Genomic DNA, 72,089 nt, shown 5'->3' with positions numbered 1-72,089 from the left:
TGTGTCAACAGGCCTTTGAATGTTGCTCTTATCTTGTCACCTTTTCTGGGCACTCAAAGACCGAGGTCAAATGTCAAGCTGTGTTTTTGTGGGAGCCTGGTTATTTTCCTTTCGCTTTATTTCAAAGTGAGAGCATTTGTAGGAAAGAGGAATGCAGTGTACTTTCTACATGGAGCCTGCTTGTGCCCTTTTTAGGTCTCGCCTAGGCAGTGCACATGCACTGCTCTAGGAGGGCCTTTAGTCATTGGTCTTCACTTTTCAAGCACTCACACTCATGCTTTTGGCGACATCCACCTTGTGGGAGCGAGCAGCGGCGCGGTCACATTAATTACAGTCCTATGGCCGCTGCTCGCTACCGTAAGGTGGATGCCGCCACAAGCACGAGTGCTTGAAAAGTGAAGACAGTAAAGACCGCTTGTTTACGTCGTGAAGCACATCCACACGTCACTGCCTCTCTTCTGTCGCTGCTTTTTAAGGTTTATTAAACCAGCGGGATAGCTGTACTTGCTAAGCCAAATAGTTAACAATGGCAGCCGTGTGCTTTTCTTTATGCTCTCCCAAATGCCCCTTCGAGATCCTCCTCTCTTTTCGCATTCTGCCAGCACCCTCCTACCCAATAGTCATCCACCACCACCACATCCACCACCACTACGTCCACAACCACCACCACGTCCACCACCACGTCTACCACCACCACCATGTCCATCACCACCATGTCCACCACTACATCCACCACCACCACCTCATCCACCACCACCACCACGTCCACCACCACCACCATGTCCACCACCACGTCCACCACCACCACTTCCACCACCACCACCACATTCACCACCATGTCCACCACCAAGTCCACCACCACTACGTCCACCACCACTACGTCCTCCACCACCACATCCACCACCACCACATCCACTACCACGTCCACCACCATCACGTCCACCACCACCATGTCCATCACCATGTCCACCACCATGACCACCACATCCACCACCACCATGTCCACCACATCCACCACCACGTCCACCACCACCACGTCCACCACCACCACATCCACCACCACCATGTCTACCACCACCACATCCACCACATCCTCCACCACCACCACTACAACATCCACCACCACCACGTCCACCACCACCACGCCCACCACCACCCCCATGTCCACCACCACATCCACCACCACCACCACGTCCACTATCACCACATCCACCACCACCCCACCATGTCCACCACCACCCCACCATGTCCACCACCACCACGTCCACCACCATGTCCACCACCACCACGTCCACCAACATGTCTACCACCACGTCCACCACCATCACGTCCACCACCACATCCACCACCACATCCACCACCACCATGTCCACCACCACGTCCACCACCACCACTTTCACCACCACATCCACCACCATGTTCACCACCACGTCCACCACCACCACGTCCACCACCACTACATCCTCCACACCACATCCACCTCCACCATTTCCACCACCACGTCCACCACCAAGTCCACCATGTCCACCATCACCACATCCACCACCACCATGTCCACCACCACCACCACCAAGTCCACCACCACCACATCCACCACCACATCCACCACCACCACATCCACCATAACCACCATGTCTACCACCACCATGTCCACCACCATGTCCACCACCACCACATCCTCCACAACCACCACTACCACATCCACCACCACCATGTCTACCACCACCACATCCACCACATCCTCCACCACCACCACTACAACATCCACCACCACCACGTCCACCACCACCACGTCCACCACCACCCCCATGTCCACCACCACATCCACCACCACCACCACGTCCACTATCACCACATCCACCACCACCCCACCATGTCCACCACCACCCCACCATGTCCACCACCACCACGTCCACCACCACATCCACCACCACATCCACCACCACCATGTCCACCACCACGTCCACCACCACCACGTCCACCACCACTACATCCTCCACACCACATCCACCTCCACCACATCCACCACCACGTCCACCACCAAGTCCACCATGTCCACCATCACCACATCCACCACCACCATGTCCACCACCACCACCACCAAGTCCACCACCACCACATCCACCACCACATCCACCACCACCACATCCACCATAACCACCACCACCATGTCTACCACCACCATGTCCACCACCACGTCCACCACCACCACATCCTCCACAACCACCACTACCACATCCACCACCAAGTCCACCACCACCACATCCACCACCACCACGTCCACCACCACCACCAAGTCCACCACCACCACCACATCCACCACCACCACCACCACGTCCACCACCCCCACCACGTCTACCACCACCACATCCACCACCACCCCACCACGTTCAACCCCACCACGTCCACCACCACCACCATGTCCACCACCACATCCACCACCACGTCCACTACCACCACCACATCCGCCACCACCATGTCCACCACCACCACATCCACCATCACCATGTCCACCACCACTACCACTACGTCCACCATGTCCACCACGTCCACCACCACCACCACGTCCACCACCACCACCACATCAACCACCACCACCATGTCCACCACCACCACCATGTCTACGACCACCACATCCACCACCACGTCCACCACCACCACCATGTCCACCACCACCATGTCCACCACCACGTCTACCACCATGTCCACCATCACCACATCCGCCACCACCACATCCACCACCACAACATCCACCACCACCACCACATCCACCACCACCATCTCCACCTCCACCACCACCATGTCCACCATGTGCACCACGTCCACCACATCCCCCACCACCACGTCGTCCACCACCACGTCCACCACCACATCCACCGCCACCACCACATCCACCACCGCCACGTCCACCACCACCACCATGTCCACCACCACCACATCCACCACCACCACATACACCACCACGTCCATCACCACCATGTCCACCACATCCACAACCACATCCACTGCCACCATGTCCACCACCACCACCACGTCAACCACCACTATGTCCACCAAGTCCACCACCACCTCCACCACCACCACGTCCACCATGTGCACCACGTCCACCACCACCACATCCCCCACCACCACGTCATCCACCACCACGTCCACCACCACATCCACCACATCCACCACCACATCCACCACCGCCACGTCCACCACCACCACCATGTCCACCACCACCACATCCACCACCACCACGTACACCACCACGTCCATCACCACCATGTCCACCACGTCCACAACCACATCCACTGCCACCATGTCCACCACCACCACCACGTCAACCACCACTATGTCCACCAAGTCCACCACCACATCCACCACCACCAGGTCCACCCCACCACGTCCACCACCACCACCACCACCTTTGATGGGGAAAGTGTCACTGGAGGGCATGGGTAATAGGAGTGTCAACCCCGGCTGTACAAGGGACATTTAGGGATGCATTGCAAGTGGGAATGGGGGCTAAAAGTATTACACCAGACCCAAGATACATTTTGAAGAGGCGCAATGTCACAGGGGCTCTTCTGAAAGCACTCGCAGCATCTCTAACTCACAGTGGCATACCTGCTCGAGCCACTCACTCAAAACAAGCATTGACATAGTCAATAGGTCTTGCCTTTGGGACCTTATAAGTGTTTAGCCAAGCAACACTTGATGTTATTGCACCAAGGATATTGTGCTGGCTAACAAAACACTTTCAAGGTCCCAAATGAGAGACCTATTGTATATGCCAATGCTTGTTTAAATTTTAGTTTAGACATAGCCATTTCAACAGGTATCTCATTCTTCATCTGCACAAAACATTTGCACTTTTTTGCAAAATTCCTCTTCTCTGGTGAGTCCATTTAATTTTTGAAACTCCCTTTTTGGAGACAAAGTACAAAGCCACATCTCAGTTTCATCCCTGGTCAACATATGATGATCTTGAGCAATTTACACTGTTCGTGGCCCATTGACAGTCAAGCACAGTATATGATACTTTCACAGGAAAGAGCCAGTCACATTATAACACAATTTAACAATGCTTGTTTTTTAATTTGATGTGTAAAGCATATGCTTCATTTATTACATTTGTAATAACTCGTTTTGGAGATTAGTAGAACTTTAAAGGCACTTTTTGTGAAAGCTTTTGTGTTTATGTTTACCTACACAATAATTATGTATTCCATCTGCAACTGTGCCTTTTTTGGAACACATAAATGATTTGAATGGTGCTGCAGGTGTAGTGGCACAGGGTGCAAAAGCTTTAGGAAAACCACTGAACACCGATTATTGTTATATGTTACTACTAAGACGGCAGTCACTAGTGCCGTTACTTTGCTGGCAGTAGTACCAGGATTTGAATGGTGCAGCAAGTTACATGGCACAGAGGCCAAAATCTCTAGGAATCCCACTGAACACTGATTAGCGCTGTATGTTACTTCTAAGCAAGCAGTCACAAGTGCAGTTACCTTGCAGGCACCAGGGCCTTTATTTGAATGGTGCAACTGGCGCAGTGGCACCAAGGCCAAAAGTTCAGGAAAACTCACAGAACACCAATTATTGCTGTATGTTTCTACTAAACAAGCAATCACAAGTGCAGTTACCCTGCAGGCACTAGGGCCATTATTTGAATGGTGTAGCAGGTGCAGTGGCAAAGGTGTCAAGAGCTCTTGGAAACCCACTGAACACTGATTATTGCCATATTTTACAATTAAAACAGTCACAGGTTCAGTTACCTTTCATGCACTAGGGCCATGCTTTGAGTGGTCCAGCAGGCGCTGTGGCACAGTCACCAAATGGCCTAAGAAACCCATTGAACAATGATTATTACTGTATTTTAGTTCTAAACAAGCATTCAGGAGTGTTTGTTTTGTTCTTTTGTAACCATTGCATCGAAAGTAACACATAGCCTAATGCAGCACTGCAATAACAGCTGTTACCTATCAGACTTTTATGTATATTTACAATTTATTACACATTGAGTGCATTTATTTGGCACATTTTCACAGTTTCTGCATGTTCTTAAAATGCTTCTGAATCTGGACACACTAACACTTTGCAAGGGCATTCTTCATTCTCTAACAGTAGCACTTCAGCCACTGTAAACACTATATTAATTTTTATAACTGACCACATGGCAATCCATACCAAGCACTGGCAAAGCCAATAGGCTTCTCCTTTATGAGATCTATTGGCTTTATCAATGTTTTTTTATCCCTATTTTACAGCAGCGCTAGCTTCAGTACAGCATAACTGAAAATAAAAAAGTGCTATAAGACAGACATCGCTGGCTGTGTCATGCAGCTGTTTTACGTTACTTTCAGCCACTTGAACATAACTAAACAATCTTATGAAGCCAATAAATCTCACATGGGCAAGACCTAATGCCTTTAACAATGCTTGTTTAAAAGATGGTAGAATTCTTCACCTGACAAAATTGAATTAACAGATTTGTTAAAGGGGCATCAAAGCCATCCTTCCCTGGATATTTAGACCCTGGCAACTGCTTTATAACATTGCTGACATCTCCCTTGATGGTACTCACTAGACAATGCCCAGATTCAGCCCCTAGCGCTGGCTCAGAGTCCCCTGTTACATATTAAAGTGTAATATTCCAGAAAGATGTCTCGGATTTCCAAGAGTAAAAGTGAATGTATTAGGACTTCTAATCCCCCTAATCAAATTCTGAATGCATTTGTCTTTTGCCATCCAGGTCAAGAAGTGTACCATCTTCTCCCCCTCTTCATAAATTTGATAATTAAATATGCAACCATCCATGTTTATTAAAAACTCTTTTAGTGCCTCCTTCATATCCAGACACTTTTGATAGGCCTGTTTTGATTGCTATTTGAGAGCCTTTATATGTGCCTTATTAGGACTAGTTGTAAACTCTGCTGCTTCTCTCTCTCCTTTTTTCTGAAAAGCAAAAAAAAAAGATCAAAGTACCCCTGATTGTCGCTTAAAAGCCTCCCAGACCAAAGCCACATCGACAGTGATCTTGCTTAATTTGAAAAAAATATTGAATGATGGATAATAGGTATCTTGGATTAGCATAGATTTATGCATTATCCATCTTCTATCTACTTTGGAGTAATTCAGCAATAGTGTTAAAATGACTACAGAATTATCTAAAAAAGCACCCACATGATATTGCTGGGAAATGTTTGGGATTATGCAAGGAAAAAGAAATAGATCCATCATGGAGGCTCACCTATATTGTTTAAAAAAACAAGAATACACTCTATATGTCAGAGTCAACTTTCGCCAAACATCTTGCAATCCTGGCCTGGCACATAAAGCGAGAAAGGTTTGCTCTGTCAATTTCTTGTGTCGGGTGCTGCTAGGTTTCAAGGAATCAATACTGGGAGAGAGTAGGATTAAAAAACATTCACACCAATGATTGGAATCTCCAAAAAATTGAATAATTCTCGTTGTAGAAAATGAGGAGGATGGGTGTTATCATGGAAAGGTCTATTATATGAACCAATATTGTATCTCATTTCCGAAACAGAACTGAGGGTATGACCCAAAATCCATATTCGTCAGCCACAGGGGCAAGCATCTATAATCTACTCTTCTACTGGATGCCCTCACTGTAGATTAGCCATGCACTACTAATCCATCTGGATTGGATTGGGTTCTACTAAAGATAACTGCAGTGGAGATGTAGCCGACAAGAAAAAGCATTTTTTAACCCAAGAGTAGTTCACTTTGTTTCTTGTAAATGATTGAATGCAGCATTATATGGTAGAAACTTCATAAAAACAGGATCCCTCTTCCATCTTTTATTCAAACCATTAACATTAAAACTAACTTTAGATAATTCTATCCATGGAAACATACTGATCTCTTGGCCACTATGTTTGACACAAGCTGTAAACACCAGGGAACATTAACCATGCAGTCTGCTTATCCCATGGATACTTTCATTCAGTTGTACCCAAGCAGTTTTTCCCCTTGCAGTGACCCCCCTTTACTGATCCCCAGCATCATTCCACCAGTCCTCCTTGCCCACAGCACCCTTCTTTTCCCTTCTCTCCTTCAGAACCTCCAGTGCCTCACCTTGTGTTCCTAGCCCTTAGAAGCTAAGAGCAGCTAACTCCTCTACTGAATTGGTGTGTTTCTCCTGTACCTGTGGTGGCCAGCAGCAATTAGTTCTCACACCTTGGGCCATCCATCAGATTAAAAAAAAAATCCGCTTTTGAAGATTCTGATAAAATATGGAACTGGCCTCCCGACAGTGCTTTCAGATTCACAAGTTGTAGTAGCTGGGCTTGGGCTCCCTTTGTCTTGAACGATTCAGTAAAATGTTTAAACTCCCAGCAACTTTGCGAGGTTTCATATGCAAGGTCCGAAAAGATTCTTAAAGAGAAGTCACCTCCTACTTTAATAGATTCAAACTGGATTGTCTTTCATAAGGACTTCATATGTCAATCTAAAATCCTGCAAATAGACCAAAATGGTGCATGATTTTGAAGTTTTCCTAGATGAAATGGTAGAAATTCTATGGGCTCTTGCAATAGAAAGTTCTGCATGCTGACCAGTTAAGACATGTTGCGATAGCAGCTTAGACGTTTCCTCAACCAGATCCTTGTTTTGTGTAAAATTTTGCTGTAAATGTGCACCTTGTTGGGAGCATTTAGTCCAGTGAATCCTGTTGCAATCACCGGAACTTCCTACTAGGAGCAGCAAAATTAATCTCCGGTCACTGTGTGGGAGCACTTCTCTGGGGCATGACCGTCATCTCATCTTGTGGTGATGCAGGAAGATAGTGAAACTACATTGTCACTTACTACCCACACATGTAGCTGAGAGGTCCTGTTTGGGCCAGTGAGTACATACAAAAACAAGGGGGGAGTGAAGAGGTATAGAAAACAAGAGGTGGATTTGTCCTCCTCAATACGTTGTAAAGTAAACAAAAGGAATCCACCCTTGATGTAGTGAAATGAAGGTGTCCTTCCAGAATGTAAGTTGTGTGTCCCTACTGTTGTCTGGGGAAGCACACAGCTTTGTTAAAATAACCGTCACCGGGGGGCGTGGCTAGCAGCCGATCATGGCGGCGGCTTAGCTGAGGAGCTCTAGGAGCGAGGCGATCTCCCACACCAATCCGGCGCCCTAATCCGTCACCGACTACACTCCGGAGGGGCGACACGGGTCCAGGACCAGGCGGTGCCCAGCGGAGACAACGTGACAACCGGCAGACACCGGGAAACGCACAATTGAACTCCGGCGAGGCAGGGCCTAGAGGAGGCGGCGAGCAGCGGACTGTCCCTCAGGAGAGCCTGGGCGGAAGTGAGCAGACGACGGGGAGCCGGCGCCGGAAGTGGCGCGGAAATCGAAACGGAAAGCAGCGCGGTGACAAACGGAGCCGTAGCAGCATCGGCCGCCGACCAGAGAGTACCGGAGGGAGCGACATCACACGGAGACCGGTAGGAAGGCTGGTGACGGCACTACACTTGGAACCCGGCCAGCGAGGAGAGAGTGGGACGCGATCCACGCGGCAAGTCGCACAAGGGGCATAAGAGGCACAGGAGTACAGCAGTGTTGGGGCACCAACCCTCACCGAAGTGGTAGGGAGAGGCCAGCACAAAGGCGCAGGGGCCGACTGAGGCGGTGAGGGTCTGGCACATCACTGAGCCCACTAGAGACGGCCATAGCACCCACATCGCGTTCGGCCACTAATTGGACCCGCCGCTACTCTTGATCCCAGGGGACACGGTGTTGGGCAAGGGAGTCCCGCAGGTGCAGAGCTGGAAGGTATTGTGGCGCCTGGGAGGAGAAGTGTGGCGGGCAGGGGGCAACGAACTAAACGACCAGAGGCCACATCCGAGATAAGGCCGAGGCCACGGGACAGTAAGCTCCACCTGCAATATAGCAACATATCGCCTCGTGGAGGGGCCCGGAAGGGTAGCGGAAGGGGTGATAGTGATTAGTGCCCTGGGCAGGCAGCTGCTGAGTACCGCAGAGACGCTGTAAGGAACATACCCACGCGCAAGCACAGGGGCCCCGAGAACGACTGGCGGGAGAGCCACCGACCTATTGCTACCTCAAGGGGAGACGCGTTCCTAGAGAGCACGGCGCATATCCCGCAGTGCCGATTCGTGCCACGTCTTGCGCTGGCGAGCAACGGCCCTCACACGACCCGGGGGCTGCGATCGGAGAAGAACGAGAGCGACTCACAGGAAGATCCTAGGGACACGGCAACCACGCAACGAGGGGGTGAAGCAGCCCCAAGGAAGACTATGGCGGGCAGGGGATCCAAACATAATACAACGTAGGCCAAACTGGACAAGTTCGCCTATGATAAGACCAACCCTCCTCAGGTGGAACCTCGCAACTCCACGGGGAAAACACACGAAGGGGATGGGGTGAAAAAGGCAACACTAGAAGATGTGATGCGTGCATTGACGCAGGTCCAAACCACGGTGGGATCTACGGCTACGGAGGTCACCCTGATCAGAGCTGACCTTCAGAAAATGAATGAGAGAGTGAAGCAAGTGGAGGTGGTCACGAAATCCCTGGTGGAAGATGTATCAGAGCTGCAGGTGGCAATGTAAAGATGGCGGCGGAGAACAAATCCCTCAGAGAGAAGATGGATGATCAGGAAGGGCGCTCGAGGAGAAACAACGTCCGCATACTGGGTATTCCAGAATCGGAAGGTAAAGGGGCAATGGATCTCTACGTGGAAGACCTGATTAAGAGCCAGCTAAACCCCAAGGGCCTCTCACACTTCTTCTCGGTGGAGAGGGCCCATAGGGTACCCGGTGGAACGCCAAAACCGGGGGCACCCCCGAGACCAGTCCTGGCGAGACTTTTCAACTTCCACGACCGGGATACTATTCTACAGGCAGCGAGAGTCTCTCCGGCCATCCAAATCCAAAATTCCACGATCGCCTTCTTTCCGGACTACACTGCCGAAGTGGCACGTAGGAGGAGAACTTTTCTGGATGTTAAGAGGGCGCTGCGGGCTAAAGACCTGCCCTATTCGATGCTGTTCCCGGCGCGCCTTAGGTTGGTAGCAGAGGACAAGGTCTTGTTTTTTGAAACGCCGGAAATGGCTCAGGACTGGCTGGAGGGATGGAGGCCGGCAGGAAAAACTCACCGCTCGAACACAAGCACCCGACACCACCAGGTCCATAGCCAAACGGGATCACAAATGTCCTTAAGGGGGGGGAGTGAGTAGATCACCAACGCCCGTACTCCAGGGAGCAGAAGGAGGAGTGGAATCTTAATGCTCCGGTGTTTGGACACTCTGTGGTAATCTAAAGAACTCTGCATAACGGTCACGCTTGGACACTGGCCTGGGGAGCTCGAAGGAGGGCAGGGAGTTCGCCTGCTCCGGAGGACATTCCACCCCAGCGCGCAAGTACACTGTTCAGGGGATGGGTTAAGCACTCTGCTCAGTTGGGGAGGCGGGCGGTTGAAGGCCCGTTAAGCAGGGAGGCAGGGAGGGGGGAGGTGGGGGGTTTGTTTAGAAGTTGTTGAAGTTCCACGAATAAGATCACACTACGTAACAGGCTACAGAGACGGTTTCGACCGAGCACTGGCCGGTTGCATACCTGCACTGAGATTCGACACACAACGTCATAGATATAAGCCAGTCAATGCAGGACCTTCACATGCAGACACCTGAGGAGGGGATGCTGAGATCACGAGTGGTGCCTCTCCGGCTCATGTCATGGAATGTGAGGGGACTAGGCGATAAGATAAAGAGAGGGCTGGTAATGAATGCAGTGAGAAGGCAGGGACCGGATCTGGTACTCCTCCAGGAGACGCATCTCACAGGGGGTACAACCAAGGCTCTTGACATAAAAGGCTACAAAATGGCGGCACATTCAGAGTTTACCACAGGTTCTAGGGGCACGGGCATATTAGTCAGGAAATCAGCACATTTCATCACACTGAGCACTAAGATAGACGCGCAGGGATGCTTCGCAGCGATACAGGGGCAGTGGGAAGGGAGGCTCCTAAATGTAGTATCAGTATATATTCCCCCGGCACTGCACTCGGTCATGTTTCCGGCACTGGGTGAATTCTTATTGGACCTACCCGAGGGTGACGTAATCCTGGGAGGGGACTTTAATGCAGCTGTAGACCCCCTAGTGGATAGGTTCCCGGACTTGGCACAGGCGGGGGGCACTTCACGTCTGCAGAGATTTTTGTCCGCAATGGGGCTAGTTGATATATGGCGATACACGCACCCTGCCGCGAGGCAATACACTTACCACTCCACGGTACACAACAGCCTATCACGGATCGATTATTTCTTAACGCTTGGAGAGGGGATACAATACGTGGACACTGTTGATATACACCCTAGGGGCATATCAGATCACTTCCCGGTTACACTTACATTATCTACACAAGAGAAATCACGTAGGAGAATCTACCCAATACACGCATCCTATCTTAAGGTTCCTAAGGTGAGGAAGGCACTCAAGATGTCAACGTCACACTACTTTGCGGAGAACACAGATTCTGTACAGTCCCCCGCTATTTTGTGGGAGGCATATAAGGCGGTGCTGAGAGGGCAGGCCATAACTTCCATAACGGGTCATAAAAAAGAAAGACAGCGTGAGCTGTCCGAGTTGGAACTGGCCCTTCATGCAGCACATAGGACGCATGAAACGAGCCCGACGCCCGAAACATCTCAAGCCCTGCTCTTAAAGCAGCAGCAGTATAGGGAACATGTAAAGCAACGGACAATGACTCAGATGACGGAGACGGCCCACAGAATATATGACGTAGGGGATAAGGCAGGGAAGCTGCTGGCCTGGCTGGACAGGAGAGTGGGTGGTGCCAGAGGAATACAGCGCATTTGTGACAAGCAGGGCCAGGTGCACACAAGCCCCGAGGAGATAGTGGAGACCCTAGCTGAGTATTTTGAGGGAGTCTATATGCCAGGAACGGTGGTGTCAGCAGCGATGGCGCGCACAGTGCTGGAACACATCCCACACCAGACACTTACGCCGGAAGCGGCGACGGAGCTAGAGGCGGACATCACAGAGGAGGAAATACAACAGGCGATACATGCCATCAAGCTGGGAAAGGCATCGGGGCCAAATGGTATCCCGATAGAATGGTATCAGACCGCGTCGGAGAGCCTCAGTGGACCGCTGTTGGCTATGTACATCGATAACTTGGATAGGGCCGAACTTCCGTTGGATCAGCGGATGGCGACCATCGTCGCCATCCCCAAACCCGGGAAACAGCCGGAAGAGTGCACATCGTATCGCCCTATCTCTCTTCTCAATGCTGAGGTTAAAATCTTGGCCAAACTCCTTGCCACCCGGCTGATGGCTCATCTTCCGCAGCTCATACACCCCATCAGTCAGGCTTCATGCCGCACAGGAACACTGCCCTCAACCTGCGCAGGGTGCACAGTGTGCTTGCTCGAGCGGACATGCTATCGGACACTGCAGTTGTACTGGCGCTGGATGCAAAGATGGCGTTCGACATGGTGGAGTGGCAGTATTTGTTCGAGGTCCTGGGACAAATGGGAATTGGCCCTAAATGTGTGGCCTGGGTCAGGCTATTATACACAGAGCCTGTGGCTCAGGTAGTGGCAAATGGCCATATTTCTCGAACATTCCAGCTAAGGCGGGGTACATGTCAGGGTTGTCCCCTGTCGCCACTGCTCTTTGCGATCACAATCGAACCGTTGGCGAATCGAATACGTTCCACCTCACTGCTGAAGGGGATTACCTGGTCGGAGGGATGTGAAGACCGCCTGTCTCTGTACGCAGACGATATGCTGGTATATTTGACAGAACCGGAACGGAGTATTCCGGCGCTGCTGTCGATATGCGACGAGCAAGGGAAGGTATCGGGGTACACTTTGTACTGGAGTAAGTCGGAACTATACGTGTTGCAAGGCTCGACTCCCACACTGGGTGAAGCATGTTCTCTGAAAGTGGCGGGGACCTCGTTTAAATACTTAGGCGTCCATGTGACGAAGGATCCGGCTGAGTTCTTCCAGAAGAACCTCGCACCGCCGTTGGAGCGCTTGAAGCAGGACGTTAAATTCTGGGCGGCGCTACCGCTGACATTGCTAGGCAGAGCGGCATTATACAAGATGATGTCCTTGCCCCGCTTCTTGTATATTTTAGAGAATACTCCATACCCAGTAGACGTGCGATACTTTAGGAGGGTGTCGGCGTCAATAGCCGGCCACCTGTGGAACAACTGCCCGGCACGAATAGTCCAGGCCAAACTGCATAGGGGGTGGTACGATGGTGGGATTGCATTGCCAAACCTCCAACTCTATTACTGGGCCGCCCAATTGAAGCCCATCAATCAGTGGCTGCATGTCCCCCAGGATGACCCAGCGTACAGGGCGGACAGAGACCAGCTGGGTACTGCTACCTTACTGGCTCCTCTCTACGACCAACGAAAAATGCGCCCACTTACGGGGCCCACCAAGCTTACGGTAGCATTGTGGCATACATCACAAGCAAAACTGGGATGGAAAGGGAAAATTACAAAACTTACTCCGCTGTGGGACACGCGGGCGCTGGGCAACCTGAGGCGTAGTAAGGGGTTCGCACTGTGGGACACCATTGGTCTGTCTACAGTGGGGGATCTGTGGGAAAAAGACACAGTGATCCCATTTGACCTATTGCGGCAGAGGTATGAGCTGGGGCCCACAGAACTGTTTAGATACATACAGGTACGGCACGCTCTGCTGTCGGTCATTCCAAGTGGCACGAAAGTCCCAGAGGCATCACCCATCGAGGACCGCCTTCTTACGGATTTTATGCAGGAAAGGGCGACGTCATTTACATATCTCAAACTGCTCAATAACCTTAAGGATCCAGCAATAAAGCTGAGGGACAAGTGGATGGAAGATCTAGGCGACTTAGATGAGTCCGAATGGAATGAGGCATTGGCGTTCCCTAAGGAGGCTGGCGTTTCGGCAAAGTTTCGACTTATACAGCTCAAGATCTTACATAGGGTATACTACACGAGGATGATGCTCCATAGGATACAAAGGGCACAAACTCCGTATTGTCTTCGCGGATGTGGGGGGAAGGGACATTATTCCATACTATTTGGGAGTGCCCTAACATTCAGGAGTTCTGGAGACAAATCATGCGTACTATGTCTCAAACACTGGGGATATCCCTGATTCCCGAACCACGGAAGTGCCTGCTCAACATATGGGGGCCCAATGACCTTACACGACACGGACAACAGTGGTCCATGATAGGTATGATGATGGCTAAACGCGACATAGCGCAGAAATGGGGAGCGGCAGACACCCCTACACTGACACAATGGTGCTCCAACATGGATGGGGTTATGATCATAGAGCGGACGGTATATACCAGTAGAGCGTGCCCACGTAAATGGAACAAGATCTGGACCCCGTGGAACGTGTACAGGGGGGACATATGCGAACCACTGGAGGAAGAAGACATATTGACATCAGATGAAGAGGGCGGGGACGACTACGGAGGATGGGTGGGGAGGGGAGGAAGGAAACCCTAGGGAACACATAGTTCGATGACGGGGAAGGGAAGAGAAAGGGTGGAGGACTGGGAGGTATTTGCTGATTGTCCTGCAGAACCACCCTACTGAGGGCGGCGAACGTTAATGAACACCCTGAGTGGTCTTAGATTTACACACATAAAAGGGACGCCTGGTGATTGAAATCGAACTGGGGGTGTTTTACTCATTTCAAGTAGATTGAATGACCAAAAGTGGCAACTTCATGTTAATGTTGTTTATTGTTATATAATAAAATTTAGACCTGTCAATATCCGCACGCTGAGCACGAACTGCATACACATGTACATGTCAACGCAGCTGCACCGCCGGGGTGGCGGCATACAGGCAGTATAAGCAAATGCATAAGATACAATGGCGGCCGGCCCCAGAGGTTGTAGGCCAGAAGCTGTGTGCTGTTTGCAAATGGTCAATAAATGCTTTTTTTTAAAAAGTAAAAAATAACCGTCACCCACCAAAAGGGCCCTTGGTGGCATGCTTCATCGTTGGGTTCTTCCCGACCCGCTGTGGGACGGGGCATGCTACGACCAACGAAGACTCAGGAGTACTGAGTAGCAAACTCTATGTGTGATGCTTAAGTGAGAGTGGAAGGGTCAGACTTGCGAATGGTGAAGTAGATAGAAACACCTGGCTATGTGGAAGAATGCATTTTAATGTTCCTTCTAGATGGTATTGTTAAAAGTGGGGAAACTGAGGTTATATGCGACAATGGGCTAACAGCTCCTTAGTCAACATGTTTCTGAGCCATCCCCCTGGTTTCTCATCAGGACCTTTAAGGGTCCCTATCCCACTCCTATTACTAAACAAAGTGATCTGCTACTCAATCTAGCAGAATATGGTGCATACAAAATAACAATCACTAGATACTATACCCTATTAGGTATGGTTCTTTATACTGGTATTACTAATATCCTAATCATGAGCCTGTTCACGGGAGGGGAGGAGCGCCTGTAGTCACACAGTTGTCAAGGTCACTCACTCGCTTGAGGTATTGCCTCGCCGTGGCTCCGCTGAACCCTGTGAGTAGCCTGCAACATTTATCTGATCTGATTTGCCTTCCTATTTTTCACAAATAATTTTCTCAGCAAGGTGTTACCTGTGCTATTTTTCACAGTATGCAATTACCTATTGATAGATAATGGGGAACTGCTTGCAATTAAACCGTGATAAAACTGAGATTATGCTGTTCGGTTAGGCCCAACAGATATGGTCCCTGGAGTGGAAGTCTCCTGAACTAGGTAAAGCACCCCTCCCAAGACAGACAGTAGAGTACCTTGAGGTCAAACTGGATCAATCGCTATCAATGAAAGACCATGTTGCAACAATTTGTGGTAACTGTTCTAATATGATGCAGCTGTCAAGGAAAGTGTTTCCATTTCTTACCTCCTTGGCTAGGAAAACTTTAGTGCAATCATTGATTATTAGCAGGTTGGGTTATGGAAACAACCTACCAGCATCAGCTAGTGAGACTCTGATCTATAAGATGCAAGTAGTCCACAACACTGCAGTTCGACTTGTTAGCAATCTTCCTTCAGGTTCTGCCACCGCAACTCTATTGAGAGCCTTACACTGGCTGCCAGTCAAGAAAAGAGCAGTCTTCAAGCTCTGGTGCCTTTCGCAGAAGGTACTAATGGGTAAGCGCCCGAGCTACTTACAGAAGTACGTTAGCCAATTTTGTCCAGTTAGAAACCTTAGATATAAGGAACAGGTCTTACTTACTGTCCATTGCATCCAGTTGGCTGGCTAAGGAGGCAGGTTGTTCTCCTATATTGCTCCCTGTAATTAGAATAACCTTCCATACCACATCTGTTCCTGCACAGATCGTGCTAAATTTAAAAAAACTTCTCAAGGCATTACTATTTTAATTTAAATCTACTGATGTGTCCTGTGCTAAGCGAAGTGCTGAGATACACCTACAGGTATGATTCGAGCGATATAGCAAGTTAAGTTACATTAACATTAGATATGTAGGTATAATTCAAAGTATGTGTGCGTGGTGCTATTAATATTTCAGCTAAGTGGACTGAAAACTCTGTGTGAGGGAATCTTTCTACTTTATTGACATTTCTATGGACTACCTACTCAATGTTGTCAGTTAGTTGAAAGCCACCTTGTGTCTTTGTGATCCTGTACATGCCATAATTCTTGCACTAAGTTGTGTGTCTTGGTTTTACTTTTACCTCAGGTTGATTCAGTCATCAACTTGTTTCAGAGAAGATGTTCAAGACATGCTAAAGAAAGTATGAATTAGGCCAATAATGAAAGATACACTATGGATCATAAATCAATCAGTAGGTATTGACATTTTTTATAATCTAATGTCTTTGCAAAATACTTACAAGAGTGGGGACCACCCGAAGTTAATCTAACCAATAAACTGAAATTACTCAGGATCAGCAGGGAGGATTTCATCAGAGGTATCAAAACTGATGAGGGTGTAAGGATCAAGCCCTGCCTCTTAACTAAAGCCGCCCAGAGCACTACTTCTTTTGTTATGGGGGCGTATTGCAGCACTACTGCATAACCGGCCCCACCGTTCCAAAACCGGCCCCATCCCTTCCAGCCTCCTGGGGAAACGCCCAATGCCTGCTACGGCCAGTCCAGCCCTGTGTCTACAGAATGGAATATTACACTGTATCTTTGCATCTTTAGGTCTAGCCTGAGCCAGTGCATGCGCTGCACTGGCGAAACATTCAGTGAGTGGGCTTTAAAAAGCCGACCACAGCTTTTTGTGTGGCATGGAGCGTGCGGTTACGCGCACAGTCACGAGCAGAGGCACCATCTGGCTTTCCTCTCTCGTCATGGTGCGCATACATCGGCCACCACTGCTGCTTTCACTTTTGCCGTCGTGCCCGCACCACTCGCATGCTTTTTAAAATTTTCTTTTACCATGCGCGCACACAACTCCCGGGCTTGTTGCCCTTAGACCTTTGTTCCTCCCTCTACTGCCCTCTATGCTTTTTTTTCGTAATCTCCCTGACACTGCACACCTTTCAAGCATGCTCGTGTGCTGCATGTTTTTTTGTTTGTCCCATTACATTCAAGTCCCACCCATCCCCTCCCTGTGCCTAGGATGACGCACGACAAAAGTCAGTAATTATTCATAATATTGTTTCTTGTCGGAGACGGATCTTTAATGGAATTTGAAGCACTGCGTGGGTTTGTAAATCATGTTTCAATCTAGTCTTGAAATCGTGTGCTTATTTTAAAGCATAGTGTGTTATCCAAATCTTTTCTAATTTATTTTTTCCGATTTACTGTCACAGTTTCTCTCTTTTAAAACAGAGTGTTGCCCAATTGCTTTGCAAATACTTTTATGTCAGTTATATGTTTTTTAAGCCTTGTGCATTAAAAACATTTAGGGTTACTGTTTATTTATTTTACAATGAAGCGCATTGCTTAATTTCATTTTGTTAACGTAGCGCTTGTGTGTGTATATGTAAACATGGCTGTCAATCTTGTTATCTCCTCACATTTGCTGTGGATGCCACCACTTCCAATCCTGACGCACTTCGATGAACTGTTTTAGAGATGACAGAACCACTTCATATTTCATAGCGGACAGGCAGATATACCGAGTCAATCAGGCAGCGTCTATAAGGCTTAACTGCAAAAGGTCAGCGCTTTGGTCTGTCTTCTCTCTTTTGTTCAGTTGTGTCACTTCCCGGTTCAGCTGACATCTTTTTTGATGGTGCTGATAGCAGCTGGCAGAGAAGTATTTTATCCTTTCCCAATCAGTTCACTGCCGCAGTGGACTTTGTGACCTTGAAGCTCTGTTTGGCAACAGCACTGACATTGGTAGGAAAGTATGTGTTAAAACCTTCAATAATTTTAACAAATGATTTGCCTGTTCCATTCAGCTAATGGTAGTAGGCGCATGCCCCTCCCAGTTCATTAACGGGACTTGCACATTACCCTGGGATTATAGGGTCCTCTGCAGCAAATATTTTATCCCACTGACCTTTCGTACTTGGATAAAAGCTTGTATTTTCTTTCCCTGTTGTGGTTGTCTTGGGAAACATCCTTTACAACGCAACTTTTACCACGCAGTGCTTTTACATCGCAACTTTTACAACGCAAACCATTGCAACGCATTGCGCTGGGGGGCGCTCTAGGATAGGGAATAGATTTAATTTACTATCCACACCTTCCCTAGTGTCCACGGGGACTGGAGGTGGAATAGTAAATTAAACTATTCACTATCTAGCACCCCAAAGCGCTATGCGTTGTAATGGTATGCGATGTAAAAACCGCGTTGTAAAAGCATGTGTGGTAAAAGCATGCGTTGTAACGTCATACATCCGGTTGTCTTTGATGTTTGCTGTCCTCAACTTACTCTGTTGTTGCTGCTTAGGTGCTAAGAAACATAATTATTGAGTGTGAGTTTTCCATGGAGTTGCATCGTTCTGAAATATAACATACATTTTTTGTGAGGGTGAAAGGGTACATATGCTTGTGTGTTTTAGTATATTTCTTTTCTAATGTGCACATTGGCAAAGGCCATCTAGTAGTGCTCCATTGTTTGCATGTTCATTTTCAACACCAGTCTTGGGGCCCATTCACTCAGAAGTAGGTCAGTGATTGTTTATGTATCCTCTCTGATGCCCGCAAATCTGGCACAGACTGGTATAATTTAATTAGTGTATTTACGTTTTGCAATCCTTTTTGATTCGTCTGTTATCGGGGATATTTGTTACTTCTTATTTTACCTCATATTTTTTATTAGGTTTGATTTCTTATGCCATATTCCTGCCTCTCTCATATGGCGAACTTTAGCTCTACAAACCCAGTTTCTATCCCGTCACTTTTCAAAGTTTCCGTCCCTCAAACCCACCCTCTCGGTCACCTCCTCTTCTTAGGGTTTCCTCTGCATACACAAAACCTCCCTTTTTGTGTCTATGGTCAGCTCGCACCTTCTTTCTATCTTTCTCACACACTATTGCTGCACCTGTCTCATGTTCAATAACTAATTCCTACACAAACTACCTATCCCTTTCATTCCTACTTTCTGCAGCTCTCACCACTATCCATTCATCATGTCACACAATTCTACCACACAAATACACTACGCAACTCCACACCACAAAATTGCACAATGAACAAATCCAAGACAGCCCACATAATTCCACTCCCCACTACATACATCCACTACACTCCAAAACATAACACACAGGTGAAAAACATCATTTACAACGACAATAGCTCTAACTCTCACAAATGAGACATATTGCATTGCAAATGCTTGTTTTAAAATTGAACAGGTATTCATATGTTGGCCGTCTAAAGGATGTTTTTGTAGGTGGTGTAAGTTTAGGACACAGTTTCTCATCTTTAAATGTAAGCTTAACTTGACAAAACAAACTACATGGGAAAAACAAAACAGCTTTTTGTTAATTTTTGCCAAATCAGGCAGGGTCAAGGCACACCCAATCAATCTATTGCTACACAGATAGTAGCTTGTATCACTTTGTTATCAATTAGCGAAAAAAACCTCTTTCAAACAGCCTAAGAGTCACTCAGTAAGAGAAAGCAGCTACTATGGCATGGAGTAGAAATATTTAACCCTTGAGAAATCTCTTTAAAAAATACATTTTTACAAAGTACTCTCTTCACACTCAAGACTAAGGGGCCCATTACGATGTCGAGCGGATTACCTCCGCCAGGCTGGCGGTAGCCACCCCCGGCCTGGCGGAGGCAATCCGCCCGCCATCCATTCCGAATTACCCCCCCCGCCATATTAGTATGGCGGACGGACCGCGGCGGACGGAAAGACCGTCCGCCGCTTTTCCGCCCCGGTCGCCTTGCGGCCGGGGCGGAGAATGTTGAATATGGTGGCGGTGTCTCATAGACACCGCCAGCCATATTAGTATGGGCTGTCAGTCATGCCTTTCCGTGGCGGCAATGCCGCGACGGAAAGGCATGCGGTCTTTACTCTGGGGGCCACCTGCGGGCCCCCAGAGTGAAGGAGGGGTGGCATTGCCGCCACGGAAAGGCATGCGGTCTTCACTCTGGAGGCCCCCTGCGTGCCCCCAGAGTGAAGGAGGGGTGGGGGCTGCACACGGGGTACTCCCCCACATTTGCATAAACATAGCGGCAGGCACCGCGCGGTGCCTGCCGCTTTCTTTATGCAAATGCTGAAATGCATTTCTAGCATTGTGGCGGGCGGTGCTGAGAGCACCGCCTACCACAATGCTAGAAACGCAGGATGTGCCCGCCACTGTGGCGGGCACATCCTAATGCCCCCCACGGGACCCCTGCCCTTCATCCTAATGACCCCCTAAGTTTTGTTCTGTTTCTTCCTGCTGCCCAACAGTAACCTGCTAGAAAAATAGCTTACAACTCTAATATTTAGGCGATCAATGACGATCCTACAATGCAGAAAAGGTGCTTACTTGCAGTAACAAATAAGGGGACAAATTGGGTATTGGAAAACAGATACATCACATATATAACAATGAAAAAGAAGCATCTGTGGGGAACTGCCAGTAGATTATGTATTGGGATGGGGAAGCCCCAGGAGTCTTAGAGACAAGACACCTTTCTCAGCTTTCAATATAAGCCTATGAAGCTGCATTTCGTTCTACATTTTATACATTTCACCCATTTCTTGTTCATCAGATGCGGCAATGAAGTCCGGAAATTTCTAAAAAGTGGTTCTGTTCATTTCCAGGAAAAAAATGCCTCTAATAAGCTAACAGAGTGCTGCTCATTATAAGGATAGACAGAAAATCACTATGTGATATTTCAATGCAAAGACTCTAAAAGGTTTACAATCCATTTTAGGATTCCTGAATTTGGGCAGAACATACATTTTGCAGAGAAAGTAAAACCTTTCTACGACCTAATCAAACCTGATTTATCAGTCCAACATTAGACACAGGAACATACAGAAAGTCTCTGGGGCATATTACAAACCAATAGAGATAATTTTTGTCTCTAACTTATTTAGAGACAAAAATTATCGCCGCAAATCGGCGATTTTTATCGCAGATAAACCTTGCTATTAGCAAGGTTTATTGCAAATGCGATAAAAAACGGCCGCAATGCATGAATATCGCTGAAAAGTCAGCGATATTCATGCATTGTCGAGCAAATGCTCTTAGCCATGTTATCCACCTCCCATTGATAACATGGCTAAGAACTGCTCCTGGGCAAGTGTTAGCTTTTGGAGATATTCGCGCTTAGCGCGAATATCTCCAAAAGTTGGTAATAGGAGATAGCGATGTTAGCGACTGTTTTCAGTCGCTAACATCTTGGCACGCCCACTTTGCATGTCATTAGTGATAAATATCACTGACATGCAAAGCGGGGCCCAAGATGGTCACTATCTCCTATTAGCTGTCCCTAACTGGTGTTAGCGACAGCTTGGTAATAGGGAGATAATTTTATCTCCGCTTTCTTGGCTTTTAAAGCCAAAAAAGCGGAGATAAAGCCCCTTGATAATATGCCCCTCTGTTCCGTACAAGCAGACATGATAGCCTCCAACACCTTTACACACGTGTAAATACCAAATCTCTCTCTCTCTAAATCTCTCTCTCTCTCTCTCTCTCTCTCTCTCACTCTGGTCGGTTGACATGCTAGCTTTCTATTTGGGAGTAGGCCCTAGCTGATACTCAACAGTTACTATGTAAACAAGCATTGGCATAGCCAATAGGTCTTGCTTTTGGGACCTTATAAATGTTTCGCCATGCAACAGTTCATGTTGTTTCACCAAGGATATTGTGCTGTATAACTAAATACTTATGAGGTCCTAAAAGCGAGACCTTTTGGCTATGCCAATGCTTGTTATGGAATGAAATGATGCCTGTAATGAGTGTAGCTGCATCAAAGTGCCTCCAGCTTGACAGTGCTACTCGAAGATCTTTGTAATTTATTTTCTGCTTGCTGTGACTTTCATTTGCACGCCTAGTACTTTCAATTGTGAGCATTTCAAGAGCTGATTGTCTCTGCGCACTGATGGTGCGCGCAGGTTGAGCGGAGACTAGGAAGAATGCTTGCAGGTTTCCTAACAATAACGCTGGTACATTTTCCACTGTGCGCCCTGTTTTGTATGTACTTACTACGCGCCACTCTAGCAACGACATCTTTAGACCTCACCCAACATAATGGCTAATGGTTTTCAAGCACTGCTCTGTGATTGTGCCTGGATGAATGCGTTGGCGTAAACCATTCCTGCAGAATAAGGTGCCTCCTACCTCAAAAGTGCATTAACAATCAAGGCCATTCTTGTAGCGGCTTGATGCCTTCTATTAATGTGCCTACTTTATATGACTAGTTAGAATAATTAAAGCAAGACACAAACCGAACTGAATGCAACCTTTATCTACATACCAGCCCTAGATAAATGATTTTAGTCATGCGTCATCAATAATGTACATGATGCGGAACAGAAACACTAATTATCTGTATGACCCCCTACCCCCCCTTCTCCTTTTGTATTTTGGTTCGCCTGTATCAAATATCCTTTTGTTTAAATATTGAGTATTTCGCCACGGTTGCTAGCTACAAGAATGTGAGGGTTCTACCCCTTTTCTCGAGAGAGTTAGAGCTACCCAGTTTGTCTTTTAGAATCCCCGCTAGTGAGGTTTACATATGACGGGTCCCTTTCTGTGATTTCCTTGGGCTCCTCCTGGCCCCTGGATTGTAGCAGTGAGGACCCTCCTTTCTGTGCATGGAAGCGCCACACGTCCTCCCTGCTGCTCTTGCCACTCTGAGATTCCTCTGGGGTGCACTTGCCTAAGTCTCGGGCCCCCTCAAAGCATTGCAACCCTTTTCTTTCCTGAGCCCTAAAATATCTTTTCTCCTCAGCATCTCACTCATGTATAGTCAATTATCCTTTAGGCACTCTGATGCAGTATTGCAGATTCCATTGCAGTGGGTGTCTGTCTTGAGCTGATTCCCCCCTAGTGTAAAGCAGACACACCAAGCTTCTCACCAGCTCCTTTACTTGGATGCACTATGGCCAAGGTGGTTCACTATCTGCCAGATAGCACTTTTTCAAGATGGCATTTGCAGGGTGAGACCCAGGGTCCTGTTAAGAATGTGACTGTCTGCTTCTAGCAGGATCATCCACAGGACCATGCAGACGGGCAATCAGCTGGCTTTGCTATTGCCTCTGCTGAGTTCCAGTTACCGCACTCTCGTCCCAGACATCGCTGTACAAGGGTTGCGGATCATGATGAAGCAAAAAGATTTCCTCCCACAGGTCACCAATTTATACAAATTTTAAACCCAGGTCCGTGGTGTGGCCTGGGTTTAAAGCCTTTGTGGGGTCTGGAGAATGCATGATTGGGGCCCCTTGTCATTTCATGTCACTTGCCTTGCACTAGCATATTTGTGTGTAACCGCATTCCTATTGCAGGTTAGGAGCTAGAACGGATATGGATTATCAACCATGATGCTGGCTTGCCCTTTATACCTGTGCATCCAAAAAGTGGTTTCCTTTCCAAGGAACGGTTGCTGCAGAGTCATTTGCAGGAGGAATAAATGATACCCAGGTTAAACCGTCTCATTCAGAAGAACGATTAGTTCTGGCAACATTTAGGCCTTCATGAGTAACCTAGTACATGGGCCAAATTTTCTTCACTTCCTGAGTTACCAATACCAGGGGTACTGGTATCTCCTGGGGTAGTGAAAAGCTTCCAAATCAAAAGGGGAGCAAAGCCATCTATGCTACGAAGTATAGAACGCTGAGAAATCGGGGGAAATACCATTTTGGAGTCAACCCAACAAAGAGACCAGGGTGGTTTCCTGATTCTTAATATCCCACACTGGACCACACACCATTAATATTAATATAAGAAACGTATCAAGGTACTAATCTGCGATCTAAAGCTACTCCCTCCTCAGAAAGAGAAAGGGAAGGAAGAGTATATATTCAATTTGCACAGTGAAAAAAGAAATATAAGTTTGAAATTCGGAGGATCTACTCAGTGATTACTGAAAAGTAGAAACATATCATTGAGAATATCACTGAAGAAATAACTCTTAAATGAAAAAAGTGACCCCAAATGAAATGTTGTCCTGAAGAAGGTGGCCCCATATCTATTGGTTCCAACCACCGAAATGCGTCAACGCCTATAATATATCGGAAATCCATAAAAGCCGAGGAAGTGTGAGATACACAGAAATTCTTGTACTAAGCATCCCTTGTAAAAAGATATACAGGGCTTTTGGCCGAGTCCAGTAGCTAGTTTGTATATTGGAACTGTATTTATATAATGTGGGGTGACTTTAATGTTGTTTTTATGATTATGTCACATGTTTTCTTCCTTTTTTTAAAAGTGTTTATGTATTGGTGTACGATAACATAAAGTGCAATGTATAAATTGTGTTAAAAGGTTTTAAATGCATTGTTTATATGTACTTTTGTGGGAACATTACCTTATATTTTAAAAAAGTGAAGATAAAAAGTGATTTTATACTAATAAAATATTTTTTGTAAGTGCCTACATTTTAGTTTGAGAATATATTTGGGATTGAGGTTGGATGAATATAAGGTATGAAGGTGTGATTGACAAAGACTGTGAATGAACGGATGATGTAAAGGGACACATAGTTGATCTCCAGGGAAATTTCCATTGGCTTAAGTAGTGAAACGCTAGCCTATTATGCGTTAGGTTAGGCACTGAGGGTTCAATAAGATATTAAGAATTGCCCTGGGAATCTGTAATTTTGACTCTGAAGCCCCTGGTAATTTTTCATTTGGGCAGGAGTTTCCTCTGAGAATTCGGCAGCTTTCAGCAGCATAAATCTCTGGGTGAATGTTAATATAGCTGTGGTGTTACTGCATGTTCAAATTGGGGGTCTCTAGTTTGCACAGTTAGGTACTTGTGACAAATAGGGACCCTCTCCTCTAGTCAGGATAAGAGGATTATACTCCTAAAATAACCCCTGCTCACCACCTTGGTTGCTTTTCATGAGCAGCAAGGCTTTATCTCAGAGGCGTTGTAAGTTAAGCATTTGTGACCAGTCTAGCAAATCCAGCGTACCGCGTTGGTACGGGCCCACTCAAATGTCGACAGACTCAGTCACAGTACCTTTTACTTGAGGCGGCCTACACGGATGTGCGAGCCAGTTCCGGTGTTCGTTGTGGTGCAGAAAGGAAGCATTGCAGGGCGCGTTGTCCCTCGATGAGGTGCAGGCAGAGGCCCGTTGACAGAGTCGGTGGATCCAAGGCGTGCGTTGCAGGAGAGACGGTGCTTCGAGGTGGTGCTTGCAGATTGCGGTGCAGCAACAGAGCCGGAGTTCGGGAGCTGGCCTCGATCAGTCCGGACAGCGGTGCGAATCGGGCGGTGCTTCGCAAAGCGTGCGAGGCGGTGCCCAACTCCGGCGCGTTCACAGGACTCGCAGTCAGCAGCAGTGACCACGTCGGTCAGACCAGTACGAGTCGGTGTAGCGATGCGTTGCACGTCACGGTGTCCACCAGTCGCGGTGCAGGCAACGGCTCGGTAACAGCATCAGGACGGAGTCGGTGAGCTCAGAGCTTATTTTGGTTATGTTTATTTCAGGGGATATTTTGATTCAAGATACGACTTTTGACAGCAGCTTTTTTGGACTTGACAATGGATTAATGATTTGAATGACCCATATTTACATAGACTCTTCTTGGAATTATAGAGTGAGTAAAATTTACTTTAGATATATTTGTACACTGTGGGCCCGCGAGGGATGCAGGAACAAGGATGGGTTCATATGATTTCAGATTCCTTTCCTGTTGTATATACTGAGGAGGGACTTGTTTATCAAGGATACAACCTTATCTTTGGTAAAGTAAAATTTTAAATACGTTTTAATTCTATTTTTTGGGGGCTTTGGGTCCAGTAATGCTTCTTAGAGACACCTCGGGTAGCACTGTTTATTTTGGTGTTTTTTTCTTTTTTCATTTTAATACGATCACTTATGGACTATCAGCCACATGCATCAAGCTGTTTTGCATTCGCAAACGGTGCGATTCGCAAAAATCAGCTGTTAGCGAATGCAAAATGCTTTTTTGGGATGCATCATTATTTTTGTATTTTTTCGCAATTTAAGAAGTCGCAATTTTAGCGAATTCTTAAATTGCGATAGCATTTAAGAAGTGGCAAAAATTGCGACTTCTTAAATGCTATGCATGATTTTTTTAAAATAGCGAATTCGCAATTTATAAGGAAAAAATTACCATGAAGTAAACCTTCATGGTAATTTGCGAAAAGTTTCAAAAGTGCAAATAAATGCATTTTTGAAACTGATATTTTACACACACACCTGCCCTTGGGACATGTGTGTGAGTAAAATGTACTTACATGACATTTCAGGGGTGCAGGGGGGGTCCTTTGGACCCCCCCTGCATAACTCACCTTTGGACCCCCCCTGCACCCTTGAAATTGCATTCTCATTTTGCGATTCCTTAATTGCGAATTCGCAAAATGATAATGCCTTCCCATTGATTCCTATGGGCCTCTAGGCTCATAGGAATCAATGTAATGCGATTCCTTAATTGCGATTCGCAATTAAGGAATCGCAAATAAAGAATATTAAGAAATCGCAAAAATCTTTGCTATTTCTTGATGCATAGGATTTTGCAATTCCTAAATTGCGATTCCTTAATTATCGCAATTTAGGAATCGCAAAATCCTACAATGATACATGTACCTGTAAGTCTTTCCACTCAGAGGGTGACTTGATTAAGTGTAAATTTTCCAGACTTTGAATAGTCATTTATATGGTTTGCTATGTTGCTAATATATCTTCTTGGCTTGCAGCCCTGAAGAAGTCGGTATGGCATGATATTAATGCCTGACGAAACACGCGTTGGCTGCTATAAGTATTGTATACTGATTGGAAGGAATCTTAATAAATTGGATTTGTGAACTACGACGAACCTTGGTGTCTTAGCTGAAGTGGCCAAGGAACATTATTTTGACATTATTGATTACAATTTGGATTGCCTGACACTGGACTACTTGAATCACTGGAGATTTGGAGTGATACTGTTTATGACACATTACTATGAAGTTGGAGAGCTCAGCAAGGAATTATTAAGCTCAGAGCTTGCATTGTTCGAGGCGGACGTTGCTTGATGCGGTGCCTAAAGGACACTGGGCCGGTCGTGAGAGTTGGTCACAGCTCCCTGCCTCTGTAGCCACTGAAACAGCGTTTCCAGCAGCAATTCACAAAAGGCTGGTGAAGTCCACTGGTCCTGGGACTCAGGTTAGGGGGCAAGCTTTCTTCCAAGCCCTTGGAGATCTTTTGCACAAGCTGAAAGTAAAGTCCACAAAGTTGTTTCTCCTTTCTTTGGCAGTCAGGCAACCCCTGCAGGCCAATCCCACAAGCAGCACTTCAGCTTGGGAATAGTCTCTCCTTAGTTTCTTCAGGTTCCTCTCCTCACCAGGGGTTTCGTCTTGTAAGTCCAGAAGTGATCTAATTTCTTGGGATTAGGGTCCCAATACTTTTACCCCAAAATCCTTTGTTCTCTGAGGGGAGAGGGGCATGTGCCCAGTCCAAACCAGTTCTGAAGCACTCTGTTTACCAGACTTCTCATTTCCTTTCACAGTGCATGGCAGGAACATCAGATGCCCCACAGGAGGTGGAGCCAGCATTGTGGAAGGCAAGTACAGCCCTGGAGCACTTTGTTGACAGTCTTCCTTCTCTTCTTTCAGTGTGCAGGTCAGAGACATCAGACGCACCGCAGGGGGTGGAGCCAGCACTGTGGGGGGCGGGCACAGTCCTATTCATGTCCCAGGTGCAACTCCTCCCTCCTATCTAGATGCATATACCTCTATTCACCACTGGGCTGACTCATTCTGTCTCCTGGAATCCCCCAGCCCTGTCACTCAAACTCCAGACAAGGAATGCACAACCTAGCAGAGGCCGGCTTGAAAGGTTTAGGTAAGCAAATACCTACTTTCTTAAAGTGGTATTTGCAAACACAGAATGTTAAAACCCAATTTACTAAAAGATGTATTTTATCATTCTGAGTCCAGGCATACTAAACTCGAAGTTCTACAATGTTCTCTGAGTCAGTTAGGATTATAAAATATAATAATTCTAACAGCCCATTCTGGCCTATGGAGAACAGGTAGCCTTGCAATAGTGAAAAACGAAAATGGCTGTAATTCACTATTAGGACATGCCACACACATCAGGGCTTGTCCTACCTCATACTTACAATGCACCCTGCCCTTGGGTCTACCATAGGGGTGTCTGATATGAAGAAAAGGGAAGGTTCAGGGACTGGCAACTGGGTGCACTTGCCCAGTCAGCATGACAGTACCAGACTGCACACAGGCTCTAAAATGGCAGACCTTAGACACATTTTACAAGGCAGCTTCTGCGGGTGGCACAACCAGTGCTGCAAGCCCATTAGCAGCATTTGGATTTACATGCCCTGGGCACACTCAGTGCACTGTACTAGGGTCTGACAGGTAAACCAAATAGTCAATCATGGAGTCACCAATTAATACATTCATTTTACATATGCACTTTAGCACTGATCAGCAGTGGTAAAGTGCCCAGAGTCATAAAATAGACAACAACAGGCCAGAAAAAATATAGGAGGGAGGCAAAAAGTTCAAGGATGACCCTGCAAAAAGGGCCAAGTCCAACACTGCAGATCTTATAATTCTGATTGAACTGTTATCAACCCCATTGGAATTAAGAGGCCACCCAAAATAAGGGCCCTAGAGTCGAAGTGTGGAATAAACTGTAAAGAGGAGAGTGAGCTTTGATAATATTATTATTATAGTATAATTAAGAAATGAAACATTTTATTATGTTGCTAACATGACATGAATATTTACAGTGATATGATGTCAGCTTAGCAGTTTGAAGTTCATGCCACTGAAGCACTTGACCATATTGAGAGTGTCCCACACAGAGAGCAGTAAAACATATTACTCATGCTGCAAAAGTGAGGACAGTTTCGTGAAAATTTGTCAGTTATGATTTGACTGATAGGAGAGGCTGAAAGAAATGATGGGGCCAGGACAGAAGTAATATGTCACTCAATGGGGAAAGCTTCGTATAGTGGGTCTTCCATAACACAGGTTCAGCAGAAACGAGTTGGCCACTGAATCACCTTTCTACTGTGATGTAGTGGCACATCTATATTATTATCCATACTGTACTGATTCACTCCCTTGTTCTCCTGTGACACTGAAAGTTGATAAGCAGGACCCTATCTCTTTACACCTACACTGAATTAGTGGTGGCCCATAATGGTATTTAGTATTGAGGTGGGTACACACATGCACACGTTCTCCACCCATCTACTCATAAAAGAACACATACTCTTATCCATCCACATGCACACTTCCTCACACACATCCATTCACAAATATGCACACATAAACTCACCTTTCACAAGTGCATATGCATGCACTCACCCATTCATAGGACACACATGCAGATACACATTCATTCATACACACACCCAACTTTAACCAAGCATTTATTGCACCTGAGCGGCGGATGAAGCTGAAAGGACTCAGTGGTTGCTGGATGCTTCAGGGAGGGGAAGGGACTCACGGAAGATCCTGCAGCCTCGTTTCATTGGCTGACATTGTCATGTGTCTGCCAATGAGAGGAAGACCTTTCATAACTGGTTAAATATTGTGGTGGGGTCATTGAGACGTGCTGACTCCACCTCACTCTGTGGCGAGGATTCACAAATAGTAATCTCAAAGCACTACAGGGTTTAAACTTGAAACACCCAAGTCTGAGTCTATCAGTGACACAGATCAGAATGATGGAGAGAAACTCAGAAATATTTGCAATGCCGGAAAAGGTCACAGTCCTCAGGGCTATGAAATCATCAGCCTGGCATAGCTTGGCTCAGGCTGCCAGACACATGTGCATTGGCACTTGTAAAATGTCTCACTGCCTGGGCTTGACATTGTGAGTTTCTGTCAGGATGACTTTTGCTCATCCTGACAGATACTCATCATGCTTTGGGAAAGAGAGCAGAGGGCAGAGCCCCAGCACCCTCAGTGAGAGCCTGCTCCTATATGGAATATTTCTAACCATTGAAAATTACTTCAAAATGCTATGTCATGTTGAAATGCCCACCATGTCACTTTTTGACCACTTTGTAGAATCAGAGACACTGTAAGCATACAGATTAGCAAAAACAAAAGTAACATTGATAAAACACAGTCCCTCATAGCAAACTTTGTGCTTCGAGAATAAATTGTGAGGACAGAAAACTTTAGGATGTATCATGGTGTGTGTAGGAGCGAGATGTAGAGGGGAGTAGGACACTGCAAAAAGGCGAAGGGAGGTGCCAAGCACTGGACACCACTTCCGGTCTGGGAAGGGGGACAGGGCAGTACAAGGAGGTAAGGGAAGGAGCAGGAGGTGCCTGTGAGAACAGGAACGAGAAAAGTAAATAAAGGATACAACGATCCCTGTCTGTATCCTGGTGTACACCTTGGGGCCAGGGCAAATGCAGGACAGAACATCTGGTAACACATCAGTAACGAAACAGAGCCAGGAGCCCACCCTTGTCAGACTGCCAAGAAAAACGGAGACGTTGGGAGCCTAACCCAGTCGCAGGAAGAAGTACAGATCCAGGAGCCCACCATGGTCAGCTTGCCAGGAAAGAGGAAGAAAAAGGATACAACGTTGGGAGCCCACCCCGGTGGCACCACGTGAAGAAGGCGGTAAGAAAACCACTGCAACCGCCCACTACCAAGCGGTGCACACCATTGAGACCTCAGCCACCCGTCGCGTAAGCAGAAACTCCGAGCCTCCAGTGGATATTTCCAACTGAAATCTTGTGAGACCATCTTAGTGTCAGGCAGGCCAACCAATAGCAAGGGCAGAAGTATCGTCAGCCATCTTAGATTCAAGCAACATAGGAAACACTGAATCTCGCTCTCCCGAGACCTTGGCAGCCATCTTCAAGTTAGGCAGAAGACCCAATCAGCAACAAAGTAGAACCCGGTGGCCATTTTTGAAGTCAGGGAATAGAGTGGGAAGCACACCAAATGGCAAAAAAAACAACAACAATAAAACGATATAGATAAAATAACAAATTGAAAAAATAAATAAATGCAAGCCTAAGAAGGAGGAGCAGACCTGCGCAGCTCACACCATGACGGAGGAGGGAAATGAAAACACCACCACAAATGCAATCTTCTGCAGATCAGTGCCTTTAAGTCTCTCGAACTTCCAGACAACAGGCATTTGCTGGGAGAGATGGATCAGACAATTTGAACGCTATTTGCATGCCACTTGCAAAGACAACACAGACCAACAAAGCATAGACCTGTTTTTAAACTTTGTGTGCGATGAGGTTGAAGACCTGCTTGTAACATTCCCTCCAGAATAAATAGCAATATATAAAGGCCTGATTAAGTGTCTCACTGACAATTTTGAACCTCAGAGATACATAGACTTCAAGTGATATACATTCAACACAACATGCCAACTGGCAGCGGAGTCCCCTGAGGACTTTGCATCCAGACTGGGCAAACAGGTCGCATACTATGAATTCGATAAATTAGCCAACGGGCAAGCAATAAGACTGCACATCATAGAAGGCTCCCGAATTCTAAATTAACCTTACGAACTCGAATTCTAAATTAATCTTACGCACTGGAGAAAATATTGCAACTAACCCGTGCAGAGGCAAGAGCAATAGCACATGCCACACACAAATAGAAAATGGGAGAGAGCGGACAGTGGAACAAGCAAATCGCATGGCTGGGAAATGCCAGAATACGTGACAAAGCAGAAACAAGACAGATCATGCTATCATTGTGGACTCAAATTCCCACATGTTGGTGCCTGCCCTGCCAAGGGTCACAAGTGCTGGAAATGCAACAGGGAAAATAACTTTGTCAGTGCCAGCAAAACAACGAACAACAACAAGCAGATCCGTACTGCTCATGGACACACAAAACCGCAATCCTTCAGCTGACTCAGACGGATCAAATGCACATGAGGCCACAGAATGGTGATTTTCTACGTACCAACACAGGGTCGCACACCCAAGCACATCCGACTAATCGACAAACAACAGATAAAGAAAATAGCGACGTGGGCATAGAGGTTGGCATAAAGGGAATTGCCTTCACCTGCAGCACAAGGAAGATAATGAAACCTCGCCGAAAACCAGTACCAGTACTGACGGAGTCCCTGTAAAGCCTAAGTAGGTTGAGTTGCAGGCCCTGAGCTGTGACGAAGTAAGTGGGGAAAATGGGGGGATACTCTTGCCAACACCCTGAGTTTGGAGATTCTCCTTGTGACTTTGGAATGGTCCTGCCTCACTCTCTCCTTCTCCTTTTTTAACTCCACCAGAGTGTGACAGAAAGCCGGACCCCCTCCGGGGACTCATGGAGTTTAACTCTTGCATTACGAGAGTAAGATGTGAATGATTCCCATGTCTTCTTCAGCACTACTGCCACTGAGTGTATTTAAATAAGTTTTCGCTATTTGAATCTATAGCACGGTACCGCATATTACCATTACGACAAATCTGAATCACGCGCTGACACGTATCATAGTACACCTTCGCTTTTATTCCCGCTACCACACAGGCACGACGGTATGAAGTCACAAAAAATGTAATGGTGCCTTACCTGCTGCTAATTCATTTAGTGTATGTGTGTCTTCTTGTTTGTTTGTTTGTTTTTTACCCCCACAGGTACAAAACTAGAGGAATCCATCCTCCTACATATATCGAACCTTAGTGAGTGTGTCACTTAGGAACTTTAACACATTTTGTAAACCCCAGTTTTAACTCACCATTCACATATAGGTCCTGATGGAAGCCAGAATTAACACAAGACCTGGCTGAAACATGTTGACAACACTAGATGTGGGAGTTCATAGTCATCTCCACACACATCCGCAGCCTTGCTTTTAACACTACCAAGGGCCTTCTATTAAATTACCCTTGTGGACATTGGGACCCTTAGGACAGTTTTTAAACCTTCACTCTTAACACCGTCATTGCACACTCACCTAACACAATCCACTCCGCTGTAAACAGACATTGCAGCACACCCGAGGCAGACTCGGTGCCCTGGGTGGGGCCCGATGATGAAGCATGCCGGGTGAGGACCTTCATAAAAAAACAAATTTGTTTTTTTCTGACACACACAACCTGAGTTCCGAATCAATAGCTAGCTCTTTTTTGATTTCTACGTATAACAGGGGGAAGTGAAGTAGCCTATTTCCTATTCCTCTCTCTCCTATGTATACAAATCATAGAGGTAGGCAACCACACCACACACTAGACAATGGTGCCATGTGCAATATCATGTGACTGTCAGAATTTGAAAAGAGGAGACACAAGCCACCAATATCACTGTCCACTCTTGATGTCGTCACATGGGGCTCAAGGAAACTGGTGGTAAACATGGGAAGTTTTGTAGAGACACAAACATACAAAGAAAGTTTGATAAAAGAAGAATTGCATGTCCTGCGCGGAAACTTCCAGCACTGTCTACTAAGCAACATCACAGCGCAAGTGATGGGTCTTCTCGCCATGACATATCACATGTCAGAGCATCACAACATTCTGAGAGAACACCTGGTGACAGTACAAGGTCTAGGGAAACTGAAAGACACACAAATAACACTGCACATCAACGAAGCAGGCAAGCCAGTGGCTCAGCATCACAGAAGAGTGCCTGTACACCTGCAACCACAAGTAGAAGAAGAGATAAAGATCCTACTGGCGTAAGACATCATAGAGCCGGCAGATGGACCAACTCCATGGGTATCTCCAATAGTAGACATAACTAAAAAGATCATATCAAAAATTTGCATCTGCATCGACATGTGCATCCCAAACATGGCAATTGAGAGGGACAGACACCCAGGGCTTCACTCAAACAACATGATCAGCTGTCTCACTGGAGCATGCAGATTGTCAAAGCTGAACCTATGCAAAGGATACCATCAATTGGAGCTTGATCTGCAATCACGATACATCACGACATTCTCCACTCACATGGGTCTTTTTCGCAACAGGAGACTCAGGTTCAGAATATCATCCGCAGCGGAATTCTTCTAATAGACAATGAGACAGGTGACAAGTGCTGCAAAGAACAGCCTAAATTACAGCAATGATGTCCTGGCATTCAGACACTCAAATGAGGAGCATGACAAGCCCCTGCAAGAAGTCTTCAGCCAGCTGGAACACGCCTGCCTGACCCTGAACGAGGTCAAATGTGAGCTGGGAAAGGGAGAGCTTGTGTTCTTTGGACACATATTTTCAAAGAAAGGAATGAGGCCAGGTCCTAGCAAAGTGGAAATGATGCAAAAAGCAAGACCTACAGCAGATGTAGCAGAAGTGAGGTCATTTCCTGGGCTGGCGAGCTACAGCGCTCGCTACGTCAAGGACTTTCCCACAGTGAGCACCACACTTCGGGAACTAACAAAGCAGGGCCTACAATTTCTCTGGACTACTAAATGTGACAAAGCGTTTGAAGCCATCCGACACGCAGTCACAGCAGTGGACCACCTCACCTACTTTAACCCTTCACTACGCACAAGCTCACTGTTGACGCCAGCTCAGTTAGGCTAGGAGCCATTCTTGCAAAACACATGCCAGGAAGAGGCTCACCGAGGCAAATTGTTGCATATGGAATCAAGAGCATATCAGAAATAGAAAGTGCATACTCGCACCCATAGAAGGAAAGTGTAGCAGTAGTATGGGTTTGTGAGCACTTCCACCTGTTCATATATGGGAAACCATTTACACTTGTGACTGACCACCAGGCACTAGAAACAATAAGGTAAGGAAACCACAATGCAAAAATTCCACCACGCATTGAGAGGTGGGGGATAAGCCTCATGGACTATGACTTCAAGGTAATACGTAAACCAGGAAAGGAGCACAACCCCGCTGACTACATGTCATGGCATCCATTACCACCAGCACCAGAGATCCCATCTATAGTGGAGGAGTACCTAAAATTTGTGTTACAACAAAACACCCCTGCTCCAATAACAATTGAGGAACTGCAGCAAGAGACAAAAGATGATGCCCTACAATAAGTAGTCAAAACAACAACACAACAACAGGGGTGGAGACTTGTAAACTATACCAGCCCAATGGGCAAAGGAGTAAGAAGGGAGGAAATACTAGCATTCAAACAAATACAAGAGGAGCTTTCAGAAACAGCAAAAGGGGTTCTACTTTGAGGAACAAGGATAATAATACTAAAAAGGCTATGTCGGGAGACGGTGAATCTAGCAAATGAGTCCAACAGGAGCATAGTTGTAGTATTCCATGACATGTTATGTTAGAATGTATGATGTCAGTAATGAGGTCAGTGGAATCTCTGTGGGGTTCGAGTATGTAGAGCTGGGCTGCTGTTGGAAGAAGACGTGCTTCTTCCCGTGGGTGTTAAGCTGTTTTGTCTCCTAATAAATATACAAGCTGGAACCCAACTATCTTCGTGTGTTGATTCACAACACAATTACTGGCGACGATCGGGATCAGCAATTCTAGGAAAAAGGAAACCAGAATTACGGCGGAACAGCGTTCACATGAAGCTGCCACCTTCATAAGAATTTGACGACTTTTTACCGCATTGGGTAACGTACTGCCACTCGAAAAAAAAAAAAAATTCTTGTTCTTAGCCTGCTCAGCGGAGTTTTAAAACGTATTACTCATACTTTTCACCCGCTTACCTGTTTGCCGTTGAGCCATTCAAATAGACTAAGCGTTCCAAAGCGGCTCGAGGACTCGAGGAGCTCATCATTGTCTGTCGCTCGCTTCTCCTTGCCGCTGTGACAAGACGCTAGGCATTGTGGGCCTTAACCTTCAACCCAGTGATGCGCTGACGTCACAGACGTGCCGCCATTTTGAAAATCTACAAAAATCATCGAGGTAAACAGGAAATTCACCGGTCATCACAGGTTTTTACCTCTATAAGTAATTTATTCACAATTCGAGTGGGCAGTTACTCAACAGCGATTTAAAGGTACACTTATCGTTTTTCTTACATACTTAAGGAATTCAATTTATAAATTTCAAATTTAGGAACAGAAATGTCGAACATTGCTGCCCCACCTCATTTCCTACAAACAGCAGGAGATCCTAACATCGAATGGGACTTATGGTTTCCCATGTTTATGGCATATGTAGATGTCCTGGAAAAGGAAGGGTGTTCTGCTAAACGCAAATTAGCCCTTTTGCGACATTGTTTGGGAGGGGCAGGAATCAAAGAATTTGACAATTCTTCCTCCAATTGAAGATGCTGGTGACATTGATGTTTTTGAAAAAGCAACTAGACAAATGAAAATCCGTTTTGGCAGGAAAATAAACACTGTCATGGAGAGGTTTAAGTTTTACTCTCGCATTCAAAAACAAGATGAGTCCATAGAAGACTATGTTTCGGCACTACGCTCATTAGCCTGCTATTGCTCATTCGAAACAATTTCCTATGAACAGGTTCTTAGAGACCAGATCATGATGCGAACAAAGAGCAAGAAAATTCAGGAGAGACTTTGGCTTGGAACAGAAACCACTCTTAATGCTGTCATTAACATAGCCAAGGGTATAGAACAGTCAGAGTTGTTTGTATCAGAAATTAGAGGCTCTAATACCAAACACTCAGTTCCCGAACCTGAAGTCTCCTTGGTTAAAAACCAATCTAACCCTAATTTTTCTTCCAGAAATGTTTTGAGAAAAGATAGCGAAAAAAATCCAATGAAGTCAAAACCTACTCAGATAACAGATTTGGCCAAAGGAAAATTATTTCATGCTATCGTTGTGGCAGTCCCAACCATGTTGGCAATTATAAAGGTTGCCCTGCCTGGGACAGAGTTTGTGTGAAATGTAAACGTAAAGGTCATTTTGGCAATGTTTGTCGTTCAACACAAAGAGTGAATTATATTTCACAAGAGGAAGAGGAAGTTCTCAATAGCTTTAATTGCATCCTTTCTGTGGATGAGGTTGAACTGTATGAATTTCCCTCTTATCCCATTCTGGTTGATGGCATGTCCATTGAGCTAATGATGGACTCGTGTTCACGATATTCCATCATTAGGTTAGATTTGTTTAAAAGTTTCTGGGACAATAGGGAACTTTGTGTTCCAGACATTCATCCTGGAGGTTACTCAGGCAAAAAGATAGAATTGGAAGGGTACTTCTGGGCCAAACTTCAAGTGAAAGATCGTGTCACCAATGGGAAGGTATATGTAGCCACTAAAGGGGTAGCTATTTTAGGATGGCCACACCAACGTGAATTAGGCATCAAACTAGATCCTAATGCCAATCCCCCTGTGTGTTTCATAGAGCCTGAGGTGAACTTACTCTCCAATATGAAAGATTCTTGTTTCATTAGCAATATAAAAAATAAATTTCCAAATGTTTTTAAAGATACTCTTGGCAAGTACACAGATTTCAAACATAAGATTATACTCAATGAGAATGCGGTGCCAGTTAGACACAGGGTAAGGAATGTCCCGTTAGCTTACAGAGATAAGCTCAAAGGGATTTTGGATGATCTAGTTTTAAAGCATATCATCGAACCTATTGAGTCTTCCCCTTGGGTTTCTCCCGTGGTTTTGTCCCTCAAGAGTTCTGGGGATCTCCGTCTCTGTGTGGACCTTCGTAGTCTAAACCAGTGTCGTGTATTTCTATAGGTTCTGAATCAGTCCCCCTATTCCTGACCCTATTCTGGTTAAACTAACTATCAAGTTAACTAACAGTCAGCCCATGAGGCAAGAAAACCCCCATGATGCAGATACCGTTATCTGACGCAGTCACACTACGGCACAGGAACGTGTTATCTGATTAGGTCATAACGCTTGAGATCTAATTAGACAAGCGACATTCCTCCAGCCCCTGATAAGGCATACGACGTTCTCATAACAAATCAAACCTATGACAACCTGGATAATCCGTGCGGCCATTGTTTTGATTTCACAGAGAACTTTAGTAAAGAATGTGCTAACGAGCAAGTCGTATGACATCTTTATTGATGTACCTATGTCCATCCTTACGTCAATCTCGGCACCTTTAAGGTATAAATATTGCCGACCTTGCCCTATGCACACACACGCGTGGTGACAAGACGGAGCAGCCATACTTGCCGAAGCCGAGAGCAGAAGCAGACCCCGCTGGCGCAGCCCCGCCTTCCTGACGCGCTGAGAGACGCGCTGCTATCTCAAGCCGAGAGACCCAGCACCGGCGTTTCTGGGCAGCCCTCGCAGGCAGCCTGGAATATCGAGAGCAGAGAAAGAGATACCATTCCTCATTCATCCTAAACTTCCAGGTACAGAACTGAATAACCCCTCACAGAGAATTCTTTAGTTATTCACTTGGCAAAAACAAACTTAACTTAAACTGTAACTTTCTATTCCCGCCCACGCATTAGACTTAGGTCAGGTACACGGGGTAGGCGTATTTAGAAACACCAGTTGAGTACGTTTAGTCAAATGTATATGTGTATGTAAATATATTTTAATCATTTTAAACATCATATGGCTCAGAAACCATATCAATGTTTTTACAGTATTATTTTATACTATTGCTTCTAATGTATGCACTTTACTTAACTATAAGTATTGCAATAATATCGATCCATTTCTCTTGTACGAGAAAAGAGACTGATCAATAAATAACATCTTTTATTGAACACGCCCGTCTCTTCCTTTTCTCTACATTCTGATGAGACTAAGAATGCACGTACTGACTGAGTAAAATAATTGCCTTGTGCTCACACGACTCTTGAGATTGACTCTTGATTAGGGGAGAGCAAAGTTGTCGTGTATTTCTATAGGTTCTGAATCAGTCCCCCTATTCCTGACCCTATTCTGGTTAAACTAACTATCAAGTTAACTAACAGTCAGCCCATGAGGCAAGAAAACCCCCATGATGCAGATACCGTTATCTGACGCAGTCACACTACGGCACAGGAACGTGTTATCTGATTAGGTCATAACGCTTGAGATCTAATTAGACAAGCGACATTCCTCCAGCCCCTGATAAGGCATACGACGTTCTCATAACAAATCAAACCTATGACAACCTGGATAATCCGTGCGGCCATTGTTTTGATTTCACAGAGAACTTTAGTAAAGAATGTGCTAACGAGCAAGTCGTATGACATCTTTATTGACGTACCTATGTCCATCCTTACGTCAATCTCGGCACCTTTAAGGTATAAATATTGCCGACCTTGCCCTATGCACACACACGCGTGGTGACAAGACGGAGCAGCCATACTTGCCGAAGCCGAGAGCAGAAGCAGACCCCGCTGGCGCAGCCCCGCCTTCCTGACGCGCTGAGAGACGCGCTGCTATCTCAAGCCGAGAGACCCAGCACCGGCGTTTCTGGGCAGCCCTCGCAGGCAGCCTGGAATATCGAGAGCAGAGAAAGAGATACCATTCCTCATTCATCCTAAACTTCCAGGTACAGAACTGAATAACCCCTCACAGAGAATTCTTTAGTTATTCACTTGGCAAAAACAAACTTAACTTAAACTGTAACTTTCTATTCCCGCCCACGCATTAGACTTAGGTCAGGTACACGGGGTAGGCGTATTTAGAAACACCAGTTGAGTACGTTTAGTCAAATGTATATGTGTATGTAAATATATTTTAATCATTTTAAACATCATATGGCTCAGAAACCATATCAATGTTTTTACAGTGTTATTTTATACTATTGCTTCTAATGTATGCACTTTACTTAACTATAAGTATTGCAATAATATCGATCCATTTCTCTTGTACGAGAAAAGAGACTGATCAATAAATAACATCTTTTATTGAACACGCCCGTCTCTTCCTTTTCTCTACATTCTGATGAGACTAAGAATGCACGTACTGACTGAGTAAAATAATTGCCTTGTGCTCACACGACTCTTGAGATTGACTCTTGATTAGGGGAGAGCAAAGTTGTCATGTTCTATGGTTGTCAGAAACTAAATCCCTTCTTGTCTAATCAGGGAAGTTAATCCTTCCTTGAACATTCGAGAAAGTTTCTAGCGAACTCTGAGCTTAGCTGGCAAACCCAAAAATTAAGTCTAGTATCGACAGTAGTAGACCTAGTTAACGTCTGGCCTAGGCCTTTACTGCTGTAGGTACTATTCCAATGCGCAGAGCCTATTGGGAAAATAGGAGCTACACTACATGGCGCCCAACGCGTTTGGAAAGGGCGATAAAACTAACGTAAGACATTTAGAGTAACTCAGTCGTGCTTTCTCACTCAGACCCCTTTTCCCGAATACTCCAAAGACGTCTGGAGTGGGTGAAAGGTTATATCCTCCAAAACCTCGCAGGAGGGAACTCCTATGTATGGTCCTTGGTCTAGTCAACGTTGAAGGATAAACAGTTCCAAAATATTGTGCATCTAATCTCTGTTTCCATAAAGAAACCTGATCTGCAAATAAATATAATACCATTCTGTCAGTAAAATGGACAGCGATGAAGAAAGAGAGGCTACTAGATTAGCAGCTGAAATGGCAGCAGCTGATACTACAGCACTCGAGGCAGACCCGGATATAATACTCATCCAGGTCGCCAAAAGAAGATCTATAACTCTGAAACTTATAGAAAATGGACTGACACCTAGAGGTGGCACAGTCATATTCGTAATTGAGGCACACGAATATCGGCAGACAGAGGTATACTATTCATGGATACATTTTCCAGCAGCAAATGCTGTAACAAAGTACTTCCACTATTACAAAGTAGAGGAACCTCCTGAAACATACACTCCTTTCGAGGAGGTGGAAGTACCACTCAAATTCCAAGAGCATTTGCTCTTATTTGATGGCGCCCTAAAAGATAACAATCACATTACAAGGCTCGGTCCTTTAGGAAGACCAGGAGCAACGTGGCCGGTCTTAGCCGGATACACACCACATCCAGACATCGATAGGATGCCTGCAGCTGAACTATTAACACAGCTGAAACAATTACTAAAAATTCATAGACAATTAGTTCAGTATGTAATGCGGACTTCAACAATTCAGCCAGCGATTAAACTTCCACAGCTGACCCCTCACCAGGGGAACACAAATAAAATTACACCACAGAACATCCAATCCTGCCTAGGTAAAGTTCCAGCTAAACGGGAACAAATACCATTCTGGTTGGCACAAAAAATCACCCAAATAGAGGCGGTGTTTCCTGACACCACCCCATTAGAAAAACACAGGATTCTGACTATATGTCTCCCAATGGGAATCGCACCACACATTGAGGACTGTGACACTTGGGGTACAGTCTTTGCTTCCATCTACACAAAAACGCACGGTGTTCCATCCATTTCGGTAATACCAGATGTGCTAAAACAAATTCAAGATGAATACGGTCCAGAACCTGCTTTAACTCTTGGTATGAAATTACTGAAAGACTTCAAGCAGGTTTCGGCTATATTACTAGCCAACATAAAAGGTGAAGCAGCAAACGTGGCGATCCGCCAGAGGTTAAAAGAGACAGATATAGCAGACCAACCAGCTGAAATTGCCAGAATCATAGAAAAATCCTATGAAGAACTAGGCAGAGATAGTCTAGGTGGAATACCAGTAAAACCGCAACTGACTACAAGTCCAGAAAAAATATTTTTTAATAATAATAATTCACCAAAAAAGAACTGGGATGGAAACAAACAATCCAATCCTAAAGAAAAGAAATTCCAGTCCAGAGGAAGGTCTCCGAGGCGAAGAGAGAAATCTCCAAACCAAAGACAGAGGTCACCGCAGAGTGACCCCTCTGGGAATAGATATAACCTTAGAAATAGGGATAATATTAAAAAACCTGATAGATATCAAGACATTGATACATGTCCCTCTCAATCTTTTCAGAATTCCTCGCAGAAATCGGAAAGAAGAGGACGATCAGAAGAGCACGCCAAGTCCAAAGACAAGGAACCTGCTCAACTGAAAAAGAAATTACAATTTCCAAAAAAGAAGGTAGCCAGTATCAAGGTAGTTAACAATGCCGAGAATACTGAGGACACAACTGAAAAACGGAGAGTGGGCTCAGACAATGCTAGACAGCGCAGCAGAGGTGAGCATAGCTCGCAAAGTCCTTATGAATCATCTGGAGACAGTGGACACGAATGAATACCTTCAAGTGGAAACTGCAGACACCAGAGTTAGCAAGCCCCACAAGATATACGAGATAACATTACGTATAGAGGGAGATAAGACTAGGAAAATTAGGGGACTATTTTGGGATAACCTATCCAAAGGCTATGACATCCTTCTAGCTGAAAAAGACTGGCCACCAGAGTTTGTCAGGGAGTGCCCTCATGGCGAAGAAGTAATTATGCCTGCCTTCTCGAATCAAATCCCGATTCATAAAAAATACACACTTGCTAGAAAGTGGGCAGTGGCCTTAGCACCTGCTTTATATAAAAATCATGTAGGATGGGATGAGGATTCTCCTCCTCACAAAATCCAGTTAAAATCGCAACCTACTGCACAAAGGCAGTACCCAATCAAGCAAGAAGCTAAAAAACAGGTAAATGAAATACTAGATCAGCTAGAATACCAGGGGGTGATTGAAACTTGCACCTCACAAATGAACAATCCTTTGTTTCCGGTCTCCAAACCAGACAATTCATACCGTCTAGTTTTGGATTACCGACACCTTAACACATGTTGCAAAACCTTTGCAGTGCAAAATTCACACAGTGCTGCACTAATGAATAACATAGTGCGCAAAAAATACAAAACAACCTTGGACATCTCCAATGGATTCTTTTGTCAAAACATAGCACCAGAGAGCAGATATTTAACTGCATTCTCAGTAAATGGCACTCAAAAGCAATTCTGTCGGTTAGCCCAGGGGTACAAGAACAGCCCAGGGGTATTCTCAGCGAGAGTAACAGAATTACTACAACTATATGATGATGAAGCATTATCTTATGTTGATGACATTTACTTAACAGATGATGACTTGGAGACTCACTTGAAAAGAGTGAACACCATAATACTTGGGTTCGCTGCAGAGGGTTACAAATTCAACTTTAAAAAGTCCAGAATTGCCCATCTGACAGTCCTATTCTTAGGATATGAGTTATCAAGTGAAGGTAAAAGCCTGGCAGACAATTTCCTAGAGAAATGTGCCGTAATCCAAGCTCCTAAAACACTAAAAAACCTACAGTCAATTCTAGGCTTCCTAAATTTCGGAAGAACATACATTGCAAATTACGCAGAAAGGGTCAAACCCCTTTATGATCTAATTAAACCAGACTTTAAAAGATCCAGTTGGACTCAAACACACACAGAAATTTTGAGATCCTTACAAACAGACATGCTAATTAAAACAAAATTAGAAACACGTGATAATACACGCAACCTTGTGATCCGAGTCATCCCAGGGAGATGCGGATTCACATACCTAACCTCTAATGAGGGAGATAAGGTACCAATTGCATTCAAATCACACTTGTACACAGAAGCTGAACAGAAATTCAGTAATACAGAAAAAATCATTCGTGCAGTTCAAACCGCAATAGCTAGAAAAAAAGACATAGCTGACGGTAGACATATCAAAGTGAGAACAGCAGAATCAGCCTTTGAGGCACTAACAACACCGTGTAATTTACCAACAACAACATTGAATCCGGAATGGATACAATGGGTGAATTCAATCACAACGGACAAAGTATACTACTACTTTGATCCAGAACTAGAAGAATTAAGAAATCTAAAATATGAAAAGACGTATCCTCTGCCAATCGACATTCTTCCTCTACGACATTACGCCTGTGTAATCTATACAGACGGACATGCTCAACCCTCCGTTTTGGGGAGAACATGCATACAACCCCACATGTGAGATTACAAAAGAAGTGTGGCGCGGAGGTAAACTAAGACCTCTATTAACAAAATCACACTCAGTAGAAACTAATTCAGAACTACAAACTGAAATAATAGCTTTGAAAATGGCGCTAGATAATGCGGATCGCGAATTCCCGACACTTATAGTGTCAGATTCATATTACTGCGTCAAATCATATAACAGCGATTTGCAGACATGGATTCAGAACGGTTACAAAGATGACACAGATGCACCAATAAAGCAGAGACTGCTCTGGGAACAAGTAGCTCTTTTGAAAAAAGAACTACCAAAGACTCACGTGACTCACTCACTGAGTCATCAACGTGATGGCGTTCACGTTGTAGGGAATTCATTGGCTGAAACAGCCGCAGCGGCAGCCACTAAATCGGCTCCCGTAGATCGGAAAAAGCGTACATTAAAATACATTGACGGTGAAACAATGCTGGCGGTGAAAACGTCATCAAAAGGCGACTGCTCAGCGTTACCGATCAACTATCCACTCAATTATACATACATAATCGATGCAAACTCCGTCCCTTTTGCTCGAATCCCTGGAGTGGGGGATAGAGTGATTCCAAACATGGACAGGAGAAACTTGTTAATCGCAGACGCACACATGGGCGAGGGTCTCAGACACCTTAAATTAAAAGATTCTCTGGAAGAATTACAATCACGGTACTGGTGGCCAGGCATGAGCCTGCACTACACCATGTTTGTAAAAAACTGCCCAAACTGCAACAGAGATCGCAGTGGTGAGAGAAGCAGTTTAATACCTCGTCGTATCAAGGCAGATAATATTACCAGCAAAAAGAATGGCTTGCGATTAACATATACAGGCTAGTTTCCACTTATAATGTAGATCACCAGCACTCGGCTGACGTCCGGACTATTATACAAGATTTGCGAGTCTAAATGGCATATACGCTAAGAGCATGCTACGTTCGACCATTGTTTTCACTCAGGCAATCCAGCCTGGGGGGGAAACATGGCCAAATGAGCACAGCCCAGCGGGAATCTTCTCACTTCCTTCCTGAGGGTACGGGATGGTGTAAAGAAAAAACCAAGGCAGAAAGCAATCTATAATAGAAAGGATATTAGGTTCGGGAGCTGGGTGGGTCAAACATCTAATAAGTGTCCAACGTAGTCTAAATAACTTGCCAAGAAATTCTCTGAAGGGATTCAGTCCGTACGAATTATTATTCGGAACTAGGATGTTGATCTCTGACCTTGATAGTCAGACTTCAGTGGTAATAGAAAAAACCTTTGATGTCAAAGACCGTTTGGCTATTTTGCAGGACTTAAACAAAACAAGAAAAGACCTGAGCAACATACAGTTGAAACAACAGCCAACAACCACTGAAGAATCACCACCTGTCCCAGCAAGACCTGTCTGGATTCCAAAAGTCGGGGATCTAGTCAGGGAGAAGATCGCGGTAAAGAAGGAATTTGGGCCTTCTTACAGAAAAGCAGTTCCTGTCTTGTCTGTCAACGGGACAAGATCAGTTGTACTACCGCCACTTGCTGGAAAAAAGGAGAACCGAGTTGTATCCATCGACCTGGTAAAACCACAACATGTGGCCGATAACAAACAGTAGGCCAAGTGGACTCCCAATAAGTAGCAGAACACCAAGGTTTGCTACCAGTACAGAGGTCCTAACAAAGAGGCTCATCACATTCGAAACGCCTACAGAAGAACAACAAGGACTATGCAACAATGCAATAGAACTCAGACCTCTGAAAACCCAAATAAAGACATTTAGCAGAGACACACCAATCTATACTGAAGTACCAAGTGACAATGCAAGAAACAAAAATCCTGAACCAATTGGAACAATTGACAGAACTGCATCTGGTTACTTCATCAACTTCGATGATTCCTCTGAAGGCTTCAGTGAACCAAAGACACAGCCATCATCAAAATCCTTTAAAGACAAAGCTAAGGAACTTTTGAAACAACTGAAAGAAACATATCTGGTTTCTCCATGGATTGAATTTTGGGTGGGTTTTGGTGCATTTATCCTCATACTTTGGCTCATCATGGTATTTACTTTGGGACGCTTCATTGAGGGAAAATATGCTAAAATGGACACAGCAAGTCAGAACATCAACTTGGTCCTCAAACCACACACATCTTCACACGTCGAGAAAAGAGAACTTTCTCCAGAACTTTCTTCAGCCAACTTCACAGCCAATCCGATACCTGGTGGGGTAGCCTGGGACAACACTGACTATGAAATTTATGGTCCGGTCGAGATCCTGAAATATCCACACCAAATCAAGATCTCCTTGAGTGACTTTGCAAAACCAAACTCATTTGCTGATGATTGGGACTTTGAAAGTATTAACAATATGATGTCTGACTTAGTAATGTCTGCTAAATTTACAAAACATGATTATTTGCAAGGTTCTACAAATTATGATAGTATGTATTGCTATAACCATTATGGTAACCATTTCTTGCATAAATCTGCACAACCTAGAAATATTTTAAATTATAATCAATGGGAACATTGTGCTACACCTCCAAAAGGGAGCTCTAGAACCGTTTATGACAAATATTCATATTTTTCAGGTTTTAACATAACTAATGCTGAAACATTTTATTACAAATTGTCAAACAAGACAGGGATGAAAACCATGATAACCAACACAAAATTGATATATTCAGATTCATTCTTTGAAAAAATGAATACTTTTGGATTTGATTATTGGGACAAAAATGTTGATTTGAAAAGTGTTTGGGGTACAAAAGAATGGCAAGTACAGGGTTTAGAAGCTTTGTTTAGAGCCAGAACAAATGATATTTTTAAATGACACTGTTCAACAAACCACCTGTCTTGGCTTAGCCAAAATCAAAGATTTAAATAACCTGTCTATTCCAAAGCCAACAATGTTTAGCAATAACTCTGATACAGATGAAGAAATAGACATAAACCATATACTTAACCAAAACAGAACACATCCTGATTGGAAACAATGGTTGATCTGGCCCACAGATACAAATAACTGTCAAGATAGATTCCTGAATAAAACACAGGGTTTCAAAATGACCAGGCCAGACCCTAGATATCCCCAAAGACATCACCCAGGGATAATAACAACCTACAGTGTGGGCAAATTATGCCTTCAATGGCTACAGACTTCCACACTGCCTGAAATTAAGCAACACCTAACTTTACTTACTGATGGTGCTGACTTGCGTGATTTCATAATGGGACCACGCAAACAGCGTCAAGAGCGTTTCATAGCAGCCTCTGTATATGCAGCATACAATGAGGCCTGGAAGGTTACTCAAATTGAGACAGCAGAAAGAATACGGGAAATTGACCGTATTAATTTGGAAAAATCACTTTCTGTAGTGGACAATGGGTTAATGACTCTGTCCTCCAGAATTTTTTCATTGGACAGCATTGTGTCTTCAGCAATCGATATATTATCGCAAGACTTACTGTTATTACAACATGGTCAGTCACAATTGCGTTCTATTGTACAGCTTGGCTGGACGTTACAAAATCTGCGTTCAGGCTATGTGCCTTGGCGTTTAATCAACACAACGTCACTATTCCAAATCTTTAACCTTACTGATAGACAAATCGGTATGGCGCAAAAGGGTGCTGATTATACAATCTTGAGCATTGAAAAACTAGAAAGATTACCAATGACAATGTCAGAACGACCTGTCAGTGAATGGATAATCCACGGAATCATAAATATTCCAATCTCAACCTTCAGGTTTCAATACTGCCAAAAATATATACAGGCTGGCATGTACGAGAAATTGGGAAAGGGGTACCTTAAAACAACTTGGAACCTGCCCTATTCACATGCATGTGTCAGTAATAAAGGACAGAAAGTGTTTCTTAGTGGCAACAATTGTGCTATGTCACTAAGCGGCACGCTTCTGTGTAACGGAATTAGTTTGCACGGAGCCTGTGAAGGGAATTCATACAACCTTTCATGTCACCAGCAAGGCGCACCTGCAACTGAAATAGAACCATTCTTTCAAAGACTCTATAATGGGAGTTACATTCTTATTGTAGACCGCAGATGTTGTAGTCTTATGCCCGGGACTCCTTATCTAGTCACTACGACGGCCAAGGTCAAGTGCTGTGGACGTTCTTTATTCCCCAGCTCCTTTCCAGACAGAGAGGCAAGGGCATGGTCAGTTTGAAAATTACTTCTATTCGAATAGATACTTTAAGCAGAATGAAAACAGTGCTTCTTCAGACGCCTACAAGGCTCACGTCATCTAAAGAAACATATGATCTACAAGTCGCAAGGACGACTGCAGAGATACATACATTATTATCAACTAATTCCCCCGTACATTTCGCGGAAATCCTAAGCGAAATCTTAAATATTTCTGATACCACAGGGGGTCTCAAAGGTATTTAAGACAGTATTTTCGATGGCATTAACACCATTCAAAGCCATACTGGGTATTTTTCCAGATTTCGTCCATTCGATTTTTGGCGGACTTCCCCTGATCCTAGGACTAATTGCAGGAATCCTATTCCTAGTCCTTATTTTTCGTTATGGCAACCCATGTCACAGATCAAACTCTCGCGACAATGGAAGATACGATCCTAGCCATTGGATACCGGGACCGGATATCAAAAATCCTGGGACTCTCCCGGCTTAGAGACCTAAACATGACTTGGTTTCTATCATTTCGACCAATGTGGCAAAGGTGTGTTTTACCTGTACTAAGGTGTCTGCTATGCGGAGAAGAATGCGTGTTAGACACCTGTCTGACGCTACAATCGGATGCGCCGGTGGATGCAGATACACTGTTGGTTCCTACCAAGGTTCACGCTTTGTGCTGCCCTCAAAGGCTGCCAATCCTGATGACGGCATTCCTGGAATCTTCACCACTACGATTGAAGAGTAGTGAAGTTCAAGATGAAAGCAACATCGAACAGGTACGACCTTCTGTCAGCAATGCGAATCAGAATGTCAATGGAGACAATCATGCGCACGAATGCATGGTTATCCCTATTTCCGACTTAGTGGAACTTTCCCATGAAGCTGTTGACAGTTTTTTCGAAAGCCTGAATGATATGATGTTCTCTCCGGAACAGAAATAGAGACTTTTGAGTAAACTCGCACACGGCGTTCCCTGAATTCGGCCTTCAACTTTAAAAATAAAGTCGCATGAACAATTTCACTCCAGCTCACGGACAGCAATATTTTTCAGCAAGCCCCTTAAAATATTTTTCTACATATTTTTCCCCGGGACACTGATCTTCTGCTTAAAGTAAGAAACTATTCCTAGAGAACTAAGATTTCTATTTTTAGATACTTTATAAACTTTAGTTGCCCGCTGGTATGTTCACAAATATTTTATTATGTGATGAAATGGTCTCGGACTTCCTTTCTGTATAGCCATATTAAGAGCCATTTCATGTGTATTTCTCATATACCAAAAAGCAATAATGCATAACAATGCGTGTTTACTTTTGCATTTAATTCATAGCTTAAGTGCATACAATATATATGACTGCAATTTTTCAGTATATTTGAAAATTTCAAAATGCATTTATGTATTTTGGGGTGGTAAGGTATACACTATACTCTATAGTATGTTGTACTATGTTATACTATGCATAGATTAGTAGATATGACCATAGTTAGCGTGGAGTGGGTGTCGTGTATTTCTATAGGTTCTGAATCAGTCCCCCTATTCCTGACCCTATTCTGGTTAAACTAACTATCAAGTTAACTAACAGTCAGCCCATGAGGCAAGAAAACCCCCATGATGCAGATACCGTTATCTGACGCAGTCACACTACGGCACAGGAACATGTTATCTGATTAGGTCATAACGCTTGAGATCTAATTAGACAAGCGACATTCCTCCAGCCCCTGATAAGGCATACGACGTTCTCATAACAAATCAAACCTATGACAACCTGGATAATCCGTGCGGCCATTGTTTTGATTTCACAGAGAACTTTAGTAAAGAATGTGCTAACGAGCAAGTCGTATGACATCTTTATTGACGTACCTATGTCCATCCTTACGTCAATCTCGGCACCTTTAAGGTATAAATATTGCCGACCTTGCCCTATGCACACACACGCGTGGTGACAAGACGGAGCAGCCATACTTGCCGAAGCCGAGAGCAGAAGCAGACCCCGCTGGCGCAGCCCCGCCTTCCTGACGCGCTGAGAGACGCGCTGCTCTCTCAAGCCGAGAGACCCAGCACCGGCGTTTCTGGGCAGCCCTAGCAGGCAGCCTGGAATATCGAGAGCAGAGAAAGAGATACCATTCCTCATTCATCCTAAACTTCCAGGTACAGAACTGAATAACCCCTCACAGAGAATTCTTTAGTTATTCACTTGGCAAAAACAAACTTAACTTAAACTGTAACTTTCTATTCCCGCCCACGCATTAGACTTAGGTCAGGTACACGGGGTAGGCGTATTTAGAAACACCAGTTGAGTACGTTTAGTCAAATGTATATGTGTATGTAAATATATTTTAATCATTTTAAACATCATATGGCTCAGAAACCATATCAATGTTTTTACAGTATTATTTTATACTATTGCTTCTAATGTATGCACTTTACTTAACTATAAGTATTGCAATAATATCGATCCATTTCTCTTGTACGAGAAAAGAGACTGATCAATAAATAACATCTTTTATTGAACACGCCCGTCTCTTCCTTTTCTCTACATTCTGATGAGACTAAGAATGCACGTACTGACTGAGTAAAATAATTGCCTTGTGCTCACACGACTCTTGAGATTGACTCTTGATTAGGGGAGAGCAAAGTTGTCATGTTCTATGGTTGTCAGAAACTAAATCCCTTCTTGTCTAATCAGGGAAGTTAATCCTTCCTTGAACATTCGAGAAAGTTTCTAGCGAACTCTGAGCTTAGCTGGCAAACCCAAAAATTAAGTCTAGTATCGACAGTAGTAGACCTAGTTAACGTCTGGCCTAGGCCTTTACTGCTGTAGGTACTATTCCAATGCGCAGAGCCTATTGGGAAAATAGGAGCTACACTACACCAGGAAATATGGGTTGATAAGCATCCATTGCCGAATATCCATGAATTGATTTCCTCTTTGTCTGGTGCCACTGTATTCTCTACAATAGATTTGGCGAGTGCATATCACCAAGTAGAGCTCCATGAAGATTCCAGGAAATTGACAGCATTTGTGACTCCAGAGGGTATGTTTCAATACTTGAGGATGCCCTTTGGACTAGCCAGTGCTGCTTCCGTATTTCAAAGACTCATGCGAGATGTACTAAAGAACTGCAGTGGTGCAGTAGCTTTCCAAGATGATATTTTGATTTTTGGTAAAAACTGTGATGAACATGATTTGAACTTATATTCTGTTCTTAATTGTATTCAAGAGAAAGGTTTAACCGTAAAGTTTTCGAAATGTAAATTTAGGCAGTCAATAGTCGAATACTTAGGCCATGAAATTTCAGAGAATGGGATTAAGCCCAAACTCAGCCATGTTAAAAGTATTTTGTCTGCTCCCATTCCCATTTCCAAGGAACAGTTACTGTCTTTTCTTGGTCTTACAGAATTTTATGGGAAATTTGTTCAGAATTACTCCATGTTAGTACACCCTTTACGCTCCTTACTCAAGAAACAAGCAAAATTTGAATGGGGAAAAGACCAGCAGGAGTCTTTTGATGTTCTTAAAAGGAAAATTGTATGTGCACCTTTTCTCAAACCTTATTCAGTTAATAAGGAATGTATACTTTGTGTTGATGCCAGTAATATAGGCCTAGGCGCAGTTTTAATGCAAAAAGACAATTCAGGAGAATATGTTGTCTCCTATGCTTCAAGGTCTCTTCGAGGTTCTGAAGTTAATTATTCCACGATAGAGAGGGAATTACTTGCGTGTACCTGGGCCACCCAACATTTCCGTCAGTTCATTTGGGGTACCAAATTTTCACTAAGAACCGACCACAAGCCTCTGGTCACTATGCTATCAGCAGGAGGTGGCAGAACTCTTACTGCTCGTTTAGCGAGGCTTGCCGCAAAGTTACAGGAATATCGATGTATTGTCACTTATGTTCCGGGTCGCCATAATGTCCATGCGGATTGCATGTCTCGTTTTCCCATTAATGATGGTCCAGTTGTGGATCATTCTGATGAATGTGATGTGGCTTTTACCATGTGTGATATTAACATCATTGTTAATGACAATCAGTCTAAACTGATTTCTCAAGCTGCTTGGACTAAAGCTTGGGAACAGGATGATGTCCTTAAAGATGTAAGGTTGTTTTTAAAAAAGGATGGCCTGAAGAGAGGAAACTTAGTGGTGAACTAGCTTCTTTCTTTAAGGTTAAGGATGAGTTGATGGATGATGGTGCTATGATTTTTAGGGATGATAAAATCATTCCTCCCTTGGGCATACGAGATATGATTTGTGATCTGGCTCATGAAGGTCATTTAGGGATGTCTTCCACCAAGAGAAGGATCAGAGAATTCTATTGGTGGCCTAGTATGGACAACATGATTGATAAATGGGTAAGGAATTGTTCCCCTTGTTTTTTGAGTGATAAGTCCGTGAAACCCATTTCTGTGAGTCCCACTCCTGTTGAGTTTGTTCAAGGTCCGTGGCGCAAACTAGGTGTAGACATTATTGGCCCTTTTAGTTATCAGTCGGGCAAAGAGATGTTTGCCGTTGTTCTGGTTGATTACTTCTCCAAATGGCCAGAATTGAAAATTGTGGAGAAGGTAAGTTCTGATGTTATTGTTGATTTCCTTAATGAAGTTTTTTCCAGAGAAGGTCTACCTGAAGAACTTGTTACTGATAATGGTCCACAATTTGTTAGTGATATTTTTTCATCATTTCTCTCCAGTTGTGGTATCAAACATAAAAGAGTTTCCAACTATTTTCCCCAAGCCAACGGACAGGTTGAACGTTTTAATAGAGTAATAAAAGAATCTTGTCAGTTGGCTATGCGTAGTGGTTTGAAGTGGAGGAAAGCCCTCCAAGCAACCTTATTGACGTATCGTTTTTCCCCCAATACCGTTACTGGGTTGTCACCTTTTGAAATGTTGCGCTGTAGGAAACCCGGTTCGAAGCTTATGCCTTGGTGGTTGCGTACTGAAAAGGGTGACTATCTAGAATTAGATTTGAAAGCTGTCAGAGAAAGAGTCAATAAATACCAGGCTAAGGTGTCTCGTGTCCCAGCTCGTAATGTGGGTCCACCCAAATTGAGTGTTGGTGATTTTGTGAGAGTGAAATTTGGTGGACTGGTCCGCAAAAGTTCCCCCAGATGGTCTGGTCCTCTCAGAATTATTGAACTCTTCAGCAAAGCTGTTAGGGTGGAAGATGGGAAAATCTGGAATTTAAGACGCATATCTGTGTGTAGATCTGATGACTTGAAACACTTATCTGAACATAGGTCCACTGATTCTAATTCTTTCTCTTCACATTCTAGCATTTCTCCTTCTAATGACTCACACTTGGTGAATGACAATTCTGAGCTTTGTGGTACTCATGAAGCTTTTGATCATTTATCTTTGAATAAGAATGTTAATGTTGACAATATTACCAATGATGATGTCAGTAATGATTCTACTTTTTGTGAAGATGCAACCAAGAATGTTAGTCCTGCGGAGGTTGTTCAAGATATTGTTTCGGACAACTTGGTTAATGTGGACCATTCTGATTGTGCTCTTCCTGTCTGTGATCAAAGGTCATCTGCTTCACGTTGTAGTTCACGTGTCAGATGTCCTCCTATGAAATTCAAGGATTTTGTTCGATTCTGATTTTATTTCTCTGTTTTTTTTTGTGTGTTCTGTTTCTTGTGTTTTTCTTTAGTTTTGTTTTTTTTAAAGAGGGGGAGGTGTGTAGTATTCCATGACATGTTATGTTAGAATGTATGATGTCAGTAATGAGGTCAGTGGAATCTCTGTGGGGTTCGAGTATGTAGAGCTGGGCTGCTGTTGGAAGAAGACGTGCTTCTTCCCGTGGGTGTTAAGCTGTTTTGTCTCCTAATAAATATACAGGCTGGAACCCAACTATCTTCGTGTGTTGATTCACAACAATAGTGGCAACCAAAAAGATGCTAAGGGAAAAAGTAATGTTCTAGGGTCTGGATCGACTGGTGAAGACACAGTAATGACCTGTCACCTATTCCAAATAATGGGAAGGCCAGCAAAGACAGTACAACTACACATGTCTGACCTACCGGAGAAGGTGTGGACGACATTGGCAGCTGGCTTCTATGGGCCACTGGAACCTACTTGCTAGTAGTCATTGATGAATAGTCCAGGTTCTCCAGAGCATGACAAGTGTCATCAACATCAGCCACAGCCATGTTGCTGATACTAGATGACATATTCCGAAAGAGGAAACAGAAAAGTCTGGTCTAAAGAAAGTGAGCAGAAAGCTGAAGAGACATATTGAGGAACTATAGTGATGGGGCAGCAAGACACCACCACAAGCAACAAAGCAAACAAGGATAATGAGAGTTTGCCGGTAATCACAGTCTTTTCTTTCTGTCCCGTGTCCTGCCTTTGTTTTTCTTACCTTTTTTCTTTCTTTGATTTGCACCAGTACTGGTTCAATACATGCAACAATCCAGATCCTTGTGCAGCACTGAGATACCATATCTGGTCACCTGCCTTGCGTCGCCCATCCCCCATATTTACTGATAAAATAAAAATTGTGGAGCACACATAAAAAAGCATTAAATTACGTTATAACATCTGTCCATGGAAAAGCAAAAGCGGAAAAAACACATTGATTGGTTTCTTCAAAGCCCTCTACGAACGATCTTTCTGTAGACATTTGTAAAACAAATGGTGGATAAGCCAATAGGTCTGGCTTTCATTTTGGTTCCTGAGTAAATCATTTGATAAAACACTGCTTCCATGCCAGACTTTAAAAAAATACATAATTTGTGAGGGCCTGCTCATAGTGCAACCACCTGGCCCACTTCCATGGCGATGAATTATTTTTACAGCCCGCCCTGGAAATCCAGTCTCCTGGAGCACCTCATTTTAAAGATCACGCGGAGCCCTGAGGCTCTAACATCCTTGGATATATCACTGTACGTTTGGGGTGAAGATGACCTTTCGTTGCAGGCCCCAGTGTACAGCAAAAACGATAGATGTGTCCCTATTATTTGCTCAATTGGCACTGGCAGTAAGGAGATATGTGAACGTCAAGGATGTGGCTGAATCTCAGAAGACTTATGTGTTCTTCATTTAGTGGCTTCAATATTTTGTTTCGAAGGCAGCTTCAGGTGATGGTGGTGAGATGAGTGAGGAGACTCCATGTGCTGTACGCACACGAGAATGGCAGTCAGTCTGCGACATGGCACATGACAATGGCTTTTCAGAAGTTGCTCTTTGGGTCAGAAATGTCAACGATAATTCTAAATTTGGCAGCAATACAGAACATAGATCAAAGCTGCACCGACTAGGTAGCAAATGGGTAAAGGAGAGAATACTAGTAAACATTTCAGGAGGTTGTCTTAAAAATGCGTTCATAAAAAGATTTTCTATGGGAGTCTAAATGCATCCATCAATAATGTTTTGGAAGAAAAAGAATTTCTTTTGGAAATAAAAATATGTATAAACTGTTAGCTCTTGTTCAAGTGGGAATCGCTTACTGTACCTTCTGCTTTGCTAGTCTTGAAACAGAATTAGAGTAAAAAATATAACAAAAAAGAGCAGCAAATCAGATGTGTGAATGTCTTCATGTAGGCACCGTGGAGACAGAAAGAAACTCAAGGGCCATTAAAAGGCAACGCATAATTGTGTATCATAATGTGGAAGAAAGCTTCAGAGGATCTAAAGATATACGGTAAATGAAATTTTACTGAAACCTCTGAACGTCTTACATTTTGTGGCTTCTAGCGATGGTCTTGTTTGCCTTGGATAAGGCCTTCAGTTAGTTAACCTAGCTTGTAGGTGGTGGAGCCACTTTTAACAAACAAAAGCATGACCTCTTTAGTCACACTCTACAATACATTTTTCTCTGAAGCACATCATGAGTTTCAAAACAAACATGGTTATATGTTGCTGTTAGACCTAGGGAACCTAGTCTACATAGGGTAGCCTGGCACAGTGGACAAAGCTAAACTCCGAGGCTTTTGTGTAGTGCTTACAATCCCACTCACCATAACTCAGCGACTTACCATTAAAAATAAAGGACGCCACACCAGTTTAGAAAAATACCAGTACCTTTTATAAAAGTTCTCTTTGTTCCTTTTCAGTCAAATTAGTGTATACATTTAGTTCAAAAGAGGTTTCCACATTCAATTAGCAATATTCATCAACTTTCTCAATTCAGTGAAGATTAATTCTGGTTACATTTCATTTGATATTAACCACCATCAATATCAACAGTATTGCTTGTCAATTTAAATAGTGCAGAATGGGTAGGTCACTGTACAAGATTAATGCACCACATTATATAACCTGACATGTACGTTACCCATCCGAACTCGGGGTCTAAATTAGCTCGAGCTCACGGCTCCACAGAGTTCTACCCCCAGCAGCGTTCCTGGCAATGGTCACAGCCAGCTATACGGCCAAAAGAAGACAGGCAAATTAATTACACTTTCTTATTGCTACTTTTATGCTCTACTTCTATTGGGGACGTTCTGGCTCTTAAAGGTCATTTACTGCCCTGAGGAGTTAATAGTACAATGATCTCTGGCTGTTACTTTCACCCTGTAGTCCGGTTCTTAGCACTCGTGCCCAGGGTTCGTTTACTCGGGGCACCGTTTCCCTTCTCACACCCTCAATACCTCAGGGGTTTCTCAAGTGGGTTAAATCAGGACTCTAAAGGTTAATGTCCCGAAGCCGGGATGTCTATTTGCAGTTATTCTTTAGTCCAGCGAGTCAGTGTTCACAGTTCACTGGCTGTGCCGCCTCCCGTTTCCTCACAGATTTCCCAGCTTACTTCGAACTGAAGGGACAACTCGGCTGGAGTTGCCTACGTGCTCCGGTTACCCGTTCAAGCGCCGACGATGAGAGGACTCAGCTGGAGTTCGCATCGATTGGTTCTGTCAGTTCGTGTTGCTCCTCCGGCGGGACCGTAGCGGCGCTTGTTCCTCCTTCCGCGATCCCTCCGACACAGGCTCCGCCTCTTCCGACCAGCCTCCTTCGCTTCGGGCGCACCTCCTCCGACGCCGCTGGGGTCTTCCTGGTTCCGGACGCCGCCTCTCTCGCAGCGTCACCGCGGATCTCCTCCTCCTGTCAGCCGGCCTCTGCTGAGCCCCGCCTCCACCACAGCGGTCGGGTTCAGACCCAGGGCTGAGAGCTGATGTCTCGCACACAACGTCACTCCCGCAGAGGGGATACTCACTCCCACAGCAAAGCGGTGAGAGGTTCCAGTTCTCTTAAGTTGGCAACCACCTTTTGAAGCGTAACTCTCACTTTCTGGCAGTCTCTAGGGCAGTTTCATGCTCCAGCACCTTGGTGAGGTAGAGTTATTGGACCTGCTTAAAAGTTAGTTATAGGTCCTTCAGGTCAGGGTTCAGTCAAACCAAGAGGGTCAGCATCAGTATAGGGCGATAGCCGGCCCACAGGACGATCTTTCCCTATTGAAGCGCTGTCCTCCTCATTTAGTTGCCTCCCTCCTGTCCTTGACCACTACACTCTCCTCTGGTCAGTGTGTACTGCAAAATGGCCGCCCTGGACTTGGCCTTTTATAGGCTAGCCCCTGACTACTAGAACATGCCAGAGGGTTCCAGAACTTTCCTCACTTGGTCCAATGGGTCAGCCTCCCTAAGTAAACCGTTATGGCAGTTGCTGGCCACCATTTTAGGTCCTTTGGTTTCCCTCAATTTCCAGGAGGTAGGCTAGGCCTCAAAAAGAGAAAATGGAGGAATAGCGTCAAGGAACACCTAGCCCCCAGACAACACTAGCAAAATCCAGGTGGACATTACAGAAAAAAAACTGATAACACTAGGGGCTAAGGGAGACAAAATAAATAATAATGGTAAGGGAACTCACAGGGGCAGACAGGTCTAACAGTTGCCATTTTTATTAGTGAGTTTACCTTTATTTGCTTACTGGAATGTAACTTCTTTTGACAGGGTACTAGTAGAGTATTTAAGTCAATGTCATAACTATCATTAGTTCAGCTCGTGCGGTGGCACCAGGTTCAGTTCTGTGAGGGTTCCACTGTGCCCCTATTATCGTTGTAGCTGCCTTGTACTACTCAAGAGAGATAAAAGAGCTCATTTGCTGCCCTTCTGTTTAATTGTTCTTCAAGTTCCTTCATTGTGGCCTTTAATGATCCAAGTTTTTATTCACAATGACTTTCTTTACTTTTTCAAGTTTCAGAAGTGTATAACCCAGTGAGGCCGGTGGTCTCGACTATTAACCCTATAGCCCTGGATTGCATCCTTCTGACCACACTTTGACAGCATATGCTTCTGTTTCTGCACCTGAAACAGAATGAATACTGGAGCAGTATCATGATGGGCCTTTCTGAAGCAGCTCAGAGCCCAGTGCCTGTTTTATGAATTCCTAACACAATATTTATCTGAAGCAGTTCTTTATAAGGACTTTGAGACATGCTGTATCTCCTCTGGGGGCTTTCAGCACGCCCACCGCTTTTCTTTGGTTTGTCTGCGTGCCCTTAAAAAATACTTTAATTTCTGTGGTCTGTTGTTCACATTTATCTCTCTTTTGGTGTGTTGTTCCTATCCGTGGCCACTGGCTCTGTTACCTGTATTATTTCTCTTGTGTGCATGTCTGTTAGTTTCGGTGCACTACAGTTTTGGTTGGTCTCTGGCTGTAACACATGCACTCGTGTTTTTAGTCACGCCGTAATAGGAGCGCTCATGTTTTCATTTTCTAAATGCATTCACCCAACTTGTTTTATTTTGTTTCTGCCCGCCTGATTGAAATGTTACCTTTTCTTATCTTCCTGTACACGTTCATCCCAATTACCATGGATTGGCATTCGTCATTTTCATTCTGTTCCTGTTTGCCATTGTTTTATTTACATTTTTGGGGATAGATTTGTCTCTGCCGTCAACACGCCAGTTCAGACATAGCTATATGCAAATTAGTCTTGGCCCTGTGCCTCATGGGATCAGTCCAGCCTGAACTGCCAAGCCATGTCTTCCCTGGACAGGATACAAGCATCCTGGGACCGGTTTCGGGGTAACACTCCTCTTCAGCCAGGCTAGATTTAATCCAGTGGCAAAGTGAGCAAGACACCCATTTCTAGGCATAACCTGACAACTGATAGCGAACAAAGCAAACACAAGGATATGATGGACGGAGCACTGAAACATTTCAGACACTCACCCCCAGTTATAGATCCTCTTTGAAGGAATATTGTTTAGAGAGTGCTTCATACTCATTTGTGAGTGAGAGTGGCCCAAATGGTGCTTTAAAGTGACCCCAGGATAGGATTGCTGAGCCCACACCCCTTTTCTCAATCTGATCTTACCTAAAAATAGCAAATCCTGGGGGAGTTGCAAAATGGGGTCCTGGTCAAAAATAACTTCTGCCCAGGTCTCAGTGATGAAAGCTAGGTCTAATGAATGAGTGACTTAAAATTCTGCAAAGTCTACCCCTTTTTTAATCAAAGACCTTATTTGATAATTGAGCCTTCATTTTCCTTTTGCCAAGTGGCCAACTTGGATATAGGAGGTATAGGAGAGCTAAAAGTGAGGATCCTAGAGTCAGTAAATTTTAGGGTACAATCTGGGCTCATGTTCTCAATTGGGGCATTTGATGGGATTAAATTGGGACCTGGGCAATTCATTCCTTAAGGTTTAAGAGCGAGTAGCTCTTTTCTTGAAAAGTGGATGCCAGCAGCTGGTAACAGAGGGTAACCCGGCAGGGGGGCTGGCGAAGAGAGCACAGCAGTGAGTCTAATGCGCAACGCACTACAGAGCTATCCTTGTATCGTGCGATCCAGGGGCGGGTCGTGCGGCATGTGTGGAAGCGTTAGTCTGCGTGATGCAGACCAATTAAACAATCATTGAAAATACAATAGGTCTAGTCTATGATTAAGTTAAAGCCATTTGCTTTGCTAATGGTTTTCTATAGCAAAGCAAATGGCTTTAACTTAATGAAAGGCGAGACCTATTGCATTTCTAATGCTTGTTTCTTTTCTTTCCTGCACTTAGTACCCAGTCTAATAGTATTTTGTGTGAAGAGAGCTACAGAAGAAGGGTAGCTTGTCAGCAAGGCAGGCAGGGGTGAGGGTCGTGATGATTTTTTAGAAAGTGCTGGTGGATTCTGAAGATGATGCTAGCCTGCTAGGGGAGGCAGTAAAATACCTTCAGGATGGGGAGATATGGTCATATTTCTTTCAGGCCTTTGATGTGGCATGCTGCACCATGCAGAATCCCCTTAAATGACGCCTGGAAGGCCACAGAGCAGAGTGTTGCCACCATCTAGATGGGAGATTACGATTGCTTGAAAGGAAGGTCAGAAGTGGCTTTCTGGGGGTGACCTTCTTTAATAGAGAGAGCTAGTATCAAGCCGTCATGATTTTCTGGGAGGTGGCATCCTTGAGGGACAGGTTGGAGTATAAACTGAACCCAACAGACTTCGAAAAGGCAAACGTTGGAGTCTGAATCCATTCAGCTTAAATATGAAGGCACCATCTACCAATTGACCAACAAAAACATTTCACTGATAGTTGCAGAGGCACTTATATTTCCATGTAAGAATTAAGCTAACTCCAGCACTGCATTAAAGGACAAGATGAGAGAAAGATTTGTTCAGATCCTTAGCCATGTGTACTTCCTGATTCAGCAGGAGGTTAAACAATCCCAGCTAGTAACAGACTTCCTTTTAATGTTAAGCATTTTTCAGCTGTGGAAAATCTGTGCATCCTCCGCAAACACCACAATGTGGGACATGTATTATATTGCAGCAAATACAGCTGTTGTCTGAATTTTCACATAGAGTGGCCTGCATATGCAGCTCACATTTCCTTTGGATTTTACTAAATATACATGTAAAATATATTTACTTAAAGAGTTATCCACAAGCCCTCTCCATCCATTGGGCTGTTATTCTGTCATTCCCATTTTTCTTCTGACTACAACCAGAAGAAATAAAACCAGCATTAAGAAAGCCAAAAGACTGGCAACCTATTGGTTTTGCCAATGCTTGTTCCTAGTTGTATCCAATAACGTGAAACAGCAAAATAAAGTGCGTGCAACAGCCCATCATGTAAACTGGTGAGATACACAAGGTCAGGCACTCTGGACCAACAGGACTGGCCCTCAGCCCTTCCTCAACAAACACCATTTCCCGCTGCAGATAAGGGCGTGCTGTAAATATTGAACCAGTGTTGCATCCTTTGTTTCAGTGGCCGCTTGACCTTGTTGCTCTCCTCGTCTACATGCCGATAGATGGCCCAGCTTCTCATAAATCGTGTCGAATACAAATTTTAGTGACGGTGATACTGAACTTTCTCTCCCCCCAAAAATCTCCTTTTGTGTTTCCTTACTTTAATTAGCACGATTTATATTATTTAAATAGCCAGCCAACACCAACATACCTAAACTTAAAAAACGTCACAAGCTGAAGCGGTGACTCCTCGTAATGCCTGCAGAGACTCACCACTTCAAGGAGTAATACAGGGATTACCTTTCCTGGTGCTTCCTTTGCACACACTGGAAATATTTGGGACATTCTCTGCATTTTCCCACAATTTCTGTTTTGCTTGTAGAGCTGAGCTATTTAGGTGTAAATTTGGTATCATGTATCGGAACTGTAAATGATTGTGACTGAACACTGGACATTCACATTACACTGTTGACATTTCCCTGAATACGCTCTGACATGTATATAGAAAAGCTCAGTGATCCACTTATGGGTGTCACTTACACATGCAGACACATCTGCATACTTGGTGGACTTTCTGTTCACCTATGATGTATCTACATATTCAAAACCATGCTGACCCCCGGCACCCTGAAGCAAGGATAAACATTTAAGGCAGTGTTTGCAACTTTTTCCATGCTCAATTATCACTTAAGTGAAGCTGGCCCCTACTTCTTGTCTGGGTTAAACAGTGCTTTGGACAAACGTTCTGCAAAGAAATGCATTCAACTACTCTTAAAGGCAAACCCATCCTTTACCGCAGGCTTCAGAGCAGAGCTCTGGGATCCGTCACTCATTCTTTTACAAAATAAGCAATACATAGACCTATTCGTGTGCACCCTCACTGCCTACCCTGCACCTGTGTGAACCTACTCTCGTTGGCCTAAAGCTGGTACTGCCCCCAAGTATCTACAAGACCTTGCCAAGCCTTACCTCCCCAATCGCAGCCTACGTTCATGTACAGCAGCGAACTTCGCGGTGCCGAGGTACAAACGGGCTAGAATGGGCGGGAGATCCTTCTCATATCTGGGTCCAACTCTCTGGAACACATTGCCCATCCATATACGCAAGGAAGAAAACTATATAAGATTCAGGAAAAGTGTAAAAACCTGGTTGTTCAACAAATAATTGCCTGCCGATTGCTTTCTCTTTAGTTGTGTCATGTGCTTTGCTAGTCCGGCGCCGGGAAACCCTTTGTGGGTAGCTGCGCGCCTTATAAGTGCTATAAAATAAATAATTGGCAGGAGTTGTTTTCCTATCTGGCTTAAATGAGAGCCTTCTCTGTATGTCGATTCCTCCTATGGACTAGGAGGGATTCTGCTGAGGGGACCTCGTTGGGGATACCCCTAACTTCCGTACAGACCAGTGCTCCTGAACTGATAGCTACAACACCCAGAACCTAACCACCCTCATAAGACGAATCCCTAGTTATATGAATGGCGAAAGGGTTGGAGGCAGGATGAGTCATTGCCAAAATACATCAGCATCCAATTACACAAACATATTTGCACCCCTCCCTCATTCCCCGGTTTTCTACCCTCACTCCCCATGGTGTCCATTCAATGTTCCTTGAACTACCTACCATAATTTCAACAATCACAAGCATTCATCACATAAGCAGGGAAGGATACACAACACCTTCAAGTCACTACTCCTGTCAATCTCTTTTCTACTATCAATAGCGGTTAAATAAATCCTAGCTGCCCGAGTCAATTGCCATCTGATAGAAACAGAGAATGGTGGCTCAGTCACAAAAACAGGAAGTGATTTGGAGCCCTCTCCCCGTGCATCCGGTTTCTGTCCGTTCACCCGTCACTGGCGGGTTGGTCAAAAGCCTGAAGTTTATTCTGTTGCCTTTTCACAGGGTAACCGTGCATTGTTCTGTTGGCAGTTTTCTCATACTTTTCATTGTAAAATATCCACAGGGCAGTTTGACACCGTAAGCAAAATATGACATCATACAATAGAGAGAATGAATAGTTGTTGTTTTGTTTAAGACCTATATACCCGGGAAAGTAGGAACTGCCTTGGGGAATCTATTAAAGTATTAGAATATAGTTGTAGCTATACAATAATTCTTATTTAACAATACCTCCCTCTTAAGTATAAACTGCTCTAATAACATCAGAGCCTATATAATTGTGCGTGGCGAACTAATTAAAATACCTTGCTTTCCAGCAGCTCGTTTATATTTTTGGGAAAAGTGTTTGGAATCTGAAGCTTGCTTTCACCCAATGACAGCTGAATGTTAACAAGCATTACAAGCCTCGCTTTCAGGGAGCTGTCAAAAGGAAAAGGGAAACTAAATGGAGGCCATAGAAACACAAGCGTGGGCCCGTCATGGGATGGACAGAAGATGTGCATGTGGGGAGTGCCTTTACTGGCGGCGAAAAAAAAGACCCCAGTGTATCACGCCGCCAGTAAAGCATCCAATCCCCGCATGCACATCTTCTGTCTCGTTTGTCTCCCCGTGTGCACGCTGGAATCGTATCGATTCCAAAAGGCCTCTGCATGGCAGAGCAGCGCATACGTTGCTTTCACCAGGCCGAGACCTAAAAATAATGTTAGTGCACAGAAAAGGGGCTAACTGGGGTCCAGCAAACCCTGCTGCCCTTCACAAGCTGCCTTGTGAAGGATCATCTACTGGTAACGAGGGATAAGGCAAAGAAATAATGACAAATTACTCATAACTCATAAAAGCAATATAAAATCCAGGACGTCCACTATTCAAATATGGCGACTGGGGAGCCAGTCACCTCCCAAAACACTACGCTCGTACCTACATGTAGAGCAAATGATATAAGCATCAATTTGGCATGGTGACACCTCCTACCGAAAGCTGCGCGGACTTGCTATAGAATCTTTGAAAAACGGGGGACCCCTACATATACTAAGTTTGCTAGTCGTAGGGAACAATGAACAGATAGGGAAAAAGAGAGAATTACCTCTCTATAGCAAACAACTATTTAACAACTGCCCTTTAGATGATGAATATTCAAAAATATTGAAGCGACTTTCAATGATTGATAAACACATCAAAACCATGCTAAAAGTTCAAAAGACTTTATGTTCATTTTATTTTGTATATTCTTTTTTTTATATGTATAAATATATTAAATCATTTTTTCATACTGTTTTTATACTTTTTACAGTCATTAACATATTACAAAAAATACATGTAAATACATAATAAATACATAAAAAAGAAAAAAGAAAAAGTGAAACACCAAACACAAGGGAATATTTCAGTCGATGTAATACTGAGGTAGGCAAAGCGGTGGAATAGGGCACTACGCGCGTTTCGGCCAGTAGCCTTCGTCAGGTGACCGTCATTCGCAAATTACAAGACATTACAAAGTGTAACGAGAATCTACAAAAAAACACAACATAAGAATATATATATCAGTCGCTTTGTAAAAATTCATGTTATATATTACATTTTCAATCTAACACTCCATTGGGTCAGTATTTCCATTTCTATAACTTATCACAAATGTATAACAGGCAGCACCACTTAACATTTTATGATTAATCAAATAAATACATTTTTGCTCAACATAATTCATCACATTCTGTTTGTTTATCAGCTTTACATTATAGAAGTCTCTTCCTAAGGTATGTCCTTATGGGTTGCTTACTTAGATTACTCTAGGTCTGTACCCCTTCTATGTGCAAAGAATATATAGAATAGAGGGAAGGGGGAAAGAAAATAAGAGAGAAGAGGAGGAGAAAACCAAGTGGCACCTAGAGTTTGACACATTTATGTATTCTTCTCTTTTTAGTGATTACCAACATTAACCCTTCCTTCTAGTTTAAGAGTCACAGAATTTCAAAATTACTTACTTTAAAAATATTTAGATTGATAATTCGTCTATATAGTTTTTATTCAGTTCTTTTTCAACATTAAATCCTCCAGTCAGGGCACTCGACTTTTATTTTGTAGGTGTATAATCTGGAACAAGATTCTGTAAAAGGTGGAGAAACTTTAACTAAACATAATATTTTAGTCAGCTAAAAAGTATTAGCCTAAATGTCACTATGAAGAGTATCAGAACTTAGGCTAAGCATCCTATTTTATTGCTGATCATCAATGCACATAAACGTAGAGTCTATATTTATCAAAAACCTGAGGCGTACCATTACATATAGGTTTTATAGTGTAGGTACTAGAAGGAAGTTTACCACCAAATTTACCTTGAGGTAACCATACGGATATTATGTTAGATGTTAAGTGATGGCCATAATGGCAGAGTTTGCATCCTAACCAAAAGGCCCTCGTGGGTATTTTAATTTTCTACATACAGCTCATCACTGGTAAAAAGTTCCTATCACCATACTCTATTCTTATATATAAATAGACTCTTCTGTTATACCTTTATCTACTTTCTGTATCCTGTTGAAAGATCTTGAATTTCTATGAAGACTTATTGAGAATTATTTTCAAACACAATATGAAGGGAGTCGAAAGCTGAGCCTATTTGTTCAATAAAGGAGAAGAAAAAAATGAGAAGAAAAAAATACGAGAACGATATATTACTTTCGACTGTTTATAACTTTTATGGCCAATGATGGCAAAAGCCACAATTTTAATTTACCTTAAAATTGGTAGTGTTTAGCCGAACACTTATGTGACAGGCTATATAACAACGTCTTAGATGATCACATACGCTGTCTGTATTGTTTCTATAGGTTCACTCTACAAAGAACCAAAGCAGTAAGTAAGGTGGTCAAAACTCACATTTGGCATATATATGAATGGCGTTACCTTATGTGATTGATAAGTAAAGGATAAGGCCATCTGGTTTCTTTTTTCTATATATCTAAGAGAGATGTAAAAACAAAAAATCCGCTTTAAGCGTAGATTTGTGATACTATGAGATTATTTGCTATTTACAGAGTACCAGCACACCACCCACATTTAAGTACCTCTGATCCAATATGACCCTGCATGCATTACGATACTCCACTCCGTACCGAAGTGACTAAGGAGTAGAGCTGGTGTTAGGTCTATATATATAGAGCAAACGGGCCTGCGTTTTTAGATTTATTGGATTCAGGTGTTAAACGAAGCCGGTTAAATTATACACAGAGCAGCTTCGGGATTGTCCTGATTGCCCTTGATCAGCGCTCGAGGACAGACTGATTGTCTGTGCCTGCTCTCTCCAAACCCAGTAATGCAGCTGGGATTGGCGAGAGGTTCACTGCATACAATGGTTTGGCAGGTCTGAGACAGCCACTAAAACCATCATTGAAGTGAAGAGAGTGCACTACCACTCCCCTCAGTGCTGTCACCCCCCCAGGCCCTGCCCCCAAGACTCAGCAGGAAAGGACAATTAAGCGAGTGTCATTTTTTTCTCCTTTCCTGCCGTTTTTTGTGGACATCGCTCCTTCTACAAAGCGTAGGAGCTGCCACTGGGTGCACTGCTCCCAAGGCTATAAAATTAAAATAACTTGTGCAAAACTCATACCTGCTGATGATTTTGTGTCTGCCATGAGGAAATATTTATGGCTTTCCACTGTAAGTGCAGGAACTGCCATTTTTAGGTCGAGGCTACCGTCGCACTGCGTAAGCAGTGGGCGGAGCCGAAGATTTTATGTTGTGTAGTATGGGGGCTTGAACCCGCCCCTCTTCTCCATTGGCTGGCCTCATAAATGCTGGCCAGCCATTGGAGGAGAGGGGCGTCACTTGGTTCTAGCCCCGGCTTGAGCAGATTCAGGGGTGTTTTTCTCTCTTTTTAAGCCCCGCCCCTTTTCTAGTGGTGGGCGTTACACCCTCCCTCTCGCCGAGGTCCCAGTCTGACCTAAACACGCCCCTCAATCCAAAAAATGATGGGCGTTTCTCCGAGCCATTTTTAAATGACCTCAGAGAAACATGATGGTGTGGAGCGCTCCTCTCTTGCCTTCTGAGATCATAAGGCAAGAGAGGAGCGCTCCACAGCAATGTTTTTGTTAGTCTAGTTGTCCTTGCATTGAAGGCCGGCCGCTGAAACTTAGTCAGTGTTTCTTCGTCGCTGGTTGGAGGATGAAGGCTCCGTGGCGTCAGGAGTCCCCAGTCACCGGTGGCGTGAGCAGGCGGGGACAAGAAGCAAAGGGTGTTTGCACAGGGATCTGGGGGGGCGGTGACAGACAGGGAGGGAGGGACGCTTCGCATCATCCGGACGGGAGACCCTCCCTTTGACAGACGCACGCCTGACTAACCTGTGACTGAGCTGACCCCTCCTTCGTACACATCGGTCCCTGGCCCACAACGCAAACTGGGGCACCGAACTAGCGCTCTTGGACCCGCTCATAACAAGCACAGGCCCCTCCAGCCATGTGGACCCCCTCCTGCAGAAGCCTTGGACACGCTTGCCCGGCACTTCTCATCCTGGTTTAAAAAATTATGCCCTTTCTCTCATTTTCTCACTATTTCTCACACTTTATCCCCAATTGTTTCTGTTTTTGTTTCCCTTTCCATCTCTCACCCGTTCCGTTTCTCCTCGCTCTGTCTTCCACTCTTATCTCCGGATTGCACATGCTTCAAAATCAGCACTCTGAGGTCACTTCACAATGTTCATTCTGAAGTAAAAGACGCTCAAACGTCTACAATAAAATCACTGCAGACCGTTCCTACCACGTTCATAACGAAAGAAGAGCAAACGACAAACATCGGCTCATGACTGACAAAAAAAGGGTACATTTACCGACCCACTCTTCCCCATCCCTTTTACTTTTTCTATTTTACTGTCTCTTCCTTCGTCTCTCTCCATTTCTCATACGTGCTCCTTCTTCCTTTCTTTCTACCTTCCCAATTTCTTTCTCTCGTTTATTTATCTTTTTCCTCCCCACCTTGCTTAAACTCTGATCCCCAGAGGCTGGCTTACTCTTTGCTTTCTCTTTGTATCACATATTTGGATGCAATGACGGAAACAGCAAGATACAAGTCGGGCAGCACACTTTGTATTTATGATGTGTATCACATATTTGGATGCAATGACGGAAACAGCAAAATACAAGTCGGGCGGCACACTTTGTATTTATGATGTGTATCACATATTTGGATGCAATGACGGAAACAGCAAAATACAAGTCGGGCGGCACACTTTGTACATATGATGTGACTTGTATCACATATTTGGATGCAATGACGGAAACAGCAAAATACAAGTCGGGTGGCACACTTTGTATTTATGATGTGACTTGTATCATATATTTGGATGCAATAACGGAAACAGCAAAATACAAGTCGGGCGCCACACTTTGTACTTATGATGTGACTTGTATCACATATTTGGATGCAATGACGGAAACAGCAAAATACAAGTCGGCGCCACACTTTGTAATTATGATGTGACTTGTATCACATATTTGGATGCAATGACGGAAACAGCAAAATACAAGTCGGGCGGCACACTTTGTATTTATGATGTGTATCACATATTTGGATGCACTTACGGAAACAGCAAAATACAAGTTGGGCGGCACACTTTGTATTTATGATGTGTATCCCATATTTGGATGCAATGACGGAAACAGCAAAATACAAGTAGGGCGTCACACTTTGTACTTATGATGTGACTTGTATCACATATTTGGATGCAATGACGGAAACAGCAAAATACAAGTCGGGCGGCATACTTTGTATTTATGATGTGACTTGTATCATATATTTGGATGCAATGACGGAAACAGCAAAATACAAGTCGGGCGCCACACTTTGTACTTATGATGTGACTTGTATCACATATTTGGATGCAATGACGGAAACAGCAAAATACAAGTCGGGCGGCACACTTTGTACTTATGATGTGACTTGTATCACATATTTGGATGCAATGACGGAAACAGCAAAATACAAGTCGGGCGGCACACTTTGTATTTATGATGTGACTTGTATCATATATTTGGATGCAATGACGGAAACAGCAAAATACAAGTCGGGCGCCACACTTTGTATTGATGATGTGACTTGTATCACATATTTGGATGCAATGACGGAAACAGCAAAATACAAGTCGGACGGCACACTTTGTATTTATGATGTGACTTGTATCACATATTTGTATGCTATGACGGAAACAGCAAATTACAAGCCGGGCGGCACATTTTGTATTTATGATGTGTATCACATATTTGGATGCAATGACGGAAACAGCAAAATACAAGTCGAGCGGCACACGGATGTGTGACGATACATCGCAAACCGTAACAACGCATGGTATTACAACGTAGTTTTAACATCGGAAAAACAATTACATAGCACGCAATTACATCGCATGCCGTTACCACGCGATTGCTGTGTCCCAGATGGTTAGTGGCATTACAACGCAGTAGATGATATCGCCTCACGTTACTACGCTTTTTGTTTGCCAGAGTCTAATAACTCCGCCAAACGTGATGGCTTGTAAGGCCCAATTCTAATCTATGATGGTCGGCGATGTAACAGTTTTGGCTCATGGTCCCAGGTGGCATTCTGACTCCTCCGAGCACAAAGCTTTTTCAATATTATATACAAGCCATAGTTGCTGTTTATTTATCTTGTGCAACTAAGAACCACTGACAAAGCCAATAGTCCTGACTTGTACTTATGATGTGACTTGTATCACATATTTGGATGCAATGACGGAAACAGCAAAATACAAGTCGGGCGGCACACTTTGTATTTATGATGTGACTTGTATCATATATTTTGATGCAATGACGGAAACAGCAAAATACAAGTCGGGCACCACACTTTGTACTTATGATGTGACTTGTATCACATATTTGGATGCAATGACGGAAACAGCAAAATACAAGTCGGGCGGCACACTTTGTACTTATGATGTGACTTGTATCACATATTTGGATGCAATGACGGAAACAGCAAAATACAAGTCAGGCGGCACACTTTGTATTTATGATGTGACTTGTATCATATATTTGGATGCAATGACGGAAACAGCAAAATACAAGTCGGGCGGCACACTTTGTACTTATGATGTGACTTGTATCACATATTTGGATGCAATGACGGAAACAGCAAAATACAAGTCGGGCGGCACACTTTGTATTTATGATGTGACTTGTATCATATATTTGGATGCAATGACGGAAACAGCAAAATACAAGTCGGGCGCCACACTTTGTATTTATGATGTGACTTGTATCACATATTTGGATGCAATGACGGAAACAGCAAAATACAAGTCAGACGGCACACTTTGTATTTATGATGTGACTTGTATCACATATTTGTATGCTATGACGGAAACAGCAAATTACAAGCCGGGCGGCACACTTTGTATTTATGATGTGTATCACATATTTGGATGCAATGACGGAAACAGCAAAATACAAGTCGAGCGGCACACGGATGTGTGACGATACATCGCAAACCGTAACAACGCATGGTATTACAACGTAGTTTTAACATCGGAAAAACAATTACATAGCACGCAATTACATCGCATGCCGTTACCACGCGATTGCTGTGTCCCAGATGGTTAGTGGCATTACAACGCAGTAGATGATATCGCCTCACGTTACTACGCTTTTTGTTTGCCAGAGTCTAATAACTCCGCCAAACGTGATGGCTTGTAAGGCCCAATTCTAATCTATGATGGTCGGCGATGTAACAGTTTTGGCTCATGGTCCCAGGTGGCATTCTGACTCCTCCGAGCACAAAGCTTTTTCAATATTATATACAAGCCATAGTTGCTGTTTATTTATCTTGTGCAACTAAGAACCACTGACAAAGCCAATAGTCCTGACTTGTACTTATGATGTGACTTGTATCACATATTTGGATGCAATGACGGAAACAGCAAAATACAAGTCGGGCGGCACACTTTGTACTTATGATGTGACTTGTATCACATATTTGGATGCAATGACGGAAACAGCAAAATACAAGTCGGGCGGCACACTTTGTACTTATGATGTGACTTGTAGCACATATTTGGATGCAATGACGGAAACAGCAAAATACAAGTCGGGCGGCACACTTTGTATTTATGATGTGACTTGTATCATATATTTGGATGCAATGATGGAAACAGCAAAATACAAGTCGGACGCCACACTTTGTATTTATGATGTGACTTGTATCACATATTTGGATGCAATGACGGAAACAGCAAAATACAAGTCGGACGGCAAACTTTGCATTTATGATGTGACTTGTATCACATATTTGGATGCTATGACGGAAACAGCAAATTACAAGCCGGGCGGCACATTTTGTATTTATGATGTGTATCACATATTTGGATGCAATGACGGAAACAGCAAAATACAAGTCGAGCGGCACACGGATGTGTGACGATACATCGCAAACCGTAACAACGCATGGTATTACAACGTAGTTTTAACATCGGAAAAACAATTACATAGCACGCAATTACATCGCATGCCGTTACCACGCGATTGCTGTGTCCCAGATGCTTAGTGGCATTACAACGCAGTAGATGATATCGCCTCACGTTACTACGCTTTTTGTTTGCCAGAGTCTAATAACTCCGCCAAACGTGATGGCTTG

This window comes from Lissotriton helveticus, chromosome 5_1, assembly GCF_964261635.1.
Source record: "Lissotriton helveticus chromosome 5_1, aLisHel1.1, whole genome shotgun sequence".
Lineage (NCBI taxonomy): Eukaryota > Metazoa > Chordata > Amphibia > Caudata > Salamandridae > Lissotriton > Lissotriton helveticus.
The sequence above is the reverse complement of the archived record's forward strand: the minus strand, read 5'-3'. Positions refer to the sequence as shown.